The sequence below is a fragment of the Lepisma saccharinum genome, chromosome 15 (assembly GCF_977018435.1).
Source record: "Lepisma saccharinum chromosome 15, izLepSacc3.1, whole genome shotgun sequence".
NCBI classification, from domain to species: Eukaryota; Metazoa; Arthropoda; class Insecta; order Zygentoma; family Lepismatidae; genus Lepisma; species Lepisma saccharinum.
In genome coordinates this window covers 45,983,807-46,055,895 of record NC_139243.1, presented here as the reverse complement: position 1 = coordinate 46,055,895, position 72,089 = coordinate 45,983,807, and the positions used below count along the sequence as shown (strand labels likewise).

General features: G+C 38.3%; 2 protein-coding genes across 2 annotated transcripts; both read right to left on the bottom strand.

The window, feature by feature from the left end:
• Window positions 1-6,535: 6,535 nt before the first annotated feature.
• On the bottom strand, window positions 6,536-7,147 carry LOC145999228 (uncharacterized). Its single transcript, XM_083136163.1, has one exon. It carries the CDS (start codon window positions 7,145-7,147, stop codon window positions 6,536-6,538), a length of 612 nt encoding a protein of 203 aa, XP_082992289.1.
• Window positions 7,148-16,850: 9,703 nt separating this feature from the next.
• Window positions 16,851-57,022, bottom strand: YL-1 (Vacuolar protein sorting-associated protein YL-1). Its single transcript, XM_083136442.1, has 7 exons — window positions 56,951-57,022; window positions 50,424-50,612; window positions 46,878-47,004; window positions 39,452-39,551; window positions 26,827-27,015; window positions 19,927-20,230; window positions 16,851-17,314 (listed from the first exon to the last, which is right to left on the bottom strand). Exons 2-7 carry the CDS (start codon window positions 50,561-50,563, stop codon window positions 17,017-17,019), a joined length of 1,158 nt encoding a protein of 385 aa, XP_082992568.1. The 5' UTR covers window positions 50,564-50,612; window positions 56,951-57,022; the 3' UTR covers window positions 16,851-17,016.
• Window positions 57,023-72,089: the final 15,067 nt, after the last annotated feature.

Here is a 72,089-nt window from a genome sequence, read left to right as displayed (position 1 = left end):
CTTGCACAATAAGAAATTTTTGTACTAGCACAATCAGTTTCAATAGCACAATACGAAAATTTCACTAGTTCAGATCAGTTACAATATTAATTTCATCAGTTATGAATTACAATATCATCAGTTTTTGCACTATAGCACGAGAGACAATCAGAAAATTTGCACAAAAAAAATTTGTTGTTGTTTTTTTACACGAGAAAATTAACAATAAAATTCTTTTTTTATCGTTTCAGATGCTGTCGAAACATCAAAAACACATACACACACACTAGAAAAAAAGCATGCAACTTTATTTGTAACACACACACATACATTCTCCATCTTCATCAAAAAATATTATAATAAACATAATTATTTTTTATCTATATCTCACAATAAAACTCTATATCCAAAATATTACAACATCAAAATAACACTAGAGTTGTTAGTACACGTTGCATGCATTACGGAGGTCCTCTGTAGGGTTTCATGGAAGTTTGGGGGGAAAAAAAAACACGTGAAACCCTACAGAGATGCGGTTATTTAGAGCCGCAGCCGTTAGAACCTTTTTTGGTTGGGCACCACGCACCCTGGCGAGGTTAGGGGCCAGGCATCTAAAAACAATTATTATTATTTTGTTTGTTTGCTTACGTCACAATACAGGCACGCGCGCGCGCACGTGTGTGTGGCACATCGTTCCCGAGAGAGGTTTACAAAGGCCGTGTCCGGATTGGCAAGCGCTCCATCCTGTTCTCTCCCGTTGTTCTCGCGTGCACTCGAAGTCACGTCCAAGTCGTCCGAATCTGCATGTCCCCTTGTAGTACGCCTGTCACCTTTCCCGCCAGGTGTCAGCCCCGAACTTCACCCACCGCGTGGGGCGCAAACAAACATGACAATGATTTCCACCTAACTACTCACATTAAAAATATAACACGCTATTTCATCATTTACAATTTTTCTGCATTCATTATCGATAAAATATTAAAATATAACTGAGTTTTACATCCTCTAATCAGTAAATGTTGCCTGTACAAAATAAAAATTAGAATATGGCTGCCAAGCGCAGCATCACAGCAAGTTCAAGCGTGCATCTGTCGCGCCTCTCTGCTCTTCCCTCCGACTCCACGTCTACCGCAAATTCGGACAACAGAGATTGGCTGAGTCCCGGATAGAACAGCGCTCTAGGTGACATCTGCTGCTGATTCGGACGCAGCCCTGGCCACTTCTATTAGTCAGTGTTGCCAACTCCCATTTGTAGGTTAGCTTCGCCTGTAAAATATCACATGATGAAATATTCTTCAGGTAAGTTGGCAACATTGAACCGCAATTGATGTTACCAGTGTTGTCAACTTCTATTTGTAGGTTAGCTTCGCCTGTAAAATATCACATGGTGAAATATTCTTCAGGTGAGTTGGCAACATTGAACCGCAATTGATGTTACCAGTGTTGTCAACTTCTATTTGTAGGTTAGCTTCGCCTGTAAAATATCACATGGTGAAATATTCTTGAGGTGAGTTGGCAACACTGAATCGCAATTGATGTTGCCAGTGTTGCCAACTCCCATTCGTAGGTTAGCTTCGCCTGTAAAATAACATGTGGTGAAATATTCTTGGGGTGAGTTGGCAACACTGAATCGCAAATAATAGCGCAGAACCCGTGCACCTCCACTAGTCAGTGTTGCCAACTCCCATTTGTAGGTTAGCTTCGCCTGTGAAATATCACATGGTGAAATTTTCTTGGGGTGAGTTGGCCACACTGCGAGAAAAGCCTCAAGCAGTGTTGCCAGCTCCTTGCTTGAGGTTATGTTAGACCCAAAAACAAAAACCTTGGTGATTTTTTCAAGTGAGGAGTTAGTAACACTGCGAGCGCCACCGAGCGCCATTTTCGGGCGTTGAACCCGGCCACCTACTCTACTCTCATTGTAGGTTAGTTTAGTGCATAAAACATCGTAAAATAAAAAATAGGTCAAGAACAAGTTGGCAACACTGTTTGAGGCTTGCTTTGCAGTGTTGCCAACTCTTTGCCTTAGGTTAGGTTAGACCCAAAAACCTTGGTGATTTTTTCGGGTAAGCAGTTGGTAACACTGCGAGCGCCACCGAGCGCCATTTTCGGTTGGTGAACCCGGGACACTGTACTACTTCTATAGATAGGTTTAACTATACTTTTCGAACATCCCCTGCAGTGGCGTAGCGGCCGCCCCAGCAACACTCGCAATGCAGGGGGCCCCGAGGTGTAGGGGCCCCGCAATGTTCTCTCTCTGTGTGCTCCTGAAATTCTACATAATCGAAAAAATGAACACATAGTGTCGCTTATTTAAAAAAATTGTTTGCGAATCAGAAATTTGGTTCCCATTAACATATCATATGATGGCGTCTGCAATAATAAGCAGTGGCGTGTTGTCTCAGCCAGAGGGGCCCGGGCAACTTGACATATGGGTGTCATCTGAAATGCAGAATTAACTTACTTCCTCACAGATGGCAATAGGTAGGAAAAGTATCTCATCTCATACCTTTATTCTCCACGCCTGTTACGTTTTACTTCAAAGGGGCCCAAAACCTTAGGAGGTGGAGCCCAAGGACAATTATCCCTTTGCCCTTGCGTCCAGTAGCCCCTTCTTCGCCACGCAGGGTATACAGCGGATACAGTGCTCGAAGTGAAAATTCCTAGCGGCGAATTTCCTTGTTCGAGTTAGGGGAAGAGGATGCTTGTGCAAATTATCCACGTGGGGGGATGCTTCATGATTTTTTCTTAGCTGGGGGAGTAGCATCCCCCATGTCCCTTATACTCCCCCCACCACCTCACACACACTCTTCAAGCACTGATGATCTATTAACAAAATGGTTCTTGTTTCATGAAAAGTCTTTAATAAATATCGGTGGTCTATCGAAAAGAAATGGCATGGTTAAAATTATGAATAATAATATTGAGGTTCACTAACACCAATATGAAATAGTGCCCGTGCGGTAAAAACCTTTTTTTCTTTGGGAGGAAGGAGGGGGTCCAGCCTTTCCAATCAGGATTTCAATGGGTGACACATTTTCAGTGAAGAAAGTCCCATCGCCGCTTTATTATCTCTCTCTCAAGACTGGAGTCCGCTGCTATTTCTTCGTAGCAGATTGAAATTTACCTTTTGATGATAAATCGTTCTCTATCAACAATCTACAGGTCCAGATCAACCCCCATGACTGAAATGCTAAGTTTGTTTGGGTATATAACTCACTATTATAAGCCTAATGTGAGCGACTCTTACGTTGAATCTTTGCCTGGCGTAGCCAGGGGATGGCTTTTGGGGCTGAAGGTGCATCCACCTCTAAGTCCAAAAGAGGAGTGTTTAGTACCCTTTAAACAATTTCCCCAAACAGTATTTTTTTGAATGTATGTATTATGTAACCTAATTTGTAAAAAAATGTTTCGAACAAAGAATACAAAGGATCACGAACAAAATATTTGGCTGTGTGAAGCCTCCCCACTCCTCAAAAATCCTGGCTGTGCCACTGCGTTGAAGTAAGAGAAAATATTTCTAATTTCTTCTTCCAGTTATTTAACAGTGATTCAGACCATCCTTATTTAGTTCTGAGAAACTACCACACTGATATATATCCTGAGTCGATGACAAAAAATGGGAAGGCAGAGTATTTGCGGTAAAAGTTAATATATTTTACAACCATTGTGCGTCCGTCCCACTCTGGCATCTTCTAGATTTTTTTTCCTAAGGGGCCCCCAATATTTTACTTTCAGGGGGGCAGAGAACTGCGCTACGCCACTGATCCCCTGACAAATTAAGAAAAGATAATCGGTGAGCTCCCTTAGGAAAACTGAAGAAATTAGCTGCTGAATGCTAAATATGACATACTACGATGTGAATATTTCAGTCTGTGGTTTCATTCTATTGTGTTTCATTATTCCAAGTTGGCTGTATAAGGTCATAGAAATATCTGCAAATTATTTATTTGTTAAAATTACATGGCATTTTCGGAGCATTATTTTTTTTATTATTTCGGGGCAAAATGAGGAAAATTTGAATTCTGCTTATAATGATGGAATATGAATATCTTTAATTTATCTGTTTCGAAAGTATTACAAATCCACATCTTTTGTGACAATTGCATCAAAGAGGGGGAAAAAGAAAATTTTGACCAAGAGTGACTTGAAAAGTGAATTTTTGTTATTAAATAGTTAGTGTGTTTTACTATCTTATGGTTTTATGGAAGTTAGAAAACAAAATAACATGCTCTCTCTACCGTCCTTGATGTCTGTGATCATGTGATGCTTGAGTCTCATTTGAGACTAACGACTTTCTGGCATCAGGGAATTGCATTAAAATGCAAGAACAGTCACTTATATTTCTCCATTTCACCGTAATTGTGTAGAAGAACGTCGCATGGCCACATGCCTAAATTGTCAAAATTAGGCATAGGCATGTATTTAGTTGTTCAGTTTTGAACGTTGCATACTTTCACGACTTGATAACGTTTTAGAGTATGTTAAAATTTTGCCATGATTCCCTACTCCTTTTCTGTTAAAAAGGATCTTTCTCATTTACTCATTCCGATGTAACATTTATTTCCTGAAACTTATTGTACAAAAATTTCAAATTTCAAACTTTACTGTATAGTTTCGATAAAATGTAACAATATTTGAAGGTCTCGGGTGTAAAACATGGTAAGTGACATTTTGGTAATTTTTGAGTTACAAAGTAAAATGTGCCATCCTTCAATTTTAGAGTGAAATTGCCATGTCATACAATTTGCATTGGACTCGGTGAAGCCTTCTGAAATTGGTAAACACAACACAAAAACAATTTATCTACAGCAGAGCATCTACTAACCTTTTATCTTAATGAACTCAGAAATGACCAAAATGTCACTTACCGTGTTTTACACTTAAGCTCTTCATTTTATAGTGGAAGTATATAGTGTCTGCACATTCCATTTGAAAAATTCAAAAGTAAAGCTCAACGCTACTCTTCTGAAGCATATTTATATATTTTCTTCCAAGCAATTACTTCTTTAGGATTGTGTACCCCCCCCCCCCTACACATAGAAGCTGAGGATTAGTTTCCTAAAACCAAACTTTATCATAATCAACCATTTTACACTCATTTTCACATCCTTAGAAAAGTTTTCCCGCAGTGCAGATCAAGTGAACTAGGTTTACAGTGGTTTTAATTCTGTTCGAAAGGGAGATAATGTTTGAAAACAAAGAACTTTTTGTGTTTAGCTACTAAAAAGTAGTTTCATTGAACAGCTTCTAAAACAGTTTCTTTGAACAGCAGCGCCTTGCTCCTGTCAAATTACGTGAGGGGGTACAAGGGGTACAGCCTGCATTAGGGATTTAGGGGGTACTGTACCCCCCTTCAAAATTTTAGGGGGGTACATTGTACCCCTGTACACCCCCGTTCCTGCGCCACTGTTTAGGGTCCAGTTATTTGTGGTGGCATATTTCGTTTCGCTCCCCAGTTAAAATTGCACTTCGAGTTCCGATTACTCAACATTATCCATCCTTTATAGTTTATATTAATTTCATTGTTGTCTACACAGCGATATCAAATTGTGAATTGTAAATTGATTGGACGTGAACGAACATTGTGTTTTACTGATATCCCCACAAGAGTAACTACAGCATGTTTAATAACATCCTTAAATTTAGGTTGAATTCAGAATTTACGCAATATAGAATGGGTGGTCGGGTCGGGGGGGTCTCATGGGGCTGCAGTTCCCTCCCGAAATTTTGAGAAATTCAAAAGTTTAAACTAAAAGCATAAAAAAGACGTTATAACACTCGAGATATTACACGTTCTTCATAAACGAATATTTCATTTATGTAGTATTATTTAACAAAAGTAGTAAAGAATGTAAATTTTGCTCAAAATTCTTTTCCAAAGGAGAAGGCGTTAATAGCTTCACATTTCTTATAAATCGAACAAAAACACACACATACAAATATCAATCACTATGAAAATATGAAACGTACCTTATTTGTTCTCAAGGGGAAATACTCCACAGTCTTCCATCATTTCGACGAAATTGTATTGATCAGATTCCTCATCTTCATCTTCGTCTCCACCAAGACTTATTATAAGTTTGTCCACATTTTCCTCAAGAAGCCCTTCCTTTAACCACGCGTCATTTATTACTTTTCTGGTATGTTGGACGGCTTTCTTCCAGTAATCTGCGGACACATTGACAAGAGCTTCCTGTGTGAGAATTGTCACCTCATTGATTTTAAAAGTTTTGTTTTTTCTGGCCACATGTCCCTTCACTCGATGGCATTAAAGTGGCAATGATAGGGTGGCAGTCTTAACACTTGGTGACCACTTCTTTTCGCAAGTTCATCCACGTAATATTGCGGGAACCGTGGCTTGTTTATATTAACAAGCTCGATCAGTTCCGCTTTCTTCAATTCGTGGGAAGCCGGGATGTCATGGCGCAAAAGCCACTGAATAATTTCATCTTTTTTTGTGGCCATTGTTGGGGGTTTATCTATTTGCACCGTATGGTACGGAGCATTATCCATCACAATGACACACGGCCTTGCTAAGTTAGGGATGAGCGATTCCTCACCACTTGAAAAACCGAGCGTGGTCCATGTCTTCGTGATAATCGCCCGATTTCTTAGATCTAAACAATAATGTAGAATTTGGAATGAACCCCTCGCAAGTGCCACCATGACACAAAATCAGTCTTTCCCCTTTTCCTGTAGGAGCTGGCATCGTGCCTTTCGTGGTGTCGTCAGTCCACCCTCGCTGGGTCGAATGACCTGCGTTAACCCAGGTTTCATCCACCCACACAATGTCTTCGAAATTTATCTTTCGCACTGCCCTCAAGAAACGACATCGGGAGGCAACGATGTCTTCCCTCTCCATCAAAATAGTTCGTCCGGTGTACTTCCCCCAGCGAAACCCTCGAAACCCTAAGTTATCCAGCACCACCCCCAATGAAGTTTTACCGCCACTGAACAACTCCTCCTCTCTTAACGATTTCACTAGTTTCCCAAGGGTAGGGCGCTCTTTCCTGGCGTAATACCGATAAATATGCTGCCGGATTGCGCCCTCCTGAAACACGTCCAGTTTGGTGACAGGTTTGTCCCGTGGTCGTTTCTTACCTGGAGCGGACATTGTGGCTGCCACGTCTGTCTCCATTAAGCGGGACTTTTCCTTCCCGATGGACATCACGGAAGTTCTGCTAATTCCCAGAGCCGCTGCTGTTCTCCCAATCACTTTTTTAAAGGGAAGCAAAGGGCCATTATTTTCTCTTTCTTTTTCAAAATAATCTCGCACTGCACATACTAATTCACGGGTCTGGCCACGCAGAGGAATACCACGCCCGACAACTTTTATTTCTTCCGATTTTGCCGGTGTATTTGCGATAGGCTCATCCATTGTAATTCAGTATAAAAATTACAGATACAAAAAAAAAAAAAAAAAAAACCGTACACTAACCCCGAACTTTTGCTGTCAGGCACACACTTGGCAACGCAGAATACCACGAGAACTTCCCCTCACCAAGGCAACTGGTCAAAGCCGATTGGTTCAGCTGTTCACGTGACCCTCCCTGACTTTCGTCAGAATAGACAAAAATAGAATTTCCAAGTCCATTCTCTAAGCGGAAGCATTTTAGGGACTTTGGCCCACGTGAGGACTTTTGCCAATGGTTTGTTCATCAAATTGAAACTATACCTAATTTTCAGAATACGGTACTATGGACTGATGAGGCTATCTTCACGAAAACTGGTGTGTCCAATAGTAAAAACAGTCATGTGTGGGAACATGAAAATCCACATGCACTGCTAGTGGCACATCATCAGCACAGATTTGCAGTGAATGTGTGGTGCGGGATACTGCATGACCATTTGATTGGACCGTACATTCTCCCTGTTCGCCTATGTGGACCCACTTATTAAGCATTTCTCAGTGAGGTTTTGCCTGAGGACTAGAGGACGTACCCTTGGCACTGAGACAAAGACTGTGGTTTCAACATGACAGTGCACCCCCACATTTCGATCGGAATGTGCGCCATTTCCTCAATACCGTATTCCACAACCAGTGCATTGGCAGGGGAGGGCCTGTGCCATGGCCACCTCGATCGCCTGATATTACGCCCCTGGATTTCTTCCTCTGGGGAGAGATGAAACGCCTCGTTTACGAAACACCTGTCGGTGTCAGCCGAGGTCCTCGTTGCCCGTATCAATGTAGCTGCAGCATCGATAGCAGAAACGCCGGGGTTGTTGGGTCGCACTAGACAATCCTTGATTCGCCGTTGTCGCCTCTGCTTGGAAGTACATGGCGGACACTTTGAAAACCGTCTGTGATGAGGTTCCCTTCACATCTCCATTAAGCATACTGTGTGCCCTTCAGGGTATGCAACCTATGACAGTTCATTTTTTTTCGTTTTTACGTCATGGTGCCCTTCGCTCAGGAAATTTTCTTTGTCTTTTGGTGCCATTCAACACATGCCAATTTTCGTCGATACCAGCTCACGCAGAACGCACACCCACCCCACTCCCGTCAACATCTTCGTTCGCGTACTTTGGGGAATCCCTTGCGCCGACATTGCACAACATTGCCGCGTGATTTTTTGACAAGAGCGTACCCAATTTCTTAGTGGACCGCCCAACACCGACGACTTCTCTCCACCCATTTTGCCATTATTCACTTCGGAAAATCATTTTCCCACGTTTTCAAACTTCAATAACTCGGCAACAAAGCCGTTTCCGGAATTTCGTTACATGAACTTTCCACCTTATTTTCACTCGTACAATCACCTCCCAAGCGTTGTAAACGAACTTACGAAACACCCTGTATATGTCCAAAAAGATGAAATTTAAGAAATAAGCTTCCAAACATCTCTCTCTAAACTCGAGTTTCATCTCAAGTGTCTCCCAATAAAATTATTATTGTCTTCTTGTTATGCAGCAAAGTAGTCGTAGGGTTATGTAAGGTTACGTTCAAATAGACACAGAACGAATCTATGTTAAATACAGCAAATTTTAAAACTTAATATTTACTGTCAATTTGTGAGGAATGGCAAGCCGGGTTACATTTAAAAAGTACCGAGGCAGTGTCCAAGCGAGCCCTGGACATGGAGGTGGATCGGTGATGGTTTGGGTGGCGATCTGGTATTCTGTTGCCCAATCTCTGCAAGGTAAAATTACAGCCAGTAACTACGTGGACATTTTAGGCAACCAGGTGGATACTATGGATAAACTCTTCTTCCAAAACAAGGATGCAATCTTTCAAGATGACAATGCACCTGGTAACACTGCCAGGGCTGTTCAGTCTTGGTTTACGGAACTTGAAGATGAACTTCAACATCTTTCCTTACCAGCACAATCACAGGACCTCAATATTATTGAACCACTGTAGTCATATTTAGAGGATGGAGTACAATGCAGATTTCCTACACTCTCATCTCTGCAGCAAATGCAAGATGTGCTTCTGGAAGGATGGTACAATATTCCACTGGAGACTATTCAGGGCTTGTACAACTTGATTTCACGACCAGCTGTGCTAAGGCGGTCCCATGCCATATTAAGAGGGTACTGTATAACTTTTTCAAGTATTTCCATTAATCTGTCCACCCTCTGCATATATATGAAGGAAGTGATAGAAAACGTGACATAAAATTAAATAGGCTACATACATATACAGAGCAAAATAAAACAGAGGAGACAAACAAGCAAGAAAGAGTGAAATAAATAAAAAGGCAACAGAAGAAAGACTAAGAATGTATGTGCAGGAAGAGAAAGGAAGGTAAGAGGATATACAGGGTGTATCAGAAGTGATAGTACAAACTGAAATGGTGAAACATACCCAACAGTAGAAGCAAAAAAGTTTCAGTAAACATGCGGTCCGAAACGAACCGTTTGCGAGATAATTGCGAATGTATGGTTACAATCCCGCACTGACTTGATTGTTTGTACATTCGCCTCAATTAGTACTCCGGCAGTTTGTTTCTTTATACAGTATATTTGCAGAAGATACAACTCAATCTACAAGTGTATCAATATACGCTGTATAAAACACAAATTATTACTAACTTCGTTGATCCTGTACACATCGTACGCTTGTCTCCTTGCGCACTCCGAGGTTTCTATGTTTAAAACAGAACACTGCTGAAAGGGGGCGTTGTAAACAAACCATACGTCCATAAAGGATGAAAGGCTTACAGGCACGTCACTTGTAAAATGACAAGCAATAACAATGAAGTCAGCGGCGGATCGTAACCATACATTCGCAATTATCTCTAAAACGGTTCATTTGCGACCCCATGCTTACCAAGACTTTTTTTGCTTCTTCATGTACTTTTCACCCTTTCACTTTCTGCTATCACTTCTGATACACCCTGTATAGAAGGGAGATAGGAAGAGAGAGAGAGAAAGAAAGAGGTACAGTTGAGACTGCTTTATACATAACTTAGTTCTGCGTAATTTTGTTTTATACGTAAATTACTGTACATTCCGGCAAAATATAATTTAAAAATATGTTAATTAAACCTACGTAATGCATTTATAATGCTCGGTGTTATACGTACTAATTTTCATAAAATACAGTTGATTTGTACGTAACCAAGCTACAACAATGTCACAGAAGTGACAGTTTTCAGTTGCTACTGATTGGGCATGAAGAACAGAAAGAGTAAAAGTTACAAGTTTGACAAGAAATTAAAATGTATATGGGAAGTGGACGTAATCCACATAAAACTAAAACAGCTGCAGATTTAGGCATCGATTATACCTTTGCACAGTCATTAGTAAAATAAATGCTATTTTAGACAATTTTTTTTTACTAATAAAACTATAGTGTTTACTGTACTGTAGTATTTCAGTATCAAAAGTTTTAGATTCATTAATTTACCACTTTATGACAGAAGTAACTTGGATTACATATATCTTGTTCCTAAAAATAGATACAATTACAGTGATGATGATGGTATAACCTGAGTATCAGTGAACATCTACTGTCCAAACAATAGTGTCTGGATTTGTCTTTTCTGTAATGAATGGGAATGTGGTATTGGTTTTAGTTTTAGCTGTAATAATTGTATTCTAATTGTGGTTTTAGTTTTAACTCTGTACCTTCAGTACATTAATTGTTTACATTATAAGTATGAATGTTTTATTTCTTTTATTTTTATTCTTTCTACTGTAAGTGAAAGTGTAAAGTGTCAATTGTAATATGTTTTTTTTTAAGGGTTTGTTGTAAGGACGGCCCGCGAGGCCGAAACACGCCCTCTTAATAAAGACGATATTATTATTATTATTATAAGATGCACAGTGTTTTTCAGACCTAATTTTAAAGAAAAAGTGCATCTTATATGTCAGCAAATATGGTAATTCACAAAAAAATTAAAAATACCAAAGGTGCCAGTGCACATAATGTTTCAGAAATTTAGTTTAATAAAAAAAACTGCCAACATTTCTGGAATAAATTCTGCAACTTCAGGGTTGGAAATGATACTGTGATATTGGCTGGAATGTGCTTGTCATTTTTTTCATCCTGATAATAAAAATTAAGTTCTGAATGCAATGATTTGATTGATTTAGTTCATTTAACACCTCATTTGCTCTATATTTGGCTAATCATGTCAATTTCTGAATGTAAGAAACATGCCTCATATATAGCAAAACAAAAATGATATACGCATCTCAAAAACTAACCAGAGTAGTTACGAATCATATCTTGTTTTGTTCATATAGATTAGGCTAAAAACTAATGCTCAAAAGGTAGAAAATATTTTTAATTTTACTTCATTTTTGTGCCACTTTTGGCTAATTGTGAAGATAGAGGTGAAAAGTGATGAAATCAAATTCACGAAATACAATACAAACAACACCAGGACTGCAGTTGACATAAAAAAAGGTTAAGTGTTCCCCTATGCTTTGCATCATGTCATGAAAGTGTGTAGGGGGTGAGGAGTTAGGGCCCCACACTTTCTCCATCACGGCTGAAGATGGGGGTGAAGTGATCAGCACCATGCCCCTGGCCACCTGTAGGTGACATATGTGCCAAAATTTTGACTGTTTCACTCCCATGAACAGAACTATGCACCTATTATGTTTACTTTCATGATGTGGTGTTAAAAGCCATTGGACTGACCACACACTTGGGCATTGGTGTGATGACTAGCATGGAAAAAACAGTGGTAAGTATATGTAAAACAATTATAAGTAAATGCTTTAGAAATATATAATTCTACAGAGGTTGTTTCCGATCTATGGTGACGATTTCAAATTGCACCTACTTTAAGAGAAACCATGTCGCCACCATCAAGAGTGGTCTATTTGGTGGCCCTGCATCTTGGTAATTGCCCGACAGCGAAGTTTCCACTGTAGGAGACTGGCACGAAGTGTAGTCATGCCCAGCCTCAACCACTCCTCCTGACAGGCTTTCCAAAGCCCTTCAATGGTGCGGGGTCTCCTGTGAGACAAGGCTCATTTCAGTAGGCTGAAGGTGCAAAAGTCCATCGGTGAGGCATCAGGCGACTTCACTCAAATGTCTGTGAAAGGAATGGAACGAATTCCAGTTTCATCTGCCATTTTTTTGGAGGAAGAGGCAGGTTGAGCGAGATGTGTGACTTGACACCTTGTTTTGAGCTTATGAACATGCCCTTTGCGTCACTTTTCCAAACCCAAATTGCGGTGAATTATGGTGTCCACTGTCTTCAGTGATGTTTGTAGCCGGTTCGCGATACTTCTCTGTGTGGCTGGATTCTCCCTGATGACCAGCGCCCGGACGTCCCAAATTGTAGCTGGTGTGCGGGAAGTGGCAGGCCGGGGGTTGGCCTGTTTCTGCCTCACAGGAATCATCCCACGCCTCGCCTTACCTGCCTCTTTCAACACCCGTGATATGCCATTTTTGGAGACAGTGAATCCACGCTCCTTGCACAGTTTATAATGGCACTATCACTGTAGTTTACGTCGGAAAGTGCAGATATGTAACCCTCCCAATATGCACTGATTTTCGGTGGCATTCTTCCCGATACGCACTGACCACACCTGTCGCACACAGTCAACAGTCCAACGTGCCCACACGACTGGCAGCTTCGTTCTCTTCCCGCTTGGTGGTGCTGCAAGAGGTGTGCAATTTCGTCACCATAGATCGGAAACAACCTCTGTATAATTTGTTAGAACCTTTGAACCTATACTTTCTGGGCACAACTTGTTACTTGCTGCTTGTGTTTCTAGTCTGGGTAGGAATACTATTACTTTGGAACCAAAGGGTTGTTGAAGAAAACTAGATTTTGCCTTGAACAGCATGGAAAACACTGCAAGCTATTGGAATGCAAGCCAGCCACCATGGCAGAGGTGGTTAACACAGCATGTTATCATGTCAGGGGTCCCAGGTTTGAATCCCAGCCTGGCATGGGTGTTCTCTGTTTGTATACCTTCATCAATTTCACCATATACTCATCCTCATTGTCAAATTAGACAAATATGGCAGAAAAGTGACTCTAAATAACAAAAATCAAGCCATAAAGGACAGTGGACAAAGTTTAAAGGAAGTCAATTACCTAAAAAAGTATGGAATGATTTAAACTTATGTAATATACAGTAAAACCCTGTTAATCCGGATCCTGATAAGAAGCCGGACTTTGCTTAATCCGGACAAAAAAAAAATGCAAGGTTTTAAATGTGGCTATAAGTCAACAATCGCATTTGTCATATTGCTCCGTAACAGCTAATACATACATCCAGCATCTATGGGAGAACTTCCCAAAGAAAAGGCAGTCAACCACTGATGAAATTCTGCTTCCCGCAGACTTTCGGGAAGAAGCTGCATTGACACAGGAATACCCTCGGCATATTCTCGTAAAACTCTGGTCACTATAATACGTTGTAATGTGCCCGGTGTGAAGCGAGGTTACTATTTGGTTGTTAGGGTCATATGCTCATTACGTAAGGTAATAATGCAAACTGAACCTTGTGGTGTTTCTTTGTAAACTATTTAATTGGTGGGTTAAGTGAATGTGCTTAAAGATTTTTGTCTATATCTTAAGGTTCCCTTGTAATATGTCTTGCTGATATAATGAACCTTAATGGCTTGATATCCGTATTGAGTGTGTATGTAAGGTCAATCCTTGGTGTACATGATATGGTAATCTGACCCTTGTTGACTAGTATCATATGGTTGTGCGGAGAGCTGGTAGTTCGTCGCAGCACCACAAAGGCGCTGATCCGAGTGAATATAAGCAGCAGCCAAGGTAGTTAGTTGGTGAGTTGACAGCGACCACAGGAGAACCTGAGAGACTCTCCTCTCCCCAAAACCTTCCTGGGTCTGATGCCGGCCTTTGGCCAAGACACCTGAGATCTCTGAACCTGGCTCCCGCCGAGAACTGTCGGGACCCTTCCTTACTCTAGAGGTCTAATCCTGGCTCCCCAGCTGAGTAAACTGTCGGACCACTCCTTTACTCCCGAGAACTGATGCCAGCCCTGGCTGAGATGCTTTGTTGGATCTATCCCCAGAGGTCTGATCCTGGCTCCCCAGCCATGCTGCTTCATCGGACCCATCCTACATTTCCTTACATGGAGAGAAAGATTTATTTATAAAAGAAATAGAAAAGGAAAGAAAATAAATGAATGGTCCCCTGTCCTCCCAGGCCTGATGCCGGCTCCGCAGCCATGTTGCTTTGTTGGGTCTCTCTCTTTCCGGGTTCAATGCCTGTCCCCGTTCTTTTTCAGGACAGAGTTGTATTGTCGAACCGCTCCTTTATCACCTGTTGTTTTTTCTTTTAATTATTATATATTAATATAGTAAGGGCGTGTTCTTATTTGTTTCACCGGCACACAAAGTTTTAAGGAAGTATATGTTCAGTCAGAAGTCAACTAAGGTGTAATTAAATTCAAGCTCCTAGTGTGTGGGTAGATGCTAATAATACTGTTCAGAGTAACGTGTTAAACAAGACAATTGTAAACTAGTGGCATCTGTTGGCCCCCCTTTTTTTTATTATTGAACTTCGGAGTGTTCAAATTTGCTTGTAGTATCACTGTTTGGCGTTCTGAAGGAAAAAGTACAGAACGTGAACTTTGTGCCATCTTTTGGGCAGCTAGTAAATTAAGGACAGTATTGTTAAATGGATAATTTGTAAGGTAATTTATTGTTTAATCACACTATGCTTTGTAATAGTTTCTGTCTTTTTAATCTCGTGCCGTACCTTAATCATTAAATCGTTGTATAATCAATTTATGTAGTTCTGTTTATGATTTCTGAGCCTTACCTTTCATATTTGGTGCCCTACACCCAGCAAGCCCTGAGTGTATAAGCCCCGGTCTACACGGGCGGAAAGAATGCTTAAAGAGTGCTTAGCATTTCAGCACTCTTTAAGCATTGGTTGTTATGGCTAAAGGAAGTAATAGGATCAGCCACACGGACTGACTAGCCTGCGGATGCTGAACATCTGCCGCATTCTCTAAGCATCACTCATAGCGGAACGAAGACTGGGCTGACTGCTATTTCTATTGCATCTTATGATATCGTCCACACGAGCAGAATGTCTGCTGGGCTAAATGATCACTTGACGTGCTTTGTGCATTGTTTCACACCATGTGGTGCCGAGTTCTAGAGTTGTGTTTCTGATAAACATTGTTTTTACAAGTAAAGATGGGTGATCTAGATATAGATAAATTAGACACAGAAGTATTTATTATGGAAGTGAAAAAGAGGCCATGTATTTGGGATATTTGGTGTGAGGAATATAAAGACAGACACAGAAAAGATTTGGAGTGGAATGAAATTTGCTGTACTTTGTTACCAAACTTTGCAGAGCTTTCAGTAGTTGTAGTACAACGAACCACACATCTTTGGTTTATTCACATGTACATGCTTCCCATCTTTTGCTCCTATGCAGTGTGGAAAATTAGTATGATTTTCAAAGCCGTTTGCAATATTCTTCCTCCTCTCTTCCGTTGGTTGAGGTGAGGAAAGCACTGGCTCTGTAGAGTGTCCCATATTGCACGACAAACTATTCTGACAACCTCACTGGCCGTAGATTTGCCAATATTATAGGTATAGTGCAGCTCAATAAGGTAGCAACCAGTTTATCCAGGAACCTTTTTTCCCTCGCATCAATTTTAATACGGTCCAGGAACCTTTTTTCAAGAACAATTCAAATACGGTCCAGGAACATTTTTTCAGCTTTCAGATGCAGAGAGGAAATCTGTTTGTTGGTAAGTCATCACTCACGTACGAGAGCTTATTCACAACACACGGCATAAAAACACATTAATCCGGATGAGTAATTAAAAAAAAGGTTACTAGTAAATATCTCAAAATACACCGACATAAAAGCCATCCCCATCTCCCAAAAAGGGGAAGGGGCTCAACTTTTTTGTTTTGGTGAAAATATCATTTTTTTTAAATGTTTACATTCCTCACCAAAATATAATTGGCTGTCACTTGAATAAAAGTTACGTATTTTCGGTTTCCGCTGAGTCAGCATTTTCTCTGCATTACCTTATGGACACAATGTGGAAAGAATGCTTAGACGTTAAGCACTTTTTAAGCATTCTTTCTGCCCGTGTGGACCCGGTGTAAGAGTTTTATGTTCTCTGACTATAGATGAGTTAACAGCATGGGTAAACTTGTCCACAAGCCTCCCGATGGTGTAGTGTAGGGTGTTGCAACGTGGCCGTAGAAACCTATGCCCTTTAAATACACCATAATAAAGGTGTTTTGTTGCTCTAAACGGAGTTTTAAATCACTTTCTACTGTTCTTTTAGGTTATTTTAGTTAATCTGAACTTTCGTTAAACCGGTCAACTTATCCACCTGTTAGTCCAGATTAAGGAGGTTTTACTGTATGGTCAATTTTATATCTGACAGTTAAAGTAGTATTGAAAATAAACTGTTTATGCAGTATTTTTAATAAAACACAAACATGGTATCAAAAATTCATATTTACAAAATTCAATGTTGCCACAGAAATGTCTTGAGACTGAAATGCATACTTAAGGTCATTTACATCTCCTCCTGCAACACACATATTCTGAAGTAATTTCTCATATGTTAAGCACTTTGAAAACACAAAACACGAATGAAAAATAATCAAGTTCCAGGTTGAGCATTGGAGCTTGGCTGCCCGTTGCTCACGCTCTGCCTCCGAGCTGGCACATTGGAATCCAGCCTGATATTCCGTGATGCTTGGCTGCTCTGCATGGCGGCTGCTGCTGCCGCCTTCAGCTCCCTCTGCCTCTTTCGCCAGTTGACCCACGCTGCGACCTCAGGGTTGTTCCTGTCTCCCTTCCCCTCCAGCTGCTGGTAGTAAGCCTCACGGAGGATTCTGAATGCCTGCAGGTTGGTGTATGGTAGTAGGGTGACGGGGTCATAATACCTAGCAGGAAGCCTACAATGCAAAACGAGATATTGTCAGCTTCTGTCTGTTACAAAAATTACTAAGAGTTAGTTATTCATGAGAACTTAATATTTCTCTCACAGCAGAATAGGACTGAGCCCATACCGATGGTGATACCAATGCCGAAGCTTGAAAATTGTAAAAATTAAAAAGTTGTTTAAAATACTGATTAATATAAGTGCATAAGTAATCTACTCCAATTATATGCATCAATTTACCAAGAGATTTGCTTTAAAATATTCAAGAATTACATCAGAATACTAAAATATGTATTATGAGATAAAAAAATCAAGTTTTACACAAAATTGGTGCAAAAAAAAAGGATAAACTGCATTTTGCACAATTTCCACGGCAATTAGACCTCTGAAAGTGTGGCGCAGCATTTTTGTGAATCTCTGAAAGACCAAAATATCGGAAAAGTATCAACCGATATTGGCCAATATCTATAAACTGGCACCGGTTTAGCCTTATAGAAGATATGTATAGAAATGTATAGAAGCTTCATATTTTTTTTAATAAACATGTTGCAAAATTTGAAGACTTAGCTTCAAATATGCCTTCCAATTCATGAATTAACTTAGTACTAGATATGAAAGGAGACATGAAAAATTCAATTTTTTTAAACTTTTTTTACTTCCACAGCTTTCCTTTACTGTTTGAAATGATGCACTTTTTCTCTTCATGAATGTGTGTGTGTTCTTTTTTTAATGCAGCAAGTTGACTGTCCAGTACATCAAGACACCTAGTAAAAGTCCCCCGTTTTTCTGTCTTAACATGATGGTTGTCTGCTGTTTGTTCCCATTGTTCCCACATCATATGGAGCTGCGCCTCTGGAAACATAAGTCGAATGCAGTTATTCAAATTTCGTGTGCATATCTACCATGATCCTCATATATTCCTCAGCATTCTAAAAACACACAATTAGATCAAGGAAAGCTAGGAAAGTAGTTGGCAATCTGCTGGGTAGCTTCAACACATTTTGCAAGGGCATTGAAAATTATCCTGATATTTTCATGGTATTTACATATGCAAGATGTGTGGCAGATCCCCAAGGCACTTAACAAATACTGGACGTAGGGTGCAGAAGAGTGAAAATCCACATTTCACATCTGGATATTTTCCCTTGAAATAATGGAATGTTTCCTTTAATGCCACTCAAAAACAAAGAACATATCTCTAAATTATCCACAATTTTTATACAGAAGGAAAAAGATAGATATACCATGGTCGCCTTGTAATCAAGGAGTTCTGGATTCAAAACCAGGTGGAGGCACCTAGTAGTTCAGATTCCACTCTAAACTGTAGGTCCAGTCCCGATTAGGCTACCTGTGCGTTCCCCACATTGAAAGAGTTAATAGATTAATGTTCAAAAGTGTATAATGAAGGTGAAGTTTCAAACAGCAACTGAAGATTTCTTGTGTTACCATCTTCCTTCACCTTATGAACCTGCACTACACATTTTAAAAATAAAATTAGCCAAACTGATGAACACCCAGTGCATGCTGAGTTGAAATGCTGACATTTTTACTTACTAAACTACTGCAGGTTATGTCTTGAATTGAATTCTTGTTTTGTTTTATTCATAGATAGAGTAATCGGGACTGGACCTACAGTATAGTTGGATTCAAACCACTGTGCCTGCACCAGATACATATGTATGTATGATTACAAGGTGATGACGGTACCACCATGCCATCAGGAAGGCCCTTGCAAGTATGGACCATATTACTGTGATACCATGCTGCAACATTGATTTGGTTGATTTAGTATTTTAAGTCCACTTTATGCACAGTAAGGCTAATCGGGACTGGACCTACAGTTTAAAGTGGAATCTGAACCACTATGTGCCTCCACTGGGTATCGAACCCGGGACCCCTTGATTACAAGGCGACAACGCTACCACTGCGCCATCGGGGAGGCCCGCTGCAACATTGAGTTCAAACAAACATCACACATGGTTTTAACCTATGAAATAGCATTGGGATTTCCATTGCAAGGATAACTTTAAGAATTATTTATTAAACAAAATTGGGATGTGTATGGTATTGTTCAATGCAAAGATGAGATTTCGGAGAATACATCAATATATAACACATACCTTAGAGTAAAGAATAAATGGAGTAGGGAATCAAGTAAAGTGAATGCTCCTAGCAGCATCTGATCCAGAATCGCAACCAATAGGCAGTGCAGCTACAGTCACGTGAGGGTGTTAAACTCCAAGAATTCATATCGACATGCATCACTGAAGGTGAACTCGGTTGAGTTTCATCTGTGATCAGAAACAGAATACCTAGATTTTCTCTAAAAATGCATGATTTCCTTACTCCGGTTATTTTTTACCTTAGCTCTGTAAGGTATGTATAATATATCGACATATTCTCTGAAACCTTATCTTTACATAGATCTACCATACACAGCACAATTTTATTTCGTAACTGCTCTCACAATATATAAAGCTAACCTTTGCAATGGGAATTCCAATGTAAACGTACACGACAAAACAATGTGACCACATTCCTTGAACTCAAATCGAGCTGTCATCTGCTGTTATGTCACCACTGATATGGTCCATTATAATAAAACAACAGAAGCATAATACCAACCTTGTGATTGGGCACATACTCCTTTGGGCTGGCTTCAATTTGTTTTGCTTGAAGGTGTCCTTAAAGACCCTCTCGTCTGTGAACGTGATGAATGTTCTTTCCACCCTGCCCTGGATCTTCTCGTCCTTCGTCTCCTTCTCTGCCTCCTCCAACTCCTGCTTCTCTTCCTCCTCCACGTTGATCTTCTCGGGAAGCTCTTCTATCAAAGGCATGGCAACCGAGTAGAACTGGATACGAGGGCCAGTGTACACTTTCTTCACAAGGCGAGCTTTCTTCTTCTCCAATTCAAGTTTCTGGTACTTCTCTGCAAGAAATGCATATAAATAAATAAAATAATATGTAACACTTGACATTAAAACAAAAGAAATTTTTTGTTTGTTTTTGTAACAATTGGCATTATTTCTCTATTATAAACTTTGTTTAAAAATAGCTGCCATTTTTTACTCGTGGCTTGTGGCACTTTTGGCCTTTGCAGATGGTTGTCGTAAATTTGGTAACTCCTGAGAAAAATTATAGAAAGCTGAATAAGATCATTGCTTTCAGTACATTTCAAACTAGGTTTTTTTACCATCTCTAATGCTAATGGTTGAAAATTAGAGCCAACATTGATATTAGCTTCACAACAAAAATTATGATTTTTTTTTTTCAGGGAAGTAATGTAATATCAGAGCTATAATTTTTCTTGGAGGAAAGATATTTATCAAATGTTTTAACAGATAATATTTGAGCTCTGTTACTGGTTTCTTCTTTCAGGTACAGCTCTTCGAAAATTCTTGCCATTCATTTTGTTTTCAAAATTTGAGACACAATATCTCTGATGGGAGACCTAATAACATTTGATATTTACAGCATAAAGAGTACTCGGTGAGGGTACTTGTAAAAAGTATTCTGAAATTGATATTCCACTGATAACAAAGTTACAACAGGGGGAATTTCGTCAAAAACAGCCAAACAAAAATGGCTACCATTTTTAAAGGAAGTCATGTAAACAGAAATAATGCCTGTTTTGAACTATTTTTGTACAGGGGTTACAACACCAAGAAAATCAAATTTTTGAAAAATTGTCAAGCAACCAGTGCTTAGTGTAATCTTAAATACCCAAGCAAACAACATGAAAAATGTAATATGGCGGTAAAAAACTTTGTGCCAGCGGAACTTCAACCAGATCCCCTTCTGTCGACCAGCTCTGATGATTCCGAGATGGATGCGAAAGCTTGTACAAACTCTTTAAAGTGTTTTTTTTATTTTGCTGTTGTGTGTTTTGTGTTGCTTTTAACAAGAATGAAAAATACAAAACAAAAATAAATAAATTAATGCACAATAAACAAGGAAATTCTGAGGAAATGACATCCTGGATTATTGATTAAAGGTGCCAGGACATAAGCGCATACCCTGAATGTATGCAGGTGGAGGCGGGCTTCTTCAGAGGGTTCCTTCCTTTATTATTTTGAAGTGATATTGATTGTGATTACAAGGGGAGAGACTGAGAGACTCCTCTGAAGGAGGAGACTGATAGGGCAAAATTCATAGTAGATTCAATTCCTAAGTATGGCAGCATTGTATGCTCTGGGACAGGAAACAAATGTGGGTCAAATTGAGGTGAAAGCGCCATTAATCATCATGGCATCATGTTCAGCAGAACACTATACATTCACTGCAGAAACTTACATCAGAAATAAATGTAGTGATTTTTAGTCACTTGATCAAGAAATCACTACAAAACTAGGAGTTTTAGTTTTCTCTTTCTCAATAGAGGGAATTAATTTCTGCTGCGTGGTAATCTGGGTTAAGGTCATGCTCTCTTAGCAGAGCCTCTGCTCAGGTGGGGACTGATGTACAGACACACCCAGAGTCTTTTGTGAATGAATGAAGGTTGGCTGTGAGAGAGCATGATAGGGAACATTTTGATCCACATAAGCTGGTACGTAGATTAAAGGAGATTGGATGTGTTGGACTGTCAATTGTCATGTGTTTGTGGCCGACCTCCATGGCAGAGTAGTTCGCACAGCACACTACAATGCCAGTGGTCCCAGGTTAAAATCCCAGCCTGGACATGGGTGTTCCTTGTAAGTGTCCTTTCATCAATTTCACCTTATCATCACTCATCTTCATTGTCATGATTAGCCAAGAGTGGCAGAAGAGTGATGCAAAATAACAAAACTTAAATAAAATTCATGTGTTCGGATCGTATCTGGGTCTGTACAATATGTGGATGCAGGAAAATTGGGGCAATAAAAAGTTTCGTAGCTCGTCTTTGTTGTAGGCTCCTTACTAGTAACTGCGCAAACTATTGTACAAATTATCTATAATTTATTTGGTACAATAAAATATTTGTTAAAATTACTATTTCTCTCCAGAGAAAACCAAAACCCTTTCATTATGGTTTAAATATTGAAACCCACATTGTATATAAGAGAGCCATTGTAGTAATATCTAGCTTGTCACCTTTATGTTAACAGGGAGATTCTTGTTTCTGATATCCATTATTGCACCATTACACCCAAGGCATGATGATGTTTAGAGGCATGCATATTTAGTTTTTTTGAGAACAAGAACAGGAAATGTGAGATATAACACATTAATGATCATTTTTCATTTGAAAAGAGTTAGGTGCATTTACCTACAATCTTTTGTTATGAAATGATGGAAAATGAACTGCAAAATGCAAAATAAATGTTATAACGAGGGCTGGTGAATACTTTGAAAAAACAATAAAGCCATTCCCACAATTTCACATGTCTTCTTTAATATTGATTGCAGAAACTTTTCCAGCAGCCCTCGTAAACACAGCACTTATGGGTGCTGGACGAGACACTTTTTGAAGTCTGAATTATCCTGAGAGTTATGCAGATAACAGAAAATTGATTAATTCTGCTGTAAATATTTGAGAAGAGAAAATGAACTCACACAGGAATAAACTGACTACTCTGAAAAATACATAAATATTCTATTAGAAGGGAAATATCTCTTTTGTGATTTAAATAAAATTAATGGTTTGATTCACAATTTTAACACTGATATGCTATTTTTTATACCACTTTTGATACCAAAATGTGCCCAGCTCTTGTACCAAAATCTTGATGTTTCATTCACCCTAAATATGTGGCTCTAATGATGTTGCATAATAAGTCAGCTGTTACTGTCCAAAGAATCATTTGCCCTCATTTTGGATTCAAACCTCATGCACGATCCTGAGGTGGGTGGAAGAGTTCTGTGGTACTGTATCAAGCAGTGACCAAAACAAAAAAATGGTCATCTAAAGTCACAGTGGACACTTGCAAAGTGTGATAGGTCTATGAGGCACTGTTCTGAAGACCTCGGTGATAGGTGCCAAATATGCCTTGTTGCTGGGAACGTCTTCAGAAATTGAGATTTGATTTTCATTATACTGAAAACAACATGCTACTATAGGTGGTATACCTTATCCTGTGTGCCAGTATTATTTTTAAATAAGTTCCTCCTTTCCTTTGTATATCATATAATTTCCTTACAAATTAAACCAACAACTTTGCCCAACCCCATATATGTAATAAAGAAAATGACTACAACTATATTCATTTTGTACTAATATGAAATTCATGTTATTAATTTACAGGGCAATTTTTAAACAAAGAAAGAAAAACTTCTTGCAACTATCCATTATACTGAAGTTGCAGGTTTGTTGTGACCATGCAAAGAGAGTTCAATATTACATATTTCCCTTGTATTTTTTGGGAACTTTTGTAAACATTTTGGCAACCTGACAGAACTAGAATCTACAGATGGATCAAATCAATGATTTGAACTCAAGATTTATGGCTCCGAAGTTCACTAAGCTGAAAAAATCATGGTAGATATGAACCTCTAAATACTGAGATACAGAATTCTTAGTGTATGTATATTCTGTGGAGTTTTATGCTTAACCTTTAGTGGAGATGAGCATCCTGCCTCTTCCAGACATGCACATTTCGAACTTGTCATCAAGTTAAAAAAAAAAAATCAAAAAAAATCGAAGCTCGAGAATAAATTGTTATACAGATGCTTTTTTTAAAGAATGACAGGGATTTTACGAGGTTCATTCGGAAAGTAACTTTCGTTTCACTCTAGCGTGCGAAAGAGTGGGGTTAACGGCGTGAACGACACACAGTCATTTAGCCTGGCTCAGTACGAGTCTGGCAGTGCAGGTGTGAGGATTGTTTGGCCAGTTTCCGCTCTCATACAGCTGTGCAAAATGGCCACTGCAATTGAAAATCCCGACTGCGAAGTGAGTGCAGTGACTCACTTTTTGTGGGCCAAAAAGATGACAGCAGCTGAAATTCATCGGGACATTTGTGCCGTATATCATGAGTGACAGTGCTGTTCGGCAATGGTGTTGTGCTTTCAAGGATGGACAAACAAACATCCACAACGAAGCAAGGAGTGGACACCCTTCAATTGTGACAAATGTGACGATAAAATTCGTGAAAATCTGCTGTTCATGATTAACGAACTGTACGACATCTTTCCACAAGTGTCTCTGAGCGATTATCACCTCTTTCCACAAATGAATGAGGTGGCTAGGGGCACAACACTTACCAGGAGCTCAAGGACAGTGTTACTGAATGGCTGAATGCACAGGCGGCAGATTTCTTTGACCTTGTTCGCCGATATGATAAGTGTCTCAAAAGAAACGGTGCTTATGTAGAAAAATAGTTTAGAGTTGCCTCTTTCAGTTGTATATAATAAAAAATCTCACAATGTCCTGGTGTTTCTTTTATACCCAAACAGAAGTTACTTTCCAAATGACCCTCGTATATAAATAGTATCCAGCATGATCCTGTGACCACCATAATAGAACAAAGTAAATTAAAAATGTCACACGTAGCAGTGGTTCATTCCTACAACTATGCAAAGTTGCATTGAAAAAGGCTGATACGTCTTGGGTAAAAAATAATAACAATGTATAAGAAGAGCAGTGTTGCCAGCGTATGAAAAAAAATATCTAGAAAATTGCTTCTAGCATTGGCTCTATGGATGCTGGATGAACCAAATTTGCAGGGAAGCACAATATGTGCTCTGGCTGTCCCCCAAATTATTATTGTTATTAAAAAAATGGAAGTTACACAACATTTTCAAAAGTTGTAATTTCCGGGAAGTTTGAAAATGGAACATTTCCCACTGGACCCCTCATTGTTGCATGTTGTGAACATGTTTTTTGTTTCCATTATTACACATAAAAGTACAATATATCAGTAAAAAGTGATGGTTGAAGAGTAAATAGCCCATTTATAAAATATATGCCATAATGTGTTGAGGAAGAAACTAATTTGAGTAGATCATACCCTCATATGTATATAAATGAACAAAAAGAAGAGAACTGAAATATCATGTGTAGTCTTGAAGAAATTACGCATTCTTTGCTGCCACGTGGAGGTGAAAAACATAGCTACTCCTTATCTGTAGTGCAATACATATGCCAGTAAATAGAGCTACTGTTTGTCTGCTAAATCACTGTCATGCTTTTTGCTTTGAAACAATTTATGCCAATGCTGAACCTTCCTCAGAAGATAGATTGATTGATTCATTATGCACAGTAAGGCTAATCGGGACTGGACCTACAGTTTAAAGTGGGATCCGAACCACTATGAGCCTCCACTGGGTATCGAACCCGAGATGCCTTGATTACAAGGCGAAAATGCTACAACTATGCCATCAGGGAAAATTAAAAGATTAGGTTGAGATGATGAAAATGGATAGGCATTCTCAAATGTGAAAGCAGTATTCAATGCTATCATTTCTCAAATCACAAAAGTTCATAAACACCAAAGGCACTTTCACTTCTTCCTGAAATAATTCAGATGCTCTTGAATACCTTGCAATTCAACTGCTCTGATGGCAACTCTGGAAATGAACCCTGAGCAAAAATGCAACACCACCCCTTCCTCTATGGACTGTGAGCAACAAGATAATCACACAGGTTAAACAGCAACAGAAAAAAATCAGGTGAAACTAGAACAACTCAGTTGGTAGAGCAATGGTTTGAGTCCTGGTCGAGCATGCACTTTTTCCTGGAATTTCTAGAGCTAATCAGTGTTACACGTTGGCAAAAAAATAAAAAAAAATAAAAAATAAAGTTATAGAGATAACAGAAAACTTCTCTCTTGCAGGTTCAACCTGAAAACAAAGCATTACAAATCAAATATTTATGCCTATGTTATGCATATTAACCCATTAACTGTGGCGGAGCTATATATATAGACACTCTAAAATTGGGTCTTTTTTGCAGAGCATCTATATATAGAAAGGTTTTTTTATTGCGGCAGGTCATTATTATAGACACCACTTTTCCGTGCTATTATTAGTCAATGTGGGCTATTGGCTATCAAACAATCTATTGTTGATGCTTTGTCAGTTCCTGAAAAATTTTTTTTTGCAATATGGAATTAGAGCCAGAATTTTACAGGCCTAGCCCATGCATAAAGAGGCTCTGAGGCTTATCCAACCTCCAATCAATGTATACTTGGGGGCAACCCTCAAGGGTAAAGGTGGCCGGAGCATGGTGCTGATCACATCACCTTCAAAATGGCCAGGATCAAGAATATGTAGTGGGGCCCTAGTCCACACATCCCCTAAATGTGTTTTCAAGGCATGGTGCTGCATGCAGGGGGAGCCTTACCTTTGACCTTACCTAATATGGAATGTTTATTTGCAGCAGAGTCTATATAAAGACTGTTTTCCTTAGCTTCATTTTGCAGCAATTCTTCTTATAGTTAGTTTTTGCATTATTTAAGATGACATGAATTTGCGGTTGCGTATGTATGGCCATACTTCCCTTCAACATCGCCCCAGGGAAGGGGTTAAGCAAAATGAAGAGAGTAAATGTTCATGTGAGAATAAATCATCATTCAGATTAGACAAGTGCACTTGCAGTTGTTAACTCACCCAGCGATTTAAGGTTTTCCTGTTCAGTGATTTTCACTTCTTCCAGAAGTTCTTCCTGGGTCAGTTTCTTGGCATCCTGCAATCCTGACTTTCTGACTCTCTTCTTCTGACCAAGTTCTGTTCTCTCTTTGAGCCTCTGGAGTGTTTCTGCAGACTTCGCTGCTGTTGACTTACGGATAGATTTCCTCTCTGTAAAGAAGGCAGTAAATGTTCATAATTCCTAATCATAGGCAACATAATACTCAGAGCTGGTCACTAGGTGTTAAATTTCAATCACAAGAAAAGGAAAATAAACAGACAATTTAAAATCGTGAAATAAGAAAAGACAGCACAGCATAAGTGTACTGTTGAAAAGATTCTCTCCTGCTATCGACCGGGTGAGTTGTGGAAAAGATTCCAAGCTTTCGAGAGCTAACGTCACTCTCATCTTCAGGGTAGAAGTGAAGATGAGAGTGACAATATCTCTCGAAAGTTGGAATCTTTTCCACAACTCAACTGGACACTAGTCTGAGAGAATATTTTCATCATTTGTTAAGCTTCAAGACTGACAGCATAAGTGTAGTTGCTAAATAGTCATCTGAAAGGACTCAAGAGTTGCTTGGACTAAGCCACACTTGTGACTGAACCAAGACTGTTATTGTGGACAACTAAGGGCTAGTCACTGTGGTGATTGGACATAATCATTAACTTATTATCTGCCTACCACAGCCTCAGTCATTATAAAAATTGTATGAGTAAGATAATTATGTCACTAAAGTGTAAATCGCCAAACCTGAGACCTTCTGTAAACAAATCGTCTCACCGATTCGATGTATCACTCCGCGTCAGCTGTTTCATGACCACCGACTATCGCATAGAACTCGCCATGTTGAAAGTGGCACTACTTCCTTCCTGTTCACATGATTATTTTTAGAAAATAACCAATGTTATAAAATATCATTATGTACACAAATATCTAAGCTCATTGAAAGTTACAATGCATATTCCTACAAAATGTTCACACTTATCTTGCCTAGCCATGTCATCCAAGTTATTTTACGAACTGCACAATCGTTATTAGGATGCTTGTCAAAGTTTCCAACCGCAATAAATTTACGAACTTCTTTGTCTTGTTTTGATTATCATCATCAATATATTTATTGAACTTACAGCATTGCATATGGCTGTTTATGCCCATTATATATTTTATTTACATAAGATACAATTTACATAAAATCTAAAAACAAATTTCAAATACACTCCTATAACAAACCTTAGAAATATAGGCTCCGGTACCCCTTTCTACACCCTCAATTTCAGGTGCATTTCAAATATTTTCGTGAAAATATTTAGTTCCTCATAACAAGCAGTGGTTGCAAATAGCGCGGAAGTTAATTTTTTAGATCTATGTGCTACGAAACTTAGGTTTTTTATGAAATTAAAATTCATTGCGTAACGTCAAAAAGGTTTTTCAGAATTTCTATGATGGCGAATGATGGATTCATGTCACAGGTGCACGTCTGATTTTCTTCTTTTTCTTCATTGGATTTCATTTATGCGACTTCAGAAATTGGAAATAATTATTTCTTTTTGGCAACTGCAGGCCGTAAAGGGTAGGTTGTTTTTTTCTAAATGACTTGTGGGATGGGATAATTTGCGACTTCTTATTTTTATGATGGGAATGGAGTAGAGGGTGGTATTCTGTGGAAAAGGACAACAAGGACTTTCAACGTAGGAGTTACTTCATTTTTGGACTTACAAATTGAACTTCGACCCACAGTTCAATACCTGGCCTTGGTAAAAAGAGGTAAGTTACCTTTTTACGTTTAATTTTAGCCTTCATTTTTCGTATCTTCATGTGTCAATGCGGAAAACAGTGAGAAATAGCGTTGGGGGCAGGTGACTCCGGCCAATTTCTAACATGCCTTTAAAAGGGACTCTATAGATAAAGGCGGGGGGCGGTAAAGCCCGGAATCGGTGGGAAATTTGGACTCAAAAATTTCAAACGACAAAATCTCAACTTTAAACGGCTGTACAGTCGTAAATATTTCTTTCTGTGCTCCAATTTTTTTATATTCACAATTAGGATCACATAAACTTCATAATGAAAGAAAAAAAATTGAAAATTCGAGGGTGTAGAATAGGGTACCCGACCCGAAATATACATTACCATGTTATATCATTTTGTCTTAAAAAATGCAAGTAAAATATATTCAATTCCCATGCAAGAAAGAAGCCAAATTTATGGGAAATAATTACTGGTGCAAAGAGATAACCATAAAGGTGAAGAAATAAGTACAAAAGAAAGAGCATTGGGTTTAAAGTGAGACATCATTTGCGGTAGCGTATTAAATACTACAAATTGGCTGTTGTCTTACCATACGTAATGAATCCTGTAAAAACCCTGGATTTTCGTGTGGATTATTTTACTTCTATGAGTTTGCAATGCTTTCTGCATACACGTGGTTTTGTTTACAGAAGGTCTCAGGGTTTGTGATTTGAACTTTAGTGCGTCAAATCTTAAATTGTTTCTAACTTCTGTTTATGTGTGAAATCTGGGATTCCGATAAATGACTCTATCAAATCGGGGAACCAGGTTGCGCATGCGTAGTTTCTGTCTCTTCAGCAACTTAATGGAGTACGTAAAATTAATTGTTTTGAGAAATAGTCCCTTTAGTTGTTTGTGTGTGGGGATAGCAAAAGAGGCATTCGGGGTTGCATGCTTGTTGGGGTCATTCAAGGTGAGATGCCCCATGTGTTGTAATTCAGCAAGTTTCTGCCAGAATGCGCTATTTGATATCTGTTGTTCTCAGGTGCATGCTTAACATTATGTGTGAAATCTCAGTTGATCATCTTTTATTTTTATGAAATGATTAAGGCAAAAGTAATTTCGGTCACTTTTCTGCCTTAAGAGTAAAACATCAACTGTTAATTTACAATAGTACACTCATGTCCATAAGTTAAGGAATTTGCAAGATCCACAAGAAAACATTGGGTCACTGCAATAATGGAAAAAATGCCCTGGCAACAATGAAACACGTGCATCAGTAATACAGATACAAGGTATACATTGATTGATTGACTTGGTGTTTAAAGTCCACTTTATGCACAGTAAGGCTAATCAGGACTGCACCTACAGTTTAATGTGTGACGTGAACTACTATGTGCTTCCACTGGGTATTGAGCCCAGGGATACATGGAATACAGTCACACTGGAAATTGACAGTGGACAGCACTTACGTGGTGTGGTCTCTCTCCACCGGTGGAATGCACTTCGTGGTGGATGGTGCCAGAACCAGTCAATACGGGGTGTGGTGACCCCGAACGGCAATACACGTTGCACAATGGCTCCCCATACTGTGGATCAGGCCATTCAGCATGTCCTGCAGTAATGCATCCCATTGCTGGACAAGCGCCCTTCGGAGGTATACAATGGTCATTGGTGATGGAGTAAGGGCTGAAATCCTTTGGCCTAGAGCATTTCATGCATGTTCAATTGGATTTAGGTCCTCCGTCAGACACGCTCTGTGTTGTCTGGCATTATCATCCATCAGATGGAACCCAGGTCAATATGCACCACGCAAAAGTCTCTCATATTGTGCAGGATGTCATCCCCATAGACCACACCCCATGGAAACACATGCAGCAGTTTACCTGCTCTTAACATGATGTCCCACACCTGCCCCAACGAGAACACTGCTACCACCATAACGGTCCCTTTCCACAATATTGGCAGAGTTGCACAGTGTCCTAGGGGCGCACCAGATGAACAGGCAATCAGGATCACTCTCTAGGCTAAACCGTGACTCATCCGTGAACAGAACACTACCCCACTGTTCCTGTGTTTAATCACAGTGGGCAATACACGATGTTCGACGAGCCACACGATATCTTTGTGTGAGGGGAATGCATCGAATGGGTTGACTTCCATACAGAGCAACCTCTCGAAGCCGACGATACACAGTCTGATGGGAGATGTGTGTCCCAGAGGCTACTAAAAGGTCTCTAGCCAGTGCAGGTGCTGTGCTGGTTGGGCATCTTCAAGCATTTAAAGCAAGATAACGATCCTGGCACTGCGTTGTAGCATGTGGTCGGCCATGCCCATACTGCCGTTGAATGTTTCCGTCCACCTGGAAGTGTCTCCACAGATGAGAAATAACGCTACTGGCGACATTCAACTCCTGACTAACCTCTTGCTAACTTTGGCCAGTTTCTAATCTGCTGATGATATGGCTATGCATAATATCACCCAAATGTGTTCCCTGTGCCACCCTGCTTCCCTACGAACCAAATACTGTGGGCCAAACGTACACAACATGCAGTCAGAAATCCTTTACTCAACACCTCTTCCCCCACAGACTGTTCCAACCACACTAATCGGTATCGTACACAGTGGGTGTGGTACTGACCTGTCTGACACGTATGTCATGTGCTTCAGTGTTGCCAGGACATGTTTTCGTGCATCCATTATCACAGTGACCCAATGTTTTTTAGTGGATCATACAAACCCTGATAACTTGTGGACATGAGTGTACTTATACAATAATTGCGAATTTAGTCTCATTTATTCTAAATGGTGCAAGAAACGTATAAAGAAATGGTTACCTACGATTTCACGACCATGTTGTCTTTTCAATGAGCACAACAGAGAGCGACATCTCTCCTTAGATAAAAAGATAAATGCCCGTTAATTTTGTAATGAGAGATGTTCCAAATTCATTTATTCCTAATATACTTTAAAGCCATAATATTTGTAATTTAAAAAAATTATTAAGTGAAGATATTTCATAAAAAGCTAGGAAATTACAAAGACCAAGAAATTGTCGATTAAGGAGAGCACAAGGGGAGCATTAATCTGAATGATGAAGAATACAGGTTATAACCATCAAATCTTGCTTATGTTAAACAGATATCATTAAGTAACTATATAACATCATAAATTAATTTTATCACAGTAAGCAATGGCAATTAAACTTCAGTAAAGTCCCGAGAGATATGCTGTCCTTCGCGGTTAACAACATATTTCACGTTCGAAGAGGCCACTCAACAGATGTAAACCACAAAAATTGAACTTTTGAACCACTGAACGAATTTGAATGAAATTTTAAACAGCCCTTTATCACATCATAATTGTCGAGATTCCCAAAGCACATCTTCATAGGAGGCGAATCAACCAAGAAAAAGAAGAATAAAGAATAAGGGTGACAGACAAAAGGTACGGACTGCCTAGAGTATTCGGGCAGGAGAACGGACGATACACAATGGTTCCTGCGACGGGATAGCCTCTTCAAAGGTGCCAATGAGAAAGGGTCAAGGAACTCTAACAGAACAGGCGATCATAGAAGGGTTGGAAGAGATGCTATCAGTAAGATTTAACACAGCCTGAACCAGGAGGCTAGAACAACGTTCAATTGGAATCCAACATTAATTTGCCTCAAACATCGCTCAGAAGCTCGCAAGTTGAACGCTCATTCACCCCACATTCCACCGGATGCAGAGCCGAGCAACAAGAATTTTCCACTTGGCTCTGCACAGTCAGCAAGGCAACGGCCCTCGCCAGCGGTGAGTGCACCTCCACTGTAAATTTCCATCTGCATCCAGGGATACCCCAGGTGTACAGCTGGAGGTGCAAAGTCCACCAAGTCATGACTCAAATCCAAAGTATAAAACCCCTGGAGACAGTAAATCGATCTGTTTTTTTACGTGGGGTTGGCAACACTGATGAAGTTGAGCATGCTCAGGAGCATGACCTAGTATTCTGTGCTTGCAACAGAGATAGAATCGTCAGAGTGGGGTTGCGTATGTGTAAGTAGCAGTAAGGTGAAATGACTGTTGTAATACAAAATCCCGCCAAATGTGAAGTGAGATCTGTCATACGATTTCTGAATGCCAAAGGACAGAATGAAGCTGACATCCATCAGGAATTGTGTGCCATTAATGGACCGACAGTGGTGAGTGAAGGGAAGGTCAGGCAATGGTGCAGAGTTTCGGGAAAGGCATTCAAATGTCCATGACGATGAGTGTAGCGGAAGGCCTAGTGTTCAGACGGACAATTTGATTACAAGGCGCTAGCACTGTGCCATCGGGGAGGCCCATATTGATGACATCTATGTTGGAAAGATGGCAACACAAGGACTGGACCTAATTGTGTCGATTACTGTGCATTTATGAAGTGATTTCTACACCCAAAATTGAAAAATCTTACTTACATAACAATGAATGGATTTGTTAATCTGAAAGAAGAGAAAGTGAAGTGGAGTAGATGAGATGGGAATTTAACAACTAAGAAGTTGCTAAGTGCACATGCAAGCTTTCTCGTGACTCTTTACATGGCAAAAAAAAAAATCAAGTGATATAAAAATACAACAAGTCCCTTTTTGAAAGAAAAATGTAAAAAAAAAAAAAACTGCCAATTTGGGGGTTTGAATGCACAACTTTCCAATTAGCAAGCTCTTCCCAGGCCCTTTGGCTATGTTCACCTCTTAATTTTGCTCAAGAATAATTTCCTAGCATCTCCTAAACTACAAGCAGCATGCTCTCTCACTGACTGATCTCACATATATATATTTCTTGTAGTGAAATCCTTTGTGTACAGGCCTCATACAAGCTTTTACAAATAATGTTGAATCTCAGTACTGAATTTCATGAGCACAAAAATATAGATTTCGTGTTCGTACAGGGGCTATCCATGAGTAAGCATAAGCAAATCAAATGGCACAATCGATTGTAGAACTTTAGAACAGCAATTTTCAGTTCAGACCCAATGCTACCCTTGGTAGGCAATTCAAGGGAATACTTGTGGATTTCATTTCTCTATTTGTGTGTCAGATAAAATGTATAACATAAAAATATGTAATGACGAGGAGAAGAAGGCATGTTCTGACATATTCTACAATAATTTGCGATGTGAAAAGTAGTTAATAGTTAACAAAATTAGTCTCTTAAATGTGCTGTGCTTTTTTAAGTTTATAAATTTGATACAAATTTTAATTTGAACAACTTATGTCCTTAAAATTGTGTTGATTATGTTCAAATAAAATAAATATCCAGCAGAATTCTTGAAATTGCATGGATACTCGATTATTATTAATATTACATATTCTTTGATACTATGTATTTAGCTACATATCCTTTTGATAATACATTTTTATGTACATATTACATAAAAACCCAGGGTCTAGTGATAAGCCACAAAACTTAGTTTGCAGCTATTTTTGATTTTCAAGTGTAAATCCTGACCATAAGTGTAAAACAGTCTTCATAAAGTGTTAAAAATATATGTTATTCTCAGCTTAGTGATTTCATCATTGGTAATGTATGGTGTAATGTTCTTTCATTCAATATGTTATTTGAAAATGTAACACACAGGAAATACTTGCCATTCTTTTGTTATAATATAGAGTGCTCCATTTACAATGAATAATATAAATATATTGCAAAATACATATCATATGAAAAAATGTTGAGTATGAAAAATATAATGTTGAAAGTGTGCTGTAATATGACACTATTGGTTATGTCATACTGTGGGTAATATCCATACCAACCTTAATTTTTCAAGCAGGAACCAAAAATTTTTTTGCAGAATCAATATTTTTTTAAAAAAAAAAATGCACTGAAAATAGCAGTTGTATCACTGTTCTACTTGCCTACCCTTGAAAGCTATGTCAGATCTCACATGAGTCGATCAGGAAGAGTGACCAGGTAGTCATTCTCTATTCCTGGGGGGTGTAAGGGGTACCTTCCACATAGGCACCCAAAAGTCACCCTCACTTCCACGTAGTGCACCCTGGACTAAAGACTAATGAGGCTCTGGCGACTGGCACTATGACCAGCATAATTTTGTGTGTGTTGTCCTGTTTTTGTCCTTGTGTGTGCTGAGTGCCCATTTACAGCCTCAGCTTTTAACAGAAGTCAGAAGATTTTAAGATTTTTAGTTATGCAACGTTAGAGTTGTTATTTGTAATGATAAGGGGCTGGCCCCTGTATAATGTGACGGGAGCAAAATAGCCTAAGTGCTGACGCTCCCAAAATTTTAAATTCAAATTCAAATTCAAATTCTATTCCTGGAATCTCTGGAGCAGGCGAATGAAAACAAGTCTCTGTGAAAGTAGCGAGTCGAGAGGGCTGGACTAATCAGGGTAGCCACTCTAGGACCATGATGAAATTCAAGTACAATTCCTGGTTTTCAAAGCGTACTTCCAGAAATCCAATTCAATTCAATTAAACTGTATACAAGGGCTGTTAAAAAAGAAACTGAACTTTTATAAAATTGAGAAAGTGATAATATTCACCAGCTATTTCGACCTGTCTCCTTGAAAGTACTTCCCTCCACTGTGCACACACCGCTCCCAACATTTCTTCCAGTCCTTTAATGCCTGCTGGAAATCCAGTTTTGGAATGCCCTGTAAACTCTGTAGCAAATTCCCCTTGATCTCTTCTATTGTCTGTAATATGTGACCTTTGAGGGTTGATTTCAACTTCGGGAAGAGGAAGATGTCTGCTGGTGTCAAATCAGATGAGTAGGCAGGTTATGGGACAATAAGTGTCTGGTGCTTTGTCAAAAACTCCCAGGTGACGAGTGAGGAATGAGCACATGCATTATCGTGATGAACCATCCAGGACTTGTTCTACCACATCTGGGGCCTATTGCACTGCACCTTGTAATCGTTGCATGACGGTAATGTAGAACGCTGCATTCACTGTGAAACCATGCAACACAACTCCGATTCTATTGCAGTCGAAGAACACGATTAACATAATTTTAACAAGGGATCTACTCATTTGTTGTCCTTGATGGAAGTTCAACCTGATCTTAAACGTCTGTACCAATCATAACACTGTGTTGATCTGAAACATTCCTCGCCATAGGCTTCATGTAATATGTTGTAGTCTCTTTGAAAGTTTTATTCAATTTCACACATACTCGCTGCTCTTCTCTTCCAGTTACTTCATAGAAGAGCAAAAATCGTGGCGGGCACTCAACAAACCTGCACTTAATGCGGTCTACTGCATTACTGCGGTTAGCAATAGCTTTGAAACTTCGCCAAGTTAATAACTAAGGACACCTCTAGGCACCACCACCGTTGGTTCTCTTCAACAAATTTATATACACACTTTACAAAAGGAGTTTGTTTTCTTTTTTGTACAGGCCTTGTATATACAGTTGAACCTCAGTTATACATATGACAAGGTGAAAAGAAAATGATACATATAACCTGAGAATTACTTACAAATCAGATTAGATACCATGATATATCATTATTAAAATACTGTAATTGCATATATTTTGAGGAACAATATAATATACGTAACAAAGGTTCTTTCTGTCAAAGTGGTAAATTAAGGAATCTAAAAGTTTGATTCTTAAATACATTACATTTGCCACTTTATTAGTGAACACTCTGATACTGAAATACTACAGTAGACACTATAGTTTTATAGATGTTATAAACAATTTTTAAAAATCGTCTAAAATAGCATTTATTTTACTAACGACTGTGCAAAGTGTGGTATAAGCTATGCCTAAATTCTGCAGCTATTTCAGTTGTAGTTTTATGTGGATTAGCATCCACTTCCCGTATAAATTTTACTTTGTGATCAACTGTTGTCCATGGCAGACCAGTAGCGAATTTAAACTGTCCCTTCTGTGACATTGTTGTAGCTTGGTTATGAACAAATCAACTGTAGTTTATGAAAATTAGTACGAATAACACCAAATTATGTATAAATACATTATGTACAAACAAGGTTTAATTAATATGTTCTTAAATTATACCCTGCTGGGACCTACAGTAATTTACGCATGAAACAGAATTGGGACCTACAGTAATTTACGCATGAAACAGAATTACGCAGAACTGAGTTACTTAGAAAGCAGTCTCAACTGTATTTCAAATATTTAATTTAATGTTGGCCTAATTCCCGGAGGTAAATCTGTGAAAAATTGCCTCCGGGCATTTATAAATATGTATCAATTCAATGCAATTTGGATTAATAAAAGTTTCAATTTTAAGCACGTCAATGGAGAAAAATAAATGCAGAATTCAAGCAGAATTCCCAGTCAATAATGCACACATAATTCCCGAAATTCAAGTGAGTACCCACCTGTAATGTATTCATATAGGGCAATATCAGTGGTATTTCTATCAAAGTATCAGTTGGAATTTATTTTCAGATCCTAGCTGATACTTTTCCAGCATTTTAATCGCTCTCAGTGTCCCCAAAAATGTGCAACACTTTCACGTTGTCTAATTATCCATTCATATTTAGTGATCGTGCAACTTACTCACGTTGAATAAGTTAGTATACAATAAAATGTATATACTTAAAGGTACTTACGATAGTGAGTATTGATTTTAACGAAAACTACGTTTCAGGATTCCACTGATCCCTTCTTCAGGTTACCAAACTAGGCCAATGTAACTACACCTTAGCCGCGTCAGATATGACAAGGACTTAGGAATTTATTGTAGATTGGATAGAAAAGAATGAATAGGAACACTTGGTCATCTGACCCCATGCACATGGAACTGCCATGTTCACAACAAGCTAAAACAGTGGTCTAAAAAGGCCATTTGAGCTCAAGGCTTAACACACAAACACGTTAAAAGAGTGATCTAAAAAGCCGTGTGAACACAAGGCTTGACACACAAACACTTTAAAAGATCAAATTTAGATGCACATGTTGGTGAGTTATGCAACGAACTGACGTGACCTCCCGTAGAATGCCGGAAGTCTTTCGGTTAATGTCCCCGACCCCTACCTTTCGTCTTCTGTATTTGGTGAACTATGTCATATCAAGTTCGAATTCTTTTAATGTGTTTGTGTGTTAAGCCTTGAGCTCAAATGGCCTTTTTAGACCAGTGTTTTAACTTGTTGTGAACATGGCAGTTCCATGTGCATGGGGTCAGATGACCAAGTGTTCCTATTCATTCTTTTCTACCCAACCTACCATAAATTCCTAAGTCCTTGTCATATCTGAAGCAGCTAAGGTGTAGTTACACTGGCCTAGATTGGTAACCTCACGAAGGGATCAGTAGAATCCTGAAACGTAGTTTTCGTAAAAATCAATACTCACTATCGTAAGTACCTTTAAGTATATACATTTTATTGTATACTAACTTTGTCTAATTATCCTGGAAGTTATGCAAAATTTGAAAATTTCATTGATTGCATGCCAATATTACATGGAAAAAAAAACATATTTTGCGATTAAATAAGAGGTATTTGTAATATTCTGATGGAATTACTGAATATTTCAAAACAAAACTGTGGTCAATTGAGGCTTATAATTGCAGTGGAATACTCACCAGTTCAGAGCATGAACAACAGTCTCACGCGAGGCTCTTCCCTCTGCGGCACTATTGCCATCTAAGCTCTTTTGGAGCCAGATCTGGCTCTTACGTGCACACTGGTGTGAACTGGGGCACCCATCCCCATGTACCACTATGATACCATCACTGGCTATGCCCTCAACACACACCAACTTTTGCCGTGAGTATACATTTTGCATGTCACGTGATTTTGTTATATTGGCTGCATCACCTCACCCCCTTCTTACCTCCCAGCTACTTTTTATAGTGCCTTGTCTGACGTAAAAATGACATAATACTGTTATCCGGGAATATTATATTATTTTATTGCATATAACCATTGGTGGATTATTGAGATGGGTGAAGCCTCCAGATCTAGACAGTGAAAACTAAGAATAAATTGTCATCACTTTAATGTTAATGGTAATAGCAGCGCCTCCCACCCTTTTGACACCTAAAATTACTATAGGAGGCACTTTATCCAGCATTCGTAAATCTTGCTCCTTGAAAGTCAGTTTTAACTCCATTCAAGGTGAAATTTACCTCTCTTATGCACATCAAGTTTGGCAACACTGCAAGAATGGCTGTAGAAGGCATGGAAAAATCTATTGTGCTTATGGGAGTACTATTTTACTTGTTCTCTTGGGAATATCAAACATCTGATGGCATGGAAAAAGATATCAATCAACAGGGGGAGGACAGATTGAAGATATAATTGACAGGCGGAAAAATCGAAACTTCCATTTGATTAACCATAACTTGCAGTTGATTCCCCATAAAAAATACATGGGATTCTGAAAATTCGTATTCATCATATTTTTCAAATATCATGTCTAGCTTAATAATCAACATGAAAAAATGCTTGCACTTGCAACATGGGGAGAAATTCAAACTCTCTCATACGCCGTTTTTTTAGTAACAAGGTCCATTTGGATGATATTGAAATAAATTCACAACTGGTGCAAAGCTGTAACCCTTCACTTTAATATTAATCAATATTTTGCACTACTTTTGTTACAATTTCAAGCATTCGTATTGGTGAGAATTGGTATCGATTCAGCTCTAGTTTTAACTATTTTAAGAATGTTTTAACCCTCCCACAATGCACTGTTCTTCCATCCTTGACATAGGACCCAGGTCGGTTCAGAAAATTCAGAACATACAACGTGAAACATGTGATATTATCTCATTTTTAATGTGTTGATGACACATGGAGTAAAATTTTCAAATTCTGTAGAGATTATTTCATTTTAAAATTGGTAAATGACTTAACAAAAATGTTTATAATTGAACAGATTACTCATTACAATCTTGGTTATATTAGTACTAACCACTAAGATCAGCTGGTAGAAAAAACTTCCTAGATTCTCTTGGCTTTCTAGGTTTTGGTCCCTTGGATGCTTCTACTTTATGAAGAACTACTTTTGGCTCCTGAAAAACACAAAATCACATTTTGGAGAAGAACACACTGCGTTTCAATGTAACAATAATTCCAGAACATGAGCTTGGAAAGATCTCAAGACTATACCGCGTTTGTTACAACCTGTCCCGGTTCCCGCGCTAGCTGATCGCTGGCTTTTCTCGGTGCTGGAGAAAGTCAAAGCCAGGCAGCCAATTAAAATACGCAACGTGGCAATAGCGTCTACGTAAGCACCTCTCTTCTGGCTTCCATTCGATCCTCGCTGTCCAGCAGACGATTTTTTCCTCGTTTCTCATTGGCACTGAAACTGTCGAGCGATCCCTAGCGGGACAGGTTCTAACAAACGAGGTATAAGGATGACCACAAAATCTGGATAATGCATATCTGGATTTCAAATCATCTGATATACATTTTGGATGCAACGGATAATCCAGATATCTAAATATCCAAATATCTGAATAAATCAGATATCATTATAATCCAAATCTCAGGATAATTATGATAACCAGATAATCCAAATATCTGGATAGTACAGTGAAATACGAAGATGACAAATAAAAGAAGATGTGGATTAGGGATGGTGAAAAAAAAAATCCGGGACACGGAAAATTTGAAATCTGGATTCAGAAAATTTACTATCTATCCGGATTTTGGAGATGATCTGGATTTCGGTGGGCACCCGTATTTCGGAAGGAATCCGGATTTCAGAGAGAATTCACATTTCAGATGAAATCATTATGTCAGAGACAAAACAGATTTAGGAGCGAAAAGGATTACAGAGGCAAAACAGGTTTTGAAAGGGTAATGGATTAGGGAGGGAAAACAGATTTCAGAGGCAATGCCGATGTTGATCCATATTTTCAATAATTGTCTCATGAATTTAACAATATACTCTAATCTTCCGCTCAAATGTCAGACTTTTTAACCACGTAGTACACCCTACAGCCTAGACTGCATTTAGCTCCAAAGAGAATATGGCATCTGGACTGAGAGCCAGTACAATGCTATGTGGAGCTTTTTTGTGTTTTTTTGACCTGCTCATGTGTGTTTGTGATTGTCCCTTTGTCTACTTCATCTTATCATAATTCATCCTCATCCTCGTGATTAGTCAAAAGTGGAATAAAAGTGAAGTTAAATAAAACAAGTGAATCAAATCAATTAATATAATCTGTCATTCAAATATATAAAGTATGGGCTATGATAAATTCTTTCTTAATTTAAAGGAATGAGATAAAATCCGCCAAAATCTAGATTGTCTCTGGAATCAGATTCTCCATTTTTACTACCCGGATTCCAGATTTTTAAAAAATCCAGATTTGGCCATCTCTAATGTGGATATCCCGTAAAACGGACAAACAATAAAACTGTCCTGATAATTCACACATTGGATATATGGACAATTCAGATGTCTGGGTAATCCATGTATCTGGATATCAGAATATCCGTTAACCAAATATTTAACATCCACATGGAATATTATCCTATAACCTGTGACATTCTACTCTGTCATTTTTTTGGAAACGCGCAGGAGGTCTGAGAGGTGATGATGTTGACGGTAGAACGCACAAGAGCTTTTGGTCCGAGGTTACGGGCCGCTTCTTGACTCTTATTGAACCTCAATGCCCGTTCTTTAACTTTCGGCAGAAAACAATCACATAACCTCAGGAGTAACAAATCCTGTAGAACACTGCACCAGAAGTTGCATTTCGAATATGCACTGTAGATCTAACAACGCCATTACACTACTTCCACCGACTGCACCATCACCAGTCATATTCTATGCAAAATTTTGATTGATTGATTGATTTGTTTTATTTTACTTTCGTAGTGAGGCGCGCATGTTGTTTTCTTATTTTGCGAATTTTGTTTTGTGCCTCTTGGCTAATTTGCGAAGATGGGGATGAAATGATGAAATTGATGAATGGACATTTTTTTACAAACAACCATGCCCGAGCAGGATTCGAACACAGGACCCCTGGCATCGCAGTGCGATGTGCTAACTACTCAGCCACGGGGTCCGGCATATTCTATGCATAGTGTATCTTGTAATAATGTTGCAGGTGAAATTACGGAACAATCCTGAAAAGAAACTGAGTTTCTTATATTTCTCAATGTAGATTTTTAACAATAATAAACATATAGCAATACAACAAGGTATCCACATAGTGGTTGACTTTTGATAAATATTTTAAATGACGCACAATGTTTGTACATTTAACAGCAAATAAAAATGTCAACATTAAACAAACAAGTTAATTTTAGTTACCCAACTCAAAACTAGATGCTAGATTTTAACTATATTATAGTTATCTCAAATTTTACATTTAATCAAAAAGGGGAGAGTGTGAGAGGCAGCAATTTTTTAAATAGAAATTTACCTTTTGTCTCGTTAATTTTGAGCAATGCTGACATCCATCAACACAAATCATGGATCCCCACGACAATTTATTTAGATTCGTCTAGTCCATTCAATAATGCAATTTAAGTTTCGATGGTGCGTTACATAAGTTACGACATGAAGATTTATACACGTCACTACATGCACATTGAAAATCTAATTTTCATTTAAGAACGTTCCAAGAAAATAACAAATGTTCGAACCTGTGGACTTTGATTACCATTCCAAGGACGTAATGAAAAGGTTACTTGTAGTTTTAAGTTAAACAAAGGATTAATCTCTTGGAAATAATTCCTTCGTGTGCAAGGAGACTATTTTCGCATTTATTCGAAGTCTGAGAGCATTCACTTCAACTGTGGCGAGTTCTTATTTGATGGTTTGTTGCAGTCAAATCCGATATGGTCAAAAACAATTCTGTTCACACTGCACAGCACGTACCTGTTGTTCAAGATCCAGAGGGGAGCCCGCGATCACCCTTAATTCTCCTTGTTGCGATTAACCAAAACTGACAGAGAATAAATAATTCAATAGCCACCATTTGCTTTACTGGCGGCTCTCCCCACTCCCTACCATAGCTGTAACACAAATTCAAGGCATTTATAAAATATACCTCAAACTCGAATGCAATTCATGGCAAACATATTGCCCAGTGTCATGGTGTTTTTTTTAGGCATTGATACTTTAGAATAACATTACGGATGAGTATTTCACTAGTTCTTGTTTTAAGTCCAGTTTTATGCACAGACAGACTGAGACAAAAAGCGAAGTAAAATAAAGCAAATCAATCAACACAACAAATTCATCCATCTCACAATAAACCAACAGCAGAAATTATATAAATTTTCTCTCAAATGTGCACGCTCCCTTTCCTCAAAACAATTGTTCATTCATTTAAAACAAAATCAATTAAGACAAGTCTTATTCCTCTGTCTGGTAATTTACAATACAATACATTACAGAAAAGAATCATAGGTTTTTGACCCCAATTTTTTGAAGGCTGAAATCAATACTGATTTAATAGGGCACAAATAATTTGACGACATGCCAGTGCATTCACTTTTACAACTTCTGTGCCTCCCTGATGGTGTAGTGGTAACATCGTGTCCTTGTGATCAAGTGGTCCCAGGTTCGATACCTGGTGGAGGCATTTGGCACAGTGGTTCGGATCCCACTTTAAACTGTAGTTAAACTGTTTCCAGTCCTGATTAGCCATTCTGTGCATAAAGTGGACTTAAATCACAAATCAATCAATCAATTTTACAACTTTTTCTCATTTAGATTGTTCAGTGCCCAGGGCCGACTCCCACCACCCCTAGCTATGGTTATGAACGTGATAAGACTAAGAAAAGTAGGAAATGCGAGCGAAGCGAAAGTATTTTTATTCACATAAAATGTGAAGTTGTGGGCAGTAATTACCCCCTGCGGGTTCACTTGCTCCCCCCCCCCCCATAACTCATTTCCATCCAAGGTTGGAGAGGCAACGCTACATAATCAGACTCAAAATACATCTACAAACACAAGTCACAGATGTTACGAGATGCACTAATCTACAAAAAATTGTTAATTGTCAAACTCAAATTTACCTAATCAACCTTGCGATATCTTGCAATAATCTTTCATGTCATGTTCTCTAAATGAGAGTAACAAAGAAAAGAGATTGAGAGAATTGTTTTATTTTTCATACAGTCTTTGTTGCCTTCCTAGATAACAATGAAAGCTCAACTTTGAAAAACTTGCCTCAGTGCATTTATAATTACATGTTAATTTGAAGAGGATTTGGATTAATAAAAGTTGTAACTTTTCACGTCTACAAAGAAAAATTCAAGTAGAATTTACACATAATTCCTGGAGCCAATAATTCATGCATAATTCCAAGAATTCCCGGTGAGTAACAACTCTGTTCTAGGATAAACAATAAAACCTGTCAATCATTATGTAACTTTCTCCAACTAACTGGTCTACAAAACAAAAATAATATTAGGAATAATTATGGAAAAATGCTTGACCTAGTACTAACAAATCTGAACCACATAAAATTGTCCAGAGAAGAACCTCTGTCCGTTCCTGAGGATAAGCATCACCCTACTTTATATTTGAAAGTAAGTCATGTACGTTGTAAAACAAGAAATCCGGAACCAAACGAGAAACGCTACAATTTTAGGAAAGCTGATTTTAACAGTATGTATAAAAAAATTACTTCCATAGATTGGGAAGAATTAAAATTGTGCTCAGACGTTAATATTGCCGTTGAAAAATTTTATCAGATCGTCACCTCCGTGTTTGATGATTGCATTCCTCTTTCAACCCCCTCCTCCCGCCACTACCCTTGTTGGTTCACGCGACAGATTATAAGGGATCTGGCATCCAAAGCAAAACATCATCGTAAAATGAAGCATAACGTAGGGAATACTCAAATGCATGCAGCAAAATTCAAAAATATACGAACCAGACTAAAAAAGAATTTTCAGGATGCGTACTCAAACTACTTGAAAAGCATTGAAGCTAGTGTTAAAACAGGGGACATGAAGCAATTCTGGTCCTTCATAAGAAATAAAAAACGACCATCATACGCACAACTTATCTGTAATGAAAATCAAGAACTCGACAGCAACAACTCAATTGCGGAAGCGTTTGCGAAACACTTTCACTCTGTTTACGTACAGGAACCATCTTATTACGAACCACCAACCCCTCTGTCTGAAACCGACGCCCTTCTATCTTCTCTAAATTTACAGGATATATCAATCGCTGAAGTAGAAGCAGCAATAAAGAACCTTAAACCTAAAAAAACGGCAGGGCCTGATCTCATCCCCCCTACGTAATCAAGGGGTGTGGTGAAAGTCTAAAATATCCGCTACATATACTCTTCAACCTTGTAATACAAACATCGAGATTTCCAGATAAATGGAAATTATCCCAAATTTGTCCCATACCAAAAACATCAGATAAATCTCAAATTTCAAACTACAGACCAATTGCGATACTCTCTGCGCCAGCTAAACTATTAGAACAGATTCTTTATAAACACTTTTTTGCTCACGTAAAACCAATTCTCTCCTCACACCAGCACGGATTCGTACCAAAGAGATCTGTCGTGACGAACCTCGTAGAAATTTCAAACTTCATTTCCACTGAACTTGACAACAGAGGTCAGGTAGACGTTATATACACAGATTTCTGCAAAGCGTTCGACACTGTAAACCATGATATTCTCTTGAAGAAATTAGCATTTTGTAACTTCTCCTCTTCCCTCGTAGATTTAATGTGTTCTTATCTCAAAAACAGAAAACAATACGTAAATTATCAAGGTTGCTGCTCCGATGAATTTGTAGCTGGCTCAGGCGTACCTCAAGGTTCTAATCTTGGTCCCTTGTTGTATTTAATATTAATTAATGACCTACCAAAACAACTTAGAAATTCCGAGAAACTCTTATTCGCTGATGATTTAAAATTCTATAGGAGCATCCACAATGAAGAAGATTCCATTAAATTACAAGAGGATATCGAAAATCTCAACGCATGGTGTAAAGCAAATAAAGTTAATCTAAACCATAAGAAATGCAGGGCCGTAACATTTACCCGATTGAAATCCCCAATACACTATAACTACGAAATAGCACACACACAAATAGACAGGGCAAACTCAATAACAGATCTTGGTGTAGTGTTCGATGATAAATTATAGTTTCAGTTACATATCACAAAGACTGTTAATGACGCGCATAGAAAACTGGGGTTCATTATGAGAACTGCAAAAGAATTCAATGAAAATAAAGCGTTGTTATCATTATTTAACCTATATGTTAGGCCCAAATTAGAATACGCATCTATAGTGTGGAGTCCACAAACCAGTAAACAAATAGATCTTATTGAAAAAGTTCAAAATAAATTCACTCGCTATATAGTTTTAGGATAGATGGTGCATATCCAAAGATGACACCGTATAACGAATTACTAATTAAATTACACATTACCTCCCTTGCAAACAGAAGAACCATACATCAGCTCCTTTTTCTTTTCAAACTTCTTAACGACAAATTAGATTCTTCCTCTCTGCTTTCAAAAATAGCTTTCTATGTCCCCCATCCAAAGTTGCGATCAAGAAAACAACTCTTTGCAATTTCCCGCACCCGTACAAAATCCGCAGAAATGGCTCCCCTGCGAAGAATGTGTAGCTTGTATAATGAATGGTTAGAGAGGGGCATACACTTGGACATATTTGCTAAATTTTCTGAGTATAAACGCTATTTAATGGACAACATTCTTGCTTAATTTTTTATTATTATTATTACTATTATTTTTTTACCTTCTTTACGTGTATATATATATATACCCATACATATATGAATGTAATTGTGTAAAGTTTGATTAATTTCTTATCCACGGTAATGTTTAAGGACGATATATATAACCTCTGTATGTATTTTTTTTTATATCTGAAATATGTATAAATATTATTTTGATGTGTATAAATCCTATGTAAGACATTTACTGTGCACTGTAAAAGGGCAGATGGCTGTTGTGCGCAGGATAATAAATAAATAAAAATAAATAAATAAATAATTACACTATGCAACATTTTTTTGGACCTCACGAAAGACGAAAATGCAGTAAAAAGTATCAGCTTGCGTTCGTAAACAAAATCCAACCAATATTTTCTGACACCAATACCACTACATAGGCTCAGCCAGTGGCAGCGAGGGGGGCAGTTGCCCCTACTTTTTGCCACTTTTGCCCCACACTATACTAAACCTTATCTACAAAAGGACATATACTGTCTTTGCCTGCCCAGTTTTCACACCTTGCCTCCCTGGTTTTGGAACCCAATCGCTCAGCCCTAATTAATATACAAATGCCTACTTTGAAATAAAAAAAAAAGGATTTATCAAGTGTCACTCGACTACCGTATAACACCATGTGAGGAAACAAAGGTGCTCACCTTGTATGCCTTGGTAACAAGTCTCCTATTCTTCTTAGGCCCATCTTCCTCTTGGTCAGACACAGGCTCATCGTTTTCCTCAATGCTGAAGTCTGAGTCCACTTCATCTTCCACCTCCTCCTCTGACCTTCAAGCAAAAATCCAATGTACATTTCCACTATGAAACGAAACATGCTTAAAACACAAACATCTTTCGCATCATACTGCAAAAATGCACCATATCAAATATCTCTGTGATAGTTTTTGGTTCCTGAGAAATACGAAATCAAACATTATTGAAATTCACTACTTTATGTCATTGAAGTGCAGAGCTTGCAATAAGGTAATGAAATTTGGAGTCAGTTGACTCCCATAGTGTAATATTTGTGTGTCAGAATTCTTGTGGCACAGCTATCAAACAAATGCATTAAAAATTTTAATAGATAACATACTGTTGTTTTGTTGCTTTCAAAGCAATTTCTTTCATTTTTCATATCTGTGCAGGTATTTATTTCATTTGTTATCGAAGCTGTCCTTACTTACTACAGGCAATCAACATTCGATATGCATATTTTTGTCGCTCCACCAAATATACTCAAAGCAGCACTCTTATTAAACAGATTTTTCTTTGATTATCTATATTTGTAACGAATACCATGTTATCAAAGCTGTAATCCTCATGCACTGAGCAATCAGTCCTCTAATATTTATATTATTGTTTGCTTTGACAATTGACAAAAACAACAAGCCGACATTGAGTACACCCTCCTCCCGAGGGTAACTCTGCTGAACGGACCACAATAATCCGTGCTAAGGCATGTGTAGTACACACTATTCAGCACAAGGGGAAAAATCAGATGTCATACGGCATTCAGGTGTTGTTTTTGTGGATCAAAGTCCAAAATTTTTGGTGTAAATTATGCACATTATGAGTAATGAACCTTGCTGAAGTGGAAACATTCACTGACATCATGACCATTAATATACGTAGGCTGCTTCAAACCTTCAGCTGGCAAACTGATTAATTTATAGGAATTCTCTTTGATTTGAGAAAATTACATGAATTCAAGTTACCGTAATGCACTGCATAATTGTCGTACCCTATATTTACAATTCAAAAATTGGTTTCTAACTAGAGACCGGATTTTAAAAGGAAGTTCTTTTTTATTTTTCAACATGGATCATGAAATAGATAACAAAACAGAATTGATAATTATCATCCACCAACAAGATTACATGTTTTTCTTGTATTACGCATTGCTTGCATTGTAGAATTATTTTCCTGTAGTTTACGGTTATTACAAGCATAAGAAAACAGTTTTTTGTTGTGAATATATTTTTAATATTTTTTTTTCTGAGAGCACAAAGACTATGTTCTAATAATAAGAATATCAAAAATGAAGAAGAAAGGCTTTCTAATATACTAAAAGAAAATGGCTTTCACACTAACAGAATAAACCAAATCAAAAAACAAGTCTCAAGAAAACTAAAGGAAAAGAGAAATACAGACAAAGATGAAAAATCTGTTGAAAAGAAATTTGTGTGCATTCCATTCCACAAGGGATTCTCACATAAAATTGCCAAAATTTTTAGAAGATTTAATTTCAAAATTGTTTTTAGATCACCAAGAAGTTTCGAATGTAATGAATTCAAAATGAGAAACTCTTTACCAGATGTGGAAACCACAGGAATATATAATATAAGTTGTTCATGTTCAAAGGATTATGTAGGACAAACAGCAAGGAAAATGGCAATAAGATGGCACGAACACGATTTGGACATTATAAATCTAAACACAAGAACAGGTTTGTCAGCTCACATCATCGAAGAGAAGCATTTGATTAAAAAGAGAAGGGTTTTAAAAAGATTGACGGGAAACATAGAGTTGAATGTCTGGGAAGCTTCGTTCATTGCAGAAGAACACTGGAATAAATTAAATAATGAAAATGATAACATAGATCCAGTACGGAGTTTTCTTTTCCACAAATGGAGTAAGCCACCATCTTTGAAATTTAATGTAACAAAAAACATCAAGAGACTTATGAAAAGACTGACGACTTTGAATTACCTGATGATAATTGGGATTCATAATTTTAAATAAAAAATAATGTGATCAAAATTTTTTTATCTGAAATAAAAGTGAAACAGACTGGTTCTTGATATCAAATATTTTGCACAACTGTATTTTCCTTGAACAAAACATTCAACAATTGTCTATTTGGAGCAGTTTAGAGGAAAGAAAGAATTGATTGATTGATTTAGTTTATTTTACTTCCCGGGATGAGTGATGAAATGGATGAATGGACATTCACAAACAACCAAGCCTGAGCGGGATTCGAACCCGGGACCTTTGGCATCACAGCACAATATGCTAACCACTCGGCCACAGGGTCCGACAGGAAAGAAAGAACAAGCACCTTCCACCTTACCGTAAAATATGGTATTATTATGAAAACAAGAATATTATGCTATTACTTATGGAAAAATGTTCTGTGGTAAACACATTAGGTCCAATATCGAACAGCTGACTAGCGTCGTCTATTAGATAGATTCTAGATGAAAATACCAGACATTTCATCCAGGTGAGGTGGCCGAGGGAAGAACTGCTTTCCCTCCTTCCATAAGAGAATGTACCAAATTAGCGAGGAGTTCTTAAAAATCCTACATACATCTCCTCAGTGACTTTTAAAATTAGTACCCAGTGTGTGTTATAACCAGGAACATTTCATTGTCCCCCCTTCTTGTCATTTCACAATATTGTAAGTCCGACAATTTCTGTACTTAAATAAAAAGCATAATTCTGTTGTTTTAATGTTAAATTGTAAGTCAAATTTCAATATCTGTAGCCGGCCCCCATGGCAGAGTGGTTAGGCCATCATGCTACAACGTCAGGGGTCCCAGGTTTGAATCCCAGCCTGGGCATGGATGTTTGTCAGTGTCCATTCATCAATGTCATCATATCATCACTTATCCCCATCTTCGCAAATTAGCCAAAAGTGGCACAAAAAGCGAAGTAAAATAAAGCAATTCAATCAATCAATCAATATCTACACTAGGTCATAGTAGTGTTCCAATCCTTGTATTCTCTGTGGAATCCATATTTTCAGTTTTCACCTGGATTGGATATAAAAAATAAATTTTATGATTTTAAATCTTAAGGAATATTCCACAACTTTTATTTGGAACATGTTTCCAAATCTTGGCAATGAAAACATTTACTCCACCTAGAATTGAAAATGTCCCGATAGAAATTTGCTATTTTCCAAATTCAAAAGTAAATTGCTTATGTATTATGTAACTGTTCTACTGAGCTAAGTACAATACTTGCAATACATAGGCAAGGCAACAGCATTTCTTAAGTTTCAAAATCATTAAAAAACGATGAAAAAAATAAAACAAAAAGACAACACAAAACTGATTAACAAAGACGGAAAGTATCAGTAAATCTAAAACAATACCCCTATTATGTTGAAGATGACTTGATATTGTATTTTAATTATATAAAACTGCTAATATTACTTTTACTGCACATATACCTTTACGAAAAAAAAAGTGTATACTACTTACTGATAATCATCGTCATTCTCAACTTCATTGAATCCTCCATATGTTGTTTTGTAGAAGTCATCCTCCTCTGCTTCATCCAACAACCGAGCCATCTGGCTGCCAGCATTTTCTCGCCTGTCTCTTGTCTTTGCTAAAGCCATTTTGTTTTGGTTTCTTCTGTATTTTATGTTGATTTAGGTCAAATATACCCTGCACAAATAATAATATATGTGATGAGCATAATTCTCATTCATAAATCACATGTGTAACAATATTCAACAATCAATCTAACTGAGATACTATGCAGTAGTCCATACCCAAGACAACAGTAAACAAAGAATGGCTCTCACTGGGAAGAAAAGATGCTTAAATCACATTTTGGTAACATTTCTGAATGCTCAAAGATTTTTTGCAAGTTTTATAGGAGTATTAGGCAGTGGTTTAGAAGGCTGGAAACAATTGTGTTTGGGGCTTGGAGAAAGTAATTACTTAGTTAAAAGCTTCAATAATTATTAGTTACTGGAGAAATTATCATTCCAAATGCAGCTTGAACGAACAGGTGTTCTTGTTTTCTGGTCGACTCGGACACGAGGTCTTGCAGATTTCATGCAAGGCTAGAAAAGGGTTTTGTGCCCAAGATCAGATATTATGTGATCGGGTATTTGAAGCATTTAGGGACATTATTTTAATGCTAAGAGACCTAAACGTGACCCACTTAACCTAACAACAAAAAGATTCAGATATACTTTATTTTCTAAGAGCCCGGATCTGTCTAATCTAACAATGAAAGATTCAGCAACGAAAAATCCCTTTGCATACCACGCACGTGAAGTAGATGGTAGCAGCAGTTCATATTCAAGATGACAGTAAATAAATGGCTGCTTGCAAACAAAGAAATAAGCAGGAGTATACGAAAGGGAAGCAATCTCTATGACCCTGTACTACGTGTTAACAGACAAATTGAACCATATACAAAATGCCTGTGCATCATGATAAATTCAGAATTAAACAATTGGAACTTGGGACTACATATTTGTCGAAAACTGTCATCTGTAGTTTCGAAGAAATCACATGTTAAAATGCCACCATGTGGCACAAGTCCATACTTACACTTTGCACCTTACAGACGGTGGACCAGATATCGACAAGTGGACATCTGACAACAATCTCATCACATCATTACACCTTTTCACCATCGGGATTTGCCAAAAGTGGCAGAAAATGACGTAGACTTCATTTACAGTAATCGACAAGACTTCATAATGCCACCCAACCTCTGATCATAAATTCCAAACTAATCATGGTACGCAGGCATATTTTAACATGGAAAGTTTCTTGTGCATACAGCATGGTTTTAACATGGTTCGATTTCTATTTATGTTAACACATACTTCATCAGTTTAGTCATCACGTACTGCATGGTTGCCTATACTCCTGTGTGTATGTGTTAATGAACAGCCATTTATTTACTGTCATCTGGATATGTAGTGCTATTGCCATCTACTTCTACTGCATGGGGTAAAAAGGGGGTTTCTGGCTCTTAGCATTAAAATTACCACCATAAAAAAACTTTGTTATATTAGGCAGATCAGGTTTAGGGCTCTTAGCATTGAAGTAACATTCCTAAATGAGGTAACGGTTCCGATTGTTATACGATTTCTCCTAGCACAAAGACAAATTATTGTAGAATTTTGGAAATCATTGTCACACGAAATTTGAACCTTCCTTAAAGTAATGAGCACTGTTTGGACTAAAAAAAAGTTATTTATGTTGAAAAAAAACAACTTGAAAATTACCTTACGCACTTCTCATGGACAAGATATTCTCCGTCGACAGCGACAGTAAATATCGTAGAAGCGTGGGAATGAATGCACTAAGTAAATTGGAACCTTAGTAGAATGTATTTAGGGACTTTATTTTAATGCTAAGGGAACCAAACCTAACCCACGAAAGCATATATTGAACAAAACCTTAAGTAATCGCTAAAACTCAGAAGTATGTGTTAACAGATGTACATCAAAATCGATCCATGTAAAAATTGCATTCGTAGCATGATGAAATCACAATCAAAAAAAGGAACTTGGACCCTAATTGGTTTCAACAGCTGATCACACTTCATCTAATCTCAAGCATGACACTGCTTTGAGCCTCACGTGAAAATCTGGTAGTATTCAGCGTCAAGACGACAGTACACAAGGAATGGATGCTAGCTGGAAACTGTGGATACTTATAAGCTACTTTTTACATAATATTTTATTCGATAGCACAAAACTCTAAACCGCACTTTACTTTATCGAAGCTTCATATTTACATTCACAATAACTTCCATATTCAACAAGTGAATGCTCCTATAAAACTTGCAAAAATAATTAAACATTTGGAACTGTTACTTAACACTAGATTTACTTACAATGGAAACTGTGACTTTGGTACAGTACCAAAAATATTTATGATGGAAGATGGACAAGTAAAACCTGTCAAAAAATATGTGTATGAATATTGTAATAGGTAAATATGCGATATCGCCTGGACGGATTTCTTAAAATTTACAGGAGAAAGTACTTACTGAAATGAGTTTCTTTAGCATTCTGGACGTTCTTGGAGGTATTTTCTTTCAAGGAAAGTAAAAACTTCGTAGTTTAATGCTGCCGAACAAGAATTAATCACTTTTTACATAAGAAATTGGCACTGCCTGCCACATTATGCCGTTGTTTCCATTGTGCGTGTGCAGATGGCGAGAGCGTTGAAAGTCACAAGATCTCTGCAGTGTTTCCAAACGTGCCTTCTTTTTACGAAAATTTCTATTTTTAACTATGTTCGCCGCGCTTTCTTTTTTCCATGAATTTAGGGGTGAAATGAGTGCTAATGGAACCTAACCTAACAGGCCTAACCTAACCTTGTGTGAATGCTATATGGGGTTATCCGTGGATGGTTTTTGGGGCTAACGTCAATGGCTCTACCTATGGATGGATTTTGGTGCTAACGTCAATGGTTTGTGGGGCTACCTGTGGATGGTTTTTGGGGCTAACATGCATGGTTTGTGTAGGTAAACATGAAAAAAAAAATTGAAATAGTACGTAATTTTCCATCATGAAGGTTTGAAACACTGCTTGCACACTGAAAATCGACAAAACACAAGCTGGCGCGTCATGACGCGCGATGATCCATTATGAGTGCACGATATATTGTCTATTACAGAAGCGGAACAAGTAAGACAAATAATCAATCGTAATATGAAAAGTTGACAGTATTTTATGGAAAAAGGCATAACTTCACCTTAAAGAATGTTCCGCAAGGCAAAATAGGTAAATACCAGTGGTAAAATTAAGGAAATAAATGAGTGAAAGGTGTCCGGGCGTTATCGCATATTTACCTTGTAATATTGTGTAATGTATAACCAACAATACAAAAACTGTTTAAAATTATGTTAACCCGTAACCGGTATGGTGTGGGCAATCTTTTTTTCAAATTACAAAAGGACAAAAATAATAAAAAACAATTAAAGCAAAAATAAACGTAATATTTGGTCATATTTAGAAATTAATCATGTAAAAAATACAGTCTAAGGTTCTGTATGTACACTCGCCTTAATTAGTACTCCGTCAGTTTGTTTCTTTATAGGAGAAGATACAATTCAAAATAAAAGTGTATAAATATATGCTGCATAAAACACAACTTATTACTAACTTTGTTGCCCTGTACATGTAGAAACTTTGTTTTACAATACATGTTATTTTTAACAAATAATATGCAATGATTTCAACAAATGTTATTATTACCCTGATGACAATGTTTATCTGGGGGGAAAAAAAGTATGACATATCAGTACGTGTTAAGATATCGGTAAAAATGTCATAGCTGGGAAATGGATTTCTTCAAATTTATAGGAAAAAGTACTTACGGAATTGAGGTTTTCTCGCATTTTTCAATGTATATGTGGGGCTACCCGTGGATGGTTTTTGGGGCTACCTGTGGATGGTTTTTGGGGCTAACGTCATGTATTTTTCTATAATAATGTCCATCCGATGCACGAAAGCAGTTGCTTGCATTTCCATCCATGTACTTGAACCGGATGTTGCGAGCATCTGATGACGTAATTCCTGGTAAGTGTTTCCAAACACACAGTTTTTTCACTATATTGCCCAACCTAAACTAACCTTACAGTGATGGTGCGTGGGGCTATCTTGAATGATTTTTGGGGGCTATTCGTGGATGGTTCTACGATTCAGAATGGTTTTTGGGGGCTATGCAGGAATTGGATTGGATTGATTTGGTATTTTAAGTCCACTTTATGCACAGTAAGGCTAATCGGGACTGGAAATACAGTTTAAAGTGGGATCCGAACCACTTGTGCCTCCACCGGGTATCGAACCCAGGACCCTTGATTACAAGGCGACGACGCTACCACTGCGCCATCGGGGAGGCCTGCTATGCAGGAATAGTTTTCGAGGCTATGTGTGGATTTTTCTGTTAAGAAGGTTGAAACACAACGCTAGTCAAGATTTGCCCGCCATTTTGCGTGTTCAGGAAGCCAGGAAAAAACGAACAATAATTACTCGATATGTCGACAATAGATACTAATTTTGTTTAAAAAACAGCGAAATCCCTTGTTACAATCTTTCGCAATGCAGAATAGGTAAGTACAAATGTCAACAATTACAGAATAAACGAGTTACAGACATTTCCCGGCTTTGATAGTTTTACCAAGATACCGAATAATAAATCTTTTTAGTGAATAAATTTAATTTAAAACCTGTGGTACGATATAATGGGCCACATACATTTTTTTTAAGTACAGTATTACTAAAATAACATACGATAAAAGAACATTTGCAAGTAGCTGTGTGCTTCTAGTAGCTATGAATTTATATTGGTAATTGCATTATATTGATATAATTTTTTAATCCTCGACAGACATAAGTATACTGTCTCAAATTAAATTAAAAATGGAAAGGTTTATAATATAACATGAGCTTTGTCCGTGAAATGGCTTCATTAAATCAATGGTAACACTTTACTATAGGGGTGACGGATTTCTTAATTTTTACAGGAGAAAGTACGGAGCGAATTTACAATATAGAGAAAGTCACCAATTTTGTTAATTTTTCGGTATACTAACTAATTTTGGCCTCCAAATGACGAATCTGTTGTAAAAAACCGGGGTTCACGTCTGGAAATTTGAAAAACAGCAGATTGAATTTTTTTTATATATAGGTGTATATGTGTAGTTTTACGAACGAAAATGTCATTGTTTCCAACCACACCATTGTTTTACAAGAAAATGATTTATGATGTTCAATTCTAGTACGAACCCTATTTTTTCGATGAATTTAGGGGTGAAATGAGTGCTAATGGAACCTAACCTAACCTCGTGTGAATGGTTCGTGGGGCTACCCGTGGATGGTTTTTGGGGCTACCTGTGGATGGTTTTTGGGGCTAACGTCAATGGTTTGTGGGGCTACCCATGGATGGTTTTGGCGGCTAACGTCAATGGTTTGTGGGGCTACCTGTGGATGGTGTTTGGGGCTAATAAACAATGTTTCATCAAAATGTACAATTTCCAGACGTGACCCCCAGGTTTTTACAACAGATTCGTGATTAGGAGGCCAAAATTAGTTAGTATACCGAACATTAACAAAATTGGAGACTTTCTCTATATTGTAAATTCTTACCGAAAGTACTTACGCAAATCATTTTCTGTAGCATTGTGGAAGTTCGTGAATGTAGTTTTGATCCATTTTAATGCAAATGCATGTTGTTTTCTGCGAAAATGTCTGTCCGACACGCTGTTTCTATTGCCGCCATTTGCTTTCTACATGAGAGCACAATGTTCCCTGTGTTAGATGACGTAAACCCTGTAGTCAGTGTTTCAAACTCGCCGTGTTTTCACTAGAACATGACGTGTCAAGTATTTTTTTTTTAACTATGCTTGCCTAACCTAACCTAACCTTATGGAAAATGATTTGTGGGGCTAACGTGAATGGTTTTTGGGGCTAACGTCAATGATTTGTGGGGCTAACGTCAATGGTTTGTGGGGCTAACGTCAATGGTTTGAATGGTTTGTGGGGCTAACGTCAATGGTTTGTGAGGCTAACGTCAATGGTCTGCGAGGTATTAGCATATTTCAAATCCGGGCACGAAAGTACGTATTTTCCGGTGAACAAGGTTGCAACACTGCATAAATCGACAAAACACTCTCACAACGCGCGATGAACCAGTACCCTATCGTCATAATGTGTGCTACAGAATCGAAATAACGAGTATCAGTAAGTACTAGTAAATGTAAGAAAAAGACATTATTTTCGTTAGAAATTCATTATTTTACCTAAAGAAATGTCCCTCATTCGAGAATAGTACGTTAGCAATGTAAAAAAGTGCGAAATAAATTATTTATAGGTGTCACCCCATAGTAAAGTAGTACCAATTCAATCGTGCCTCCACTTACAATATGAACATATTTTTCAATTAGCAAGTATGTGCAATAACAGTAAGTGCACATGCTAATAATTAATTACTAATGGAAACAATTCGAAAATCTACATACTTACCTTACAAATAAAACCCCAAACACTTTTGTTTACAGCAGTAACCACAGCATATAATCTGTGGTAACTACCCACAGACATACAGCGCCGTACACAGACACAGATTGTTGTTGCTTTGTAGTGGCTCACATCGCTTATCCTTTACAGATTTTAGTCATCGGCACATCTACATGGGCTGTTCATTACCAAACTTTTCTAGTTCCGGTGCCATCCCCGTTGTGATTTCTAAAGAATTTCGTTCGTCATTTGGTTGCCCTAAGCTTTACATTGGAGCGCGATGGGATAGTTATTCAAACGTTTTTTTCAACGAATATAAGAGTTTCTCGTGTAAATCGATAATGAAAATGTGCAGGGTAGCTTTAAAGGGGCTAAATATCGTATGTTTATGTACAAAAAGTACTAAACTTGACGTCATTTGGGTCGTCCCGAGACGATATTATAACAATTTAGATTTTACACTATGCTTTTTTTTTTCTGATTGTGAGTATGTGAGGGTTTAGGATTGACAGAAACTCCCAACATTTTATAGAAAAATGTATTAAGTCACGGCCAGCTGAAGGACGTGATTATGTGCGTAAGCACATGATATTTATTATTATACACTATGTCCTATCTGAGAAGTTAATATGTAAACTGCGACGAATGAGGTTTCCACTCAGCTATAGAAAGGTCATAGCATAGAAAAGTTAGGGAATAGAAGTGGAAGCTACATTTAAACCTCGCTGCGCTTTGAAATTGCATTTCCATCGGTGGCCAGTAGATGGCGCGGCCGTCTTCTTTTGCTGTTTCCAGCACAAATTGGGGGGAGAGCTCTTTCGGTGACAGTCACGTGGGTTTCAAACGTCCTTATTGGTCAGATCTCTTGTATCCCAGCAAGGCTGTTACCAATGGCAAGGGCTTTCTTTTTCGCTGGTTCCCTTCCAAGCACCGCTGTTAGGGGTGGGGTGAAGAGATGGGATGGGTGATGCGTTTCCGCTACCGCAAAGTTCTTCGGAATCTTTTACTCGAAAGTAAGGTTGCCTTTCCTATGCAATTAACAGATTCTTTGAGTGTTTATTTGAAGGCGAAATTGGGAATGTAAAATGTAGGCATTTTCAACTGGCGCCTGAATTTTCAAATTCAGTTCTCAAAAAACTTTTTTTAAAAAAATATTTCAACTTCGCTTGTGGAAATTTCCATTACCACTTTTGAAATAACGAGTACAGTGTGTGGGCCTCCCCGATGGCGCAGTGGTAGCGTCGTCGCCTTGTAATCAAGGGGTTCCGGGTTCGATACCCGGTGGAGCTACAAGTGGTTCGGATCCCATTTTAAACTGTAGGTCTAGTCCCGATTGGCCTGAGCAAAAAGAAAAAAATAATAACTCATAACTGAAGTACAAACTGGGGGCGGCGAATTCCATGCACCGGCGCAACAATCATTTCTTGACTGCAACAATCTTTACTCGACCTCGCTGCACAAGAAATTAAAATGAACTGAATAACGTGAAATTCAAATAATTTTTGTTTCACTTTGCTCGAAATAAAATCGTTTCTTTAAGATAGGGTGACCATTCGTCTCGTTTTGACCGGGAGAGTCCCGTTTCATAGGCGTGTCCCAGTTGTCCCGTCGATATTATACAAGAAACACTATTTGTCCCGTTTTTTAAAAGTCTAGGAATTAGCTTGAAAACCAAGTCTAAATTTGAGAGATTCTTAAAAAGAATGACTTTCTGTGTCTTGGCGGAAATTCAAATGTCAAATCCCTCGTTTTGTGTTAGATATTAATATGTGATGCAACTTTTTCGGGGAGCTTTATTAACGGTTAGTAAAGAATAAAGTTGTTCTCAAGAAGATTGGTCCTTCTGCAAAATACTTCTGGCATAGTAGTCATACCGAGATTATAAAAATTAATAGCTCTTGACAACGAGAGATCATATTTTACATAGATATTGTTCATGATGTATCATTTATGTGATCCATACTATAATAAATAATAAAAAAGGTAAAGTGCTCCCCTGTGCTTTCCACCACGCCATGAAGGCGTATCTCGGCCGAAGCTTGGAGTGATGTGATCAGCACCACGCCCCTGGCCGCATTTACCTCCCAGACTTTCCTCCAGGTATCCACTTTATACAACACTGGGCGAGCGCCGGAGCCGCATAAACAGGTGGAAAAAGTCCCGGTTCTCTCAGCCGGGATCGATCCCGGGCCTCTCGCATGGTAGTCAGACGCCATACCGACTTTTTTATATATAAAATAAAGAAATACCCCTATTCGGTGGTATCCCCCGTCATTCACACACATTTTCTCATCATTCGTACATATCAGTTTTTCTCTATATTCTCGGTTTTCTAAATTTACGGACAACACAAACATCCAAGTCCTAGCCGGGATTCGAACCCTGTACCACTATGCTAACCACTCCTCCACGGAGGCCGACCACCGACTGAGCTACAGCGGTTACTATAAATAATAATAATAATACGTTAATGACAATAATTTTATAGCTAATTAGGCCTAACCAATTTTTCAGGAGGGAGTAAAGTGACCTTTGGGTCAAAATATTATGATCACCCTACTTTAAGAGCAACATCAAATCGTACTTGACCATGTTTTTATGTTTACATTTTTGCAGCTTTTAAAAATTAAGATATACTATTGATGAAATCCTACGAGCAATATTTGTATTTTCCTCAACCACTACAAATTTTTAATTCACCATGCTCCAAAAAAATTGTAAAATTATTGCTTTTTTATTTTGTTATTTTTTTTTTGAAGAGTGACAATTATCAATTCAACCTGTATGTGGAGTGAGTTGACGATATGCTCGGGGTCAGTTGACAATACTTGTAATTCTACCTTTGAAATGGTTTGGAATATTTTATTTCAAACAATATACTGCCTTAAAATTACAGATTACAAAAATGTGATTTAATGAACAGCATAATATGTAACATAAATGTTCCAAACCAGGGTGCGGAATCCCGGGGGGACGGGGGGAATTCCTCCCACCAACGATCTTGTCTTGAAATTCCCCCCTCCCCCCACAAAATTCTTCCAACGGGGGAAGAGTTTTTGTTTTAATAACAAATAAAACAATTAGTTTGAGATTCGAATATACATGACTGGAATAATATCGAGAACATACAAAAAGAACGGACAACAAAGAGCCTCACCTCTAAGGACACTGAACCCAGCAATCCCCAGAACACAGAAATTAGACCGACTTGTTACTTCTTCTCCATTTCTCATCGTCTTTCGTTAGCAACCAGTACATAGATATATTAATAAAACACGTAATAGCATTTATATGTGAATTTTATACATGAAACTATTATCATCTTAATATATCATATTTTTTATCCCTCCTCCCTTATGCACATCATTGTTCATCTATTTGCAATTATACATTTTGAATGAAAGACAGTCGATATAATATATTGTATATTTTATAAAATAATTTGAGACATTTAATGACATTATATATATAAATATGGGTCGGGTCATTCATTCCATGTCAAATCAGGCAGGAGTTGACCCTCATAGTCACGATGTTGATGATATTTCGGACACAGCTTTGCTTTGCTCCAAAACCTGTGAAAGGATTTTGCTGAAATATGATTATTACGAATTATATGAGGGTTGTTCAAAATGTCATTTTTGAGCAACATGCTCTTTTCAATTAAGTATATCTCGGGAACGAACGAAGATACAGAAGCGTTCTTGAGCTCGTTGTAAAGGGGAAAAACGGTTGCATATTATGAGATGATAAAATTTTGAAACTTTGTAAAATTTGAACACACTGTTCAAATGTTCAAATTTCAAGTTTGAACAGCTCAAAACATCCCCCCATCGATTTTTCTCATTTTTGAATATTTTTAACTACCATCCTTCCTCTTCATACTAATAAAGTTTTATCGAGGGTTTTTTTTTTATATAAGAGAGAAAAATGAATTTGAAATTTGTCCTGCATCAGCAATGAACTGAGCTATAATGAGACTTTTCATTTGTGTCGCGCTCAGTGTTGCCAGGTCTACTGATTTCGCAGGAGATTTCCTGATTTTCAGCACGATCTACTGATCTCCTGACAAGTTTCAGGAATATGTGGAAATCTCCTGATTTTTTTGCTTCCTTAAATATTTATAATGAACAAATATTTTTAAAAAAATCGAAAGTTGATTTAAAATTTACATATTCAGCTGGTGTAATGCAAAGACCCATGAATATTCCGTAGAGAGAGAGAGAGAGAGAGAGAGAGAGAGAGAGAGGTGGGGGAGGGGGTCATACCAGGCTTGATGTCACTGGGAAAGATCCGCGGCTTCTTGAGCCCTTTGTGCATTGGGAACTCCAAGACGGGTGTCCTAACTTTCCCCATTGAGGTTTTTGTCAAAGGGGAGGAAAGTGGTTACAACTAAATACCAATGTTGCCACCCAAGTATTCAGTTTTATGGTAGTGTGTATTGCAAATCCTAGATACAGGTTCAGGTTTTTAACTCTGATGAAAAAGGGAGTCCACATTACGAATGTAGGCAAGGGTTATGGTTACACAAGCTCTTAGCAAACTGTTGATTGATTGATTTGGTTTATTTTACTTCGCATTTCTGCCACTTTTGGCTGATAGCGAAGACAGGATGAGTGATGATATGATGAAATTGATGAAGGGATCCCTGATGTCATAGATCTGTGCTAATCACTCAGCCACGGTGGTCGGCTTAGTAAACTGCTGTTGCAGACTTATACGTCGCAGTTTTATTTTTCCTTAATCACCTCTTAACTTAGAAATCATAGTTCATGCTGTTATAGCGTTGTTTTTTTAAGCTATTTCTGAGGGTAACTACTACTACAATTGCTCTTATGTCCCTTTATACTCAGTCAATACTGTGGCGGTAGAAATTCTCTTTCCAGATTGTATACCAGGTAATCCTCGAATGCAAAAAGCTGATTTAATTAACATTTAGGTACATTGTCTGGAGTGACTGGGAAAAAAAGTTGAAGAAAAAATCTGCGACTTGTCTGATACTGGGCCCAGGGTTCGAATTCCGGACTGGGATATTTCGGGGGTTCAGGCATGATAGCCCTTCTCCATTTCCATGAATGCGAGTATGCTTTGAACGTGTTGTTAAAAAAGAGTGTGATCTTTCTTATATCCTGTAACTTTGGCTAGTTTTAAAGAAAAGCAATCTAAGGTATTATCAGGTAGAATATTTAAAAAATATATCCCCGAATGAGTAGTGGTTTAAGCTCTAGTCCTAGTTAATACAAAAATCACGAAATGTTTCCATAAACTTTTAATCGCCAAGTACATAAATCCACGCACAGTCACAACTTACGTATTTTAGAAAATTTGTGAGAGATGAACAGAAAATCGAGGTCGGATTTTTCCCAGTAATGTCACTGCTTTTTGCAATGTATAGGGCAGTGCCGGCAATTGGTTGGGGGGGCAATCCTTGGACCCCTCAGTTTTGGCACCCGATCATCGCCACTGGTTGGGGGAAACTGTACCTTTACCTTAGTTGAATTAAGGAGGTGGGGTTATCGTACCCCTTGAAGTGCAAATTCATAATAAAATTTGTATTAACATAACAGTAATAAATTTATCTTTTGACTTCTAAAATTAATAATTAACGTTCAATAATGATAGTGGAAAGCTTTTCCCACTCTACACCCCCCCAAAAAGGTTGATAATCCGCTATTATTAGTTCTTCTGATTTTTTTAAGCAGATCTCCTGATTTTTCCGGGGACGATCTCCTGATTTTTAAAAATCTGACCTGGCAACGCTGGCAGGGGCAGCGTGACAAAATTCGCAGCAGCTTCTATTCTCCACTTGCTTGTGTCCATAGGAACACAGAGCAGACGGTAGGTTGGTTACTCTATCCCAGTGGTTCTCAACCTTTTCGAGACCTCGGCCTAGTATTTTTTTAGGCAGTGTCTGCTGCCACGTTCTTTTTCTGCTGGAACCTCAAAAAAGATGCGCGTGGCAGTAGACTCGGTCTTTGTTTTATCGTGATTTCATCATGCTATGTATGCAATTACGTCTGTAACACATACTGTAAAGTTGTAGCGATTACTTTCACAAAAATGTTTTAAGATTACGTCCCTCAGCATTCTTCTAATAATAAACCTAAATGCTCTCCTAGTTAAGTTAAGTTCTATTAGCATTAAAATAATATCGTTAAATGCTTTCTAAAGAAAAAGGTTCTAAATTACCTGTACATTCATTCCCACTAACCATAAACTTGCATTTCTCTCGTCTTAATCTGTTCTTAAGATTTGTAACATCCTCTTAGCAGACGAATTACGTGGCAGCAGCAAATTTGATGCTTATTCTTACTGCTGACACGTGAGTGGCAGCAGACTCGGCCATTTTTTATTTTATAGTACGATGCCCAATCCCAACAAATTTATTCGTAAATACTTTTCATTTTTTTTTATAGTTTATACTAACAATTGGAAAGTGTGGTATAATCATAAAGACTGACAAATATAAATTTAAATTAGTTACCAATCACTGGACCAATGCAATATTATAGCATATAAGTTCCTCAAGCCATCATCATTAAATTAATTTCTGTTCATTATTATTGACAAACCCCTTTCTGATAAAAAATATATAATATTATTCCGTATAAAATTAATTATTGTATTATTAAATTGATTGATTTTAATTGTGTAATTAAAACTGCCGGCCCCCGTGGCGGAGTGCTTAGCACATCGCGCTACGACGACAGGGGTCCTGGGCTCGAATTCCGGCCTCGGCATGGATGTTTGTGAGTGTCCATTTATCAATTTCATCATATCATTCCTCATCACCATCCTCGCAAATTAGACAAAAATGGCACAAAAAGCGAAGTAAAAGAAAGCAAATCAAATCAATAATTTTAATTAAAACTGTACTCACTATAGAAGTCAATTAAGCAGGAAGCCAGCAGAAGAATGACAGCTTATCGGCGAAACCCTGTCCTATCATATACACACAACAAATATGTACATGCGTAAAATATATAATTTAGTCAATAAACACTAGTTCAACACTAATACCAGGCTGTCCCAGAAGTCCTGCACCATCAGCACACTGAGCCCCAAGAGATGAAGTTTGCGAGGGTAGGTGGCGCCACCGGTGAAAGGCTGTTGGCAGGCATAGAGGACAGGTTCGTGGGATCAAGTGAAGGCACGCGCAGCATGTGTAGCGAGTGTTCCTTTGAAATTAAAGTGGGCACGATGAGTGAGGACCAAATTGCACTTCGTGCAGTGCTAGCTTTTTTATGGAAAAAATGTCTAACAGCAAAAGCGGCAGCGGAGGAAATTTGTCGTGTGGAGAACGAAGAAGTGGTGAATCGACGGACAGCTTCCCGTTGGTTTAAAAAAATCGCTTCGGGTGATCTACGCCTCGCGGACAAGGCCCGCACGGGGTGACCTCCGATGGACATTAACGAGTCTCTGCAGGATGCTGTGCATGCTACACCACAATCCAGCACACGTGTTAGCCAGAGTGGTTGGGGCATCCAAATCGACAGTAAAACTTCGCTTGCATGACATGGATTACACCAATAAACAGTATCGACAAAGTCCACACGAGCTGACAGAGGTGCAGGCCCAGCGCAGAGTTGCAATTTGCCACACATTGCTACAAAACCCGCATGATCTTCGTTTTTGGAGGAGAATTGTGACAGGAGACGAGAAGTATGTGTTTCTGAAAACCCCGATACACGTAAACAGTGGGTGAAAAGAAGACAGGAGGCCATCGCCCATGTGAAACAGGACACATTTGGGAAAAAGCTCATGCTGAGTGTGTGGTGGAATATTGACGGGATTGTCCATTATGAGTTTGTTCCAGAAGGTCATGCTGTAACAGGTGAAATGTATTCTGAACGATTGCGCCGAGTGTATGCCATTCTGGACGGGAAATACCCGACATTAACGAGGAGGAAGAGGTTACTGCTGCAAAATGACAATGCTCCCAGTCACCGGTCTCGAAGAGTGACCAACACACTAGCTGAGCTTGACGGATTTGAGTTGTTACCTCATCCCGCCTATAGTCTGGAAGTTGCACCATCGGATTACGGTTTGTTTCGCTCTCTCTCATTTCCTGTGTGGTCGGCACTTCAGTTCATATGATGAGGAAAATTCTGCCTGTCGTGAGGTTTTCAATTCTAAACCTGCCACCTGGTATCGCCATCAGATTGAACTGTTGTCGCAGGTGGGTGAAGGTAATTGAACATGGAGGCCTGTACTTTGCTGAATAAAGTCTGTCTTTGTTTCTGATATTCTGTGTTTCATTTTCGTTCTAGTATGGTGCAGGTCTTCTGGGACAGCCTGGTATTTTATTTTGAATCTGCAAACTCGCTGAAAAAATTATTGGGTTATTTTATTACTAATGAGCTTCTTTTTTTTGTAAGTTATTGTAGTGAAACTTTTGCTGCCGTTTTCTGTCCGTAAGTTTGTTAATTCAGGAATGAATTAAAGTGATATCCAAACGAAGACAGTCACAAAATTGCAGGTTTTTACCTTGGAACACTAAAACACTTCTATCTTCATTTAACTTCTTGGATTCCATTTTCTAATATTCCTGTGAAGAGCATGTTCCAATGTCACTTCGGGTTCGGGCCTATTATAATAATTAATGCACTGTTACAGAAATTGAATTACATGTTTAAGAGATGATAATTAACCTATCGTTAATGTCCAGGTTGAAGAGGTCCTCCATTTCTTCTCTTGGGATCTCGTCAAAGAAGGCGTCATTAGAAATATTATGCTTATTTCTGTGCTTATGTCAGAAATTAGTTTTTAGATTATATTTAGTCCCGTCTTCACAGAATTGCTTCCACATAAAAAAAACATCCACTGTGAAATGAGATTTGAAAAGCCTCAATTGCGTACAATTTAACGAATCCATGTTTGAAAGACAAATTGAACGACACCCAGACAGCGCAAATTAGTAATTTATATTTTCAACAGATAGTTTCTAATTTATATGATCAGCGATCAATATATGTCGTGGGATATACACTAATGAAATCTGTCCGAAAATCTTACTAATTCAAACATTAATAGAATTTTCAAGAAAACGTGTACATTACCCAGGGCGATGTTCGAACCTGGAATCTTCGGCCGTGAGATTTTGAGTCGATAACTCAAATCATTTGGCCACTCAGGCTGTCCATTAAATGTAGAAAATATAGGTACGTGTATCAGTTTGTACTTAATCACTCCGGATAAATTCAAAGATGGTACCATAATGGAGGCTCTTCCTCCCAGTTTCATATTTTTATTCCCCCATCTCGTCTTTCTTAATCTAATGATATAAAGAGCAATATATTTAAGTTTATTACACTTATATTCACCTCACCGTTAGATCAAATTTGATGGGAAAAAGTTTCAAGATAAAGAAAATTGAACGAAAGCATACGAGGTCTTTATGGAAAACACAGTCCTATAATTCACATAAACTGACTGTATTTATTATTTTCGTTGCTTTTATAACTCTTAGTTTAATCGCGACGATGAGGATGATGAAGCATATACAATACAATTTCTCTCTCCGTGTAAACAATAATTATAATTATAACCCATGGCGCAAAGGTCCAAGCAGGTCAAGATACTGCCGGCATCACTCCCACATGCCTCAGCAGAGGGAGATCATGCAACAGTGGCGCAACTACAGGGGGGCATTGCCCCCCACCCCAGCCTTGGACGGAAATGAGTTCTGGGGGGGAACATTGACGGCCAAGTGCATCTGCAAGGGGCAATTACCGCCCACAACTTCAAATTTTATGTAAATAAAAATGCTTTTCGTAAAATTTTCTTCCTCGCTTCGTTTGCAGTACCTGCTTTTCTTAGTATTATCAAGTCCCGAAACATAGCTGGGGATGGCGAAAGTCGGCCTTGGGCGCCGAACGATCTAAACGAAAAGAGATGAATTGTGGTTTTAAGTCCACTTTACGCACAGAAAGGCTAATAGGGACTGGACATACAGTTTAAAGTGGGATCCGAAGCACTGTCATGTGCCTCCGCCGGGTATCGAGCCCGGGACTCCATCAAAAGGTGACGACGTTACCACTACGCCATCGGGGAGGCTAAAAAGTTGTAAAAGAGAGAATGCGTTGGCGTCCCGTGAAATTATTTGCGCCCTATTAAATTTAAAAAAAAAATGGATCTAAAAATATTCTTGCTCGCAGGTTGTTTTCTGTAATGCATTGTAAATTACCAAAGAGAGAGTAACACTTTTATTAATTGATTTTGTTTTAAATGTATGAGCAATTGTTGAGGAAAAGGAGCGTTGCCAATTTATGTAATTTTTGCTGTTGGTTTATTGTGAGGTGGATGAATTTAATGTGTAATGTATTTAAATAATATATTATATTGTATATAATATGCATTAAAGAAACTTTTTATACGTACACAATTTAGTGTCCACGTCGCTCCATGTTGCATATGTGCGAACAGGGGCGGCCGCTCATAAGGACGATACGGACGCCGCACTGCCAATCACAAGTGAACAAACATTACTTTAACATTTATATATTATATTTTACATTGTCTGAATTACAAATATTCCGTTGCTTATAGATCGTTGGTTAGTCGGTTCTGTATTCATTCTTCCGCGACAATTGCGAAGTTTGCATGCTACCGTGCGGGGGAATACGGAACTGGCAGGGCGGCGTCCTCCCACCTTACGAGACGTAGAGCATTTTCAGGCGCTGCCGCGAGGGGTAAGAGGCGAGGGAACTGGCGGAATAACACGCGCGGGATCTGTGGCTGGGAATGGGCTGGGAGGACGGAGGGTTTGTCGTCCGAAACCAACCCCCTAGGCGAAACTGGCCCTCTCTCCGGAGAACGGTAAACAATGAAGACTTGCCAGAAGCAATGAAGTTAACGTAAGAAAGAAAATTACCAACCGTCGAAAGAAATCATTCTGTATTCCATAGAGCAATAAATAATGCAATTTCCAATGAGGAAAGAAAATATCGGTAACTGAAAAAGTACAGACAGGTGCTTGATATTTGTTATTTACCGTCGCTTTCTGCTACTTTTCGGTAATCACGACGATGAGGATAAGTGATAATTAAATGATGGAAGGGCATTCGCAAAGAACACCCATGTCCAGGCATGGATTCGAACCCAGGATCCATGGCTTTTTATAGTCACGGAAGTCGGCTACAGCTTCGTGTTACTCACAAAATTAGATTTAATTACATGTTTTGATTAGCACGTTTTGAAAAAACCCTGATAGTGTGACAAAGTTTCACAATTTCTTTTCAAGGCGGATGTTAAATAAATTAGAAACTATTCATCTAAACTCACCAAGAGCCGCTACAGGAACCTGTGTACTACGAATTTCTGAAAATTTCGCAAAATTGTCTGGCAACCCCGAGGCAATAAAATAACTGCATGGGAAGACGATAGCATTGACACTTGTTGCAAAGAGAATACTCGATTCTCTTTGCTTGTTGTTTCTTCGTTTTCCATGGAAAAGTGAAGCTTTTTCGGTAGTGTGCTGTAGTTGTGCGTTTGTTGCGATGAGCTATGTGGAGAACTTGTTGGTGCGAAGTTTTTTTCCCAGAAGTCTAGATGAATAAAATAAACATAAAAAACCTAGGCCTAGACCAAATTTGAATCTAGAACAAGCATGTCTGAAGAAGATTTCTGGTAAGTTTGAAATTTTTACTGTAGAGCTTGAGCTTCTGGTAACGCAGATATCACCTTTCCAGTGAGATATTTACTTTGCTTCCCTATTTCATATATCAATTAGTCATGTTGGACAGGAAACGTTTTTTGTGTAACATTTTTACTAGAAATTTTCACGTTCAATGCACGTAAATATACGTCATTGTGCTTATCAATTTTCCCCTCTGTTAAGTTAAAAAACAAACAACTAAATCTGTTAGAACTCTATTTCTTCTTTCATCTTTCGTAATCTTTGCATTACTGTTAAATAATTATTAATTTATCATATGTGCAAACGTGCAAAGCATGATATTCGGTAAAGACGAATATATCAGTTTCTTATCATGTTGGCTGTTATATACGAAATTAATCAATTAAACTCACATTACAAGTAGAGCAAATTTATGAGCTGTCGCCCCTCCACTTTCGTTCACCACAAGCCGCCACTGTGTGCGAAACATATATCGTGCATGTGTTATACATGTTAATGTAAAAGGGAATTATATTTGGAATGAATTTATCAAGCATTACTATCTTTCAAAAATAGTTTGAGTACTTGTTTTCTATTATTAATGTGAAATAGAACGTGTTGAAAAAATAATTTAGATCGTTTGTTCGAAAACAAATGCTTTAGCACCAACTTCTACCCCTTTTTGCATAATTTACGAGGGTAATAACGTCTTTGATACTACTACTACTACCGCTACTACTGCTACTACCAATAATAATAATAATAATGTTGGTCCCGGGTTCGAATCCCGGCTTGAGTGTCATTTCATCATATCATTCATCCCCATCTTCGCAAATAAGTCAAAAGTGGCACAAGAAGCAAAGTAAAATAAAGAAAATCAATAATAATAACATTATTATTATTGGTACGTTTATTATGGTACTCCAGACAAAAATTTTAAAAAATTAGTGGTTCCGCCTCTGTCATGCTACCAGTTACGGGATGACGTGTGATTAGCACGACGAACCCTCAGTTGTTGTTATAGGTTTCCACGACCTGATTACGCTAATCGTTCGTAGCTCCCCAATTTGCTCACGATGGTGAGTGGCCTCCGGCCTCATACCCTGGCCAAAATTTTCGGGAGAAAAGTTGTTACCAAGTAGAAATATTTTCCAAGTATAATAAGTAAGAATTTGATATGGTTCTACTAGAAAGTTTGTATTACTAGGAAGCTAGCAAAAAGTCTATCACTGTTTTGCAATTGCAAGCCGAACGATACTGATTTTATATGACCAGGGGTCAACCTAGAATTTTACAGAAGTGTAAGGGTAAATTTAGAGCCGAAATAATCATAAATTTGACTTCAGTGAAAAATTTTAGGTGAGAGTTGGGAAATTTTGTAGTCGTTAGGGGTGCGTGGATAAATTTCTGTATAGGACGTCATTACTTTCACAGGTAAGGTAAAGCAAAGTTCCCCGTGCATATAGCACCGTGCCATAACACACATTCAGGGGATGTGAGGTAGGGCCCCACACATTCTCGGTCTCGGTCATGTGATCAGCACCACGATCCGGCCGCCTTTATCCCAAGGGTTGCCCCCAGATACACATTGATTAGAGGTTAGGTGAGCCTCAGAGCCGCTTTATGAGGGGACAAGGCCCACCTCCAGAATCGAAACTGTGTCTCCCACGTGGCAGTCAGACGCCCTACCGAGTAGACTACCGAAGCCATATTCTTTATTTTTATTTCATTTTGTCTTTATTTTTTTTATTTTTGGTGATCTGGTGTCCCTTGCTATCACTTCGCTTAAGAATGATTTAATACACAAGGATTCTCTGTTTATTTTTAATACACCAAATCGTCGACCTACATGACGCTGTGGTTAGCACTGTTCGCAACAATGCCAGGGATTCAAGGTTCGAAGCCAGGGCTTTGCATGGTTGTTCTTTGTGAGTGTCGGTTCATCAGAACATCAATCATCCTCATCTTCACGATTAGCTAAAAGTGGCAGAAAAGCAAATAAAATAAACCAATTCAATCAAACCACAAAATCGAAATTAAATATTTGTTTTTACCCGGACATGCAAACAATTTTCATTGTGAACTCAGCCGGCTCCCGTGGCGGAGTGGTTAGCACATTGCGCTCCAACGCCAGGGGTCTCGGGTTCCCGGCCTGGGCATGGATGTTTGTGAGTGTCCATTCATCAATTTCGTCATATAATCACTCATCCCCGTCTTCGCAAATTAGCCAAAAAGTGAACAAAAGTTGAAGTAAAAATAAAGCTAATAAAAAATATTGTGAAATTTTATGTAAATGAAAATACTTTTCGTAAAATTTTCTTCCTCGCTTCGTTAGCAGTACCTGATTTTCTTAGTATTATCAAGTTCCGAACCGTAGCTGGGGGTGGCGAGAGTCGGCCTTGGGCGCCGAACGATCTAAATGAAAAGAGATTAATTGTGATTTTTCCATTAATTCCGAAGAAGAGCACCCTGCCGAGATTTCTTCTTTGGAACCTTTGAATGTGGTATTCTGCGCCTTTTCTCTCTTCGATCTTCTATTTCTTGAAGGTTTACTCTTCCAACGAAGGTTTGGCACTTGTTACAAATAACACAAACTCCTGTTGCTTCGTAAACACACTGAAAGGAGGTTCAAGCATTCCGTGGTCAAAAGCAGGCGGGCCATTAACAGCACCCCTCCCTTCCTTCGCGGTCCTGCCGAAATGAGGGGGAAAAAACTCCAACCGCCGGGAAAGACCCCGTTCCGTGTAAAGGGTCGATTTTGACTTCGCCTGTTTATGGCATTTGGAATGAACATTGCCAAATTTAATGTAAATAAAACCAAATATCAAACCATTTGTGAGAATGAAAATTTGAATGAATAGATTATGAAATAAACCTTTGAAAAGTGTCCCATAAAAATTTGAAGGTCATAAGTCCAATAGTTGCGGAGAAGTGGAATTGATTACTTCTTTCAGAAGTAAACGGGGAAAACTCGGGAGACGAACGCGCTCGAGCGAGAGCAGGGTTGGCATATTTAAAACAAAAGTGTTTAAAACACTTTGTTTTAAACGTTTAAAACACACGGCTTTGTTTTTTTTACAAATGTTTTAAACGTTTAAAACAATGTGTTTTAAACATGTTTTTTTAGAAGTGTATAAAACACATTTTGGTACTTGATATTTTATAGTCTGTGATAATTTTTTTGTTTGGCAACCCTGTCTTTTCATTGAATCAGTGTCAATTAATCCGTGCTTTACGGGTCTCACTTATCGCACAACACTTGACCAACCTTATATTCTGACATCACGGGCTACGTTGGTTAGGCAGGCTAGCTATGTATGCACAAGGTAGAAAAACTGTTTTGCGACAAGAAGGGCCCGTACTTTACTGTAGAAATGGAAACTTCTCAGTTCTTTGTTTCGTACCGTCCTGTAAGTTTGAGACTGGTGGAAGTATCTGAATACACAATGCGTGATTTTGATGATGATGTGACTTTTTTTCTCTTGCGATAGGATTCATTCGTTTGTATAACTGAATAAAGCGCAGACG

Excerpts from the sequence above, each read along its gene's own strand:
- LOC145999228 (XM_083136163.1), bottom strand. The coding sequence starts at position 7,147 with ATGTCCATCGGGAAGGAAAAGTCCCGCTTAATGGAGACAGACGTGGCA.
- YL-1 (XM_083136442.1), bottom strand. The coding sequence starts at position 50,563 with ATGGCTTTAGCAAAGACAAGAGACAGGCGAGAAAATGCTGGCAGCCAG. Across the intron at positions 47,005-50,423 it reads GAGAATGACGATGATTATCA|GTCAGAGGAGGAGGTGGAAG; the intron begins GTAAGTAGTATA and ends TTTTGCTTGAAG. Across the intron at positions 27,016-39,451 it reads TCTACCAGCTGATCTTAGTG|AGAGGAAATCTATCCGTAAG; the intron begins GTTAGTACTAAT and ends CCTTCTTTACAG.